This window comes from Balaenoptera musculus, chromosome 3, assembly GCF_009873245.2.
Source record: "Balaenoptera musculus isolate JJ_BM4_2016_0621 chromosome 3, mBalMus1.pri.v3, whole genome shotgun sequence".
Lineage (NCBI taxonomy): Eukaryota > Metazoa > Chordata > Mammalia > Artiodactyla > Balaenopteridae > Balaenoptera > Balaenoptera musculus.
Window position 1 is genome coordinate 170061748 of NC_045787.1, and position 65474 is coordinate 170127221.

The 65474-nt window shown below is 56.1% G+C and overlaps 3 protein-coding genes across 5 annotated transcripts; 1 reads left to right on the forward strand and 2 right to left on the reverse strand.

Moving 5' to 3' along the window:
* Positions 1 to 785: 785 nt before the first annotated feature.
* On the reverse strand, positions 786 to 1975 carry TIMM13 (translocase of inner mitochondrial membrane 13). Its single transcript, XM_036845418.1, has 3 exons — positions 1792 to 1975; positions 1640 to 1708; positions 786 to 1463 (listed from the first exon to the last, which is right to left on the reverse strand). Exons 1-3 carry the CDS (start codon positions 1909 to 1911, stop codon positions 1365 to 1367), a joined length of 288 nt encoding a protein of 95 aa, XP_036701313.1. The 5' UTR covers positions 1912 to 1975; the 3' UTR covers positions 786 to 1364.
* Positions 1976 to 2557: 582 nt separating this feature from the next.
* LMNB2 (lamin B2) lies at positions 2558 to 22622 on the reverse strand. 3 transcript variants are annotated; one of them, XM_036848047.1, is made up of 12 exons: positions 22340 to 22622; positions 14066 to 14202; positions 10054 to 10210; positions 9846 to 9971; positions 8039 to 8209; positions 7824 to 7949; positions 7476 to 7696; positions 7086 to 7368; positions 6900 to 7007; positions 6256 to 6375; positions 5961 to 6074; positions 2558 to 5348 (listed from the first exon to the last, which is right to left on the reverse strand). In XM_036848047.1, exons 1-12 carry the CDS (start codon positions 22610 to 22612, stop codon positions 5307 to 5309), a joined length of 1878 nt encoding a protein of 625 aa, XP_036703942.1. In that variant the 5' UTR covers positions 22613 to 22622; the 3' UTR covers positions 2558 to 5306. The 3 variants fall into 3 exon arrangements, with proteins under 3 accessions (XP_036703942.1, XP_036703943.1, XP_036703944.1); XM_036848048.1 differs by having other exon boundaries at positions 5961 to 6117; XM_036848049.1 differs by lacking the exon at positions 5961 to 6074.
* Positions 22623 to 39730: 17108 nt separating this feature from the next.
* On the forward strand, positions 39731 to 41828 carry GADD45B (growth arrest and DNA damage inducible beta). The gene is made up of 4 exons (XM_036849134.1): positions 39731 to 40011; positions 40114 to 40215; positions 40599 to 40821; positions 41091 to 41828. The coding sequence occupies exons 1-4, from the start codon at positions 39968 to 39970 to the stop codon at positions 41202 to 41204; spliced, it is 483 nt and encodes a 160-aa protein (XP_036705029.1). The 5' UTR covers positions 39731 to 39967; the 3' UTR covers positions 41205 to 41828.
* Positions 41829 to 65474: the final 23646 nt, after the last annotated feature.

Below are 65474 nucleotides of genomic sequence, written 5' to 3' on the forward strand. Positions count from 1 at the left end.
CCTGTGCTCCGCAACAGGAGAGGCCGCGATGGTGAGAGGCCCGCGCACCGCGATGAAGAGTGGCCCCCGCTTGCCACAACTAGAGAGGGCCCTCGCGTGGAGGCGAAGACCCAACACAGCCATAAATAAATTAATTAATTAGTTAAAAATGTGAAACCTTTAAAAAAAGAGATCTATGAACAAGCTGAGTGGTTACATAGATGTAACACACAAGGTCAAGAGCCAAGCTCCATCTGGGATATGGTCACACAGAGCCCCCGCAGCTGAACGGGTTTCTTCCACTGCTTGGCCCACTAACTGCTATCATCCTCCAGCTCACCTTCGGGCCTTGTCTCCTTGACTGCCTTGTCAACTTCGTTAGTAAATGGCTTGAAACCATAAAACTTCAGATGATACTAACACAAGGATACAAGCAACTGGGACTGCATCCTGGTGACAATCAAACTTATTTTAGGTTAGTCAGGGCACAGTTCTGTTCCTCTAATCCAGAAAAAAACTACACCCACGTTCAGCAAAAAGCAGCTTCAGAAATCAAACTTTCGCCCTTCAGCGCCCCTCAAGAATGAGGAGCAGACAAGGGAAGGGGGGATTTTGTTGCCAGACCTAAGCCAGGTCTTTGCTCAAAACCTGCCACCCTCTCCGCCACACCTTCAGCAGGAGTGAACATAAATCTGTAAATTAAAGGGTCCAGAGATAAGAGACGAAGCTACACGCACAAAGAAAAAACCAAGTGGAACCAGCTGGGACCAAGATGGCGGCAAATCCAACCTCCAACAGACCCTGAACCTCATTATGTGTTGATTTTACTATATTAACATATTAAATGACACACCTACCAAAGGCCGGTACATACATTAAAGACCAAAACAGGATAAAAACGGTGTCCCCCCCCCACAACTCCCTCAAAAAAGCCTTGCCCCTTCCCCAGTAGACTAATGTGTGTACCTCCCCATCATTAACCTCACTCCTCCCTTTAAAATTAAATCCCCCTCGCCAGGTGGGTGAGAAGTTCAGCTGTGAACGTAGCTCCCGCTGTTCCATTTATTCGGCCACCGAATAATACTCGTGCTGTGTCAACTCTGCTGCGGCCCCAGCAGGGTCCACAGGACTTAATTCGGTAACGGGCGCACAAGGGGAGGTGGCACCGGGGCCAGGGTCCTCCCAAGACCCAAGCTACACCCACTAACACGTGTGCATGTAGGCGGAGGGGCCGGGCAGAGTCCCAATTGTCCCAGCACCAATCTTGTTCTCATAAACTTCTGGCAGGCAGTACGCACAGGCTGACCCCGCCTCACAAACAGCATTTACGGAAATGGGTCCGGGGTTGGGGCAAGGCTGGGGGGTGGCCTGCTGGCGCGTCGCGGTCACATGTTGGCTCGTTCCCGCTGCAGCCGCGAGTTATAGGCACGGGACACGGTGTTCCAGGCGTCCATGTAGCGGTCCATGCACATGGCGATGCACTTCTAGGGACGGGGAAGGCGCACGGCTCAGGTCTGGATCGCAGCCGGCGCCCCCACCCCCCGGCAGCGGACTGCGCACGCGCCGCGGCCCCACTGCGTCACCCCGTTAGTCCGCGTGCACGCGGAGAAGCCTCCCCGCCGGGTCAGGGCCCGCGACCCCGCCGGCCCCCCGCGTTTACCTGCTCCGAATTGTCCAGGGAGCCCCCCGGCTTCCCGATGCACTTCCGGAAGCACTTGTCCGTCATCCTCTGTGGGGACACGCGAGCCCTCAGTTGCGACGCCGGCCCCCGGCGGACCCCGCCACCCTCTGCCCCCCGCCCCCGCCCCGGACCTGCAGCAGCTCTTGCGCGTTGGCCACGGCGATCTGCACCTTCACCTGCTCCATGATAAGCCCGGGGTCCAGCTTCCCGCCGCCGGAGCTCCCGAAATCCGAGCCGAAGCCACCCTCCATGGCTCCGCAAAGTCAACCAGACGGCGGCCGCGTGTGCCCACCCGCACCCACGCCGGAAGTCGGACACCGCAGGGCCCCACGGGAAATGGAGTCCGAGCGGGCTGGGGGCGAGACTACAGCTCCAATAAGGCGGCGCGGGGCCTCCCGCGCATGCGCAGACAAAAGCGGGCCAAAGTCGGTTTCCCGTGTAGGACTCCGGGGAGAAGGGAGGGACACGGGGCCAGAGGCCCGCCCCTCCGCGCTCAGGCTCCGCCCCCGAAGGGTCCCTCCGCACTTGCGCACGGGGCGGTGGGCATGTCTGCACTGCGCCTTGGGCTGTGGGGCGGGGTGATAAACCAGGGCGTCATGTGACCAAAAGCACTGAGGAGTGTCAGTGGATCAGGATGCAGAAAACTGGGGCTTCCCTGGTGGCGCAGTGGTTGGGAGTCAGCCTGCCAATGCAGGATACACGGGTTCGAGCCCTGGTCTGGGAAGATCCCACATGCCGCAGAGCAACTAGGCCCGTGAGCCACAACTACTGAGCCTGCGCGTCTGGAGCCTGTGCTCCGCAACAAGAGAGGCCCGCGCACCGCGATGAAGAGTGGCCCCCGCTCAGGGGCTGGGGCTCCTGCTTCAGCAGCCTGGCGTGGAAGTAGACTCAGAGGGAGAATTTAAAACCAAAATGTTTATTGGAGTGTTGTATAAAAAAGTTTCCAGTCATAAAACGTGTATTACAAATCCTCGGAGAGAACAAAAGACCACACGTTTGACATGCATCGTAAAAATCACCAACAGATCTCTGAGACGTGTCTAAACAGCCGAGTTCTTGAAACCGAGCCCACTAGCATGTAGTGCTGATGATACCTTTCAGGCTCAGAATTAAGACCTTTCCAGTAGCTTTAATGTCCTTGAGGAATGTCAGTCCCAGCTCGGATATGCTGATATAAATAGAACTGCTGGGTAGATGGTGTGGGTAAAAACGAGCCCAAGTCTGAGCTTGGCTGTTGTAGAAACAGCTGAGCGCCCAGACCGCGGGCGGGGAGCGGGGGGAGGCGTTGGTGTCTCCCAGGGGTTGGTTCCTGCCGGCCACATCCCCGCAGGCCGTCCCTCCCCAGGGCTGGGAAGCATGGGTTTTCTCCAGAAGGGTGCTCATCACATGACAGGGGCTTAGAAAAAAGAATCGCTTCTGCATCATTTTAAGTGGCTTAAAGTTAAGTATGTTTAAGGACATATGCAAATTCGATTTCCCAGGCCCTGGCTGACATTGTAACATTGGACTCTGCTCCGTGTTTTCAAATACTTGATTACCAATGACCGTCACCAGCCTCCAGCCACAAGTGGCCACCAGTCCAGTGCACCCTCCCTCCACCAGCCAAGGGCATCCCAGCGCCTGTCTGGGCCACTTCCAGGCTCCACCCAAGATCTCAAGCAGGCAAGAAAATTCAGCTGCTGGGAACAACCCCTACCAGTGAGCCTGGGGGCTCTGCAGGCACTAGGGCAGCCCTTGGGCTGTTTTTCGGGACCTCTGGGCCTGCAGGGAGGGTGGGGCCCTCTCCCTTCCTTCCTGTCCTCGAGCCCAGCCTGCAAAACTACTTCAGCAATTCAGGCCCCAAATTCCAGGACAGACCTTTGTTCCCCAGAGACTCCCCAATACCTTGAAGGATATAGCCAGTGCAGTTCCCACTTGCTTGAGGGCCACCTAGCCACTCCCCCTGCATCTCATCAGGCTCCCCAGACCCTCACAGCTCCCTCAGCTCCTGCTACGTCTGGGAGAAGGAAGACAGCCTGCGACCTCACAGGCCTGCAAGCACTCCTGGGCAAGTGCACACTGGGGGGCGGGGGGGCGCATTGCCAGGGCAAGAAACGCTTTCCAGGGGCTGCCCCGTCCCCGAGGAGCTGTTCTGGTAAGAGATGTCTCCCTCCACAGAGGAAACAGCCTGCGGTCCAGGTGGCCATGGAAAGATGCTCGGACTTAAAGCCAGAGTCTGTAGGAGATTCTAGACTCAGCAGCAGCTTAGTTTTATCGGCCACTGGCACTTTCCCGGCCTGGGGCTCAGGCCTCGGGCCCTTGTCGCCATGATTCCCAGGGAAAGGAGGCAGACGGGCTGCTCCCGGCCTGGGGTTGGGGCAGGCCACCTCCATGGCTCAGTATTGCGTCTTTTAAGACTTGAGCTGCGCTTTCTGAAAGAAGTTTGCCGTCTGGGGCCTCAGAGTCCACAGAGACAGGCCCCCCACTGCCACCCCCTCGGGGGACTGTCCTGGTGACCCTGGCATGAATGAGCCTCTGAGGTGGGATCCCGGCAATGTGTGTACTGACCGATGTAAAAAAATAAATATCCGTTAAAAAAATAATTTCTGTGTATCTACGTGGCAGAGGCGTCGACGGTAAGCTGATGCAGGGAGGGGGCCTCCAGGCAGCCAGAAGCCGGACCGTGACTCGGAGCCATCCCGTAGGGGCCAACTGGCCCTGGCAGGTCTGTCTCAGAAACACCACTTCAGCAAGAAGTTACAGAGGAAGCCGGGATATTAGTATATGCCCAAGAATACACGTGAGTCAGCGTGCCCCATGCACAAGGCACAGAGTCGGAGAACGGGGAGTCCAGCGTCTCGCCCTGAAGTCGCCCTCCTCCGACGGGAGGGTGGGAAGCGGTGGTTACAGGTGGACGTAGTGCTGGAGCCCAAGGCATTTGTTTCCGAGTTCGTCACACCTGTCCCCTCAAGGCTGACCTGAGGACAAGTCTTACAACGGAACCATCCATCCCCGTAAGGTGAGGAACTCAACTGCAGAAAACCCCAGAAACGTGAGGTTCCAGCAGCCAGAGAGGGAGCCAGGAGGCCGACCCCACGCACCCCAATTCCTGAGAGCAGAGCAGAAATTGTGACAAACCCCGAAGCCCAGGCCTGCGGTAAAAGCCTGCGAGTCCCTTGTTCCGGTGCTCGGTTGGCTGAGCCACCAAAATTCCACAGGGTGCCCCTTCCCCCCACCAGGTCAGAACCTGGATTCTGAATCTGGTTGTTTTAAAAGCTTAATAAAACAAACAACTATTGGATTCCTACGCGCAGTTCCACTCTGTCCACCTCAGGCCTCCTCTCCCGCCCTGACCCCAGGCTGCAGCTGAGACCGAAGCGGTGGACGGGCCCCCTGTACTCCCAGCCCAAAGGCCGCTAGCCACTCGGCTCCTGGGCCCCGAACTCAACCGAAAGGTGAGAACGGGGCACTGAACACTCTGGACAGTGGTGATGAAGGGCCCAGGGAAACCCAGCGACAGGAAAGCTCAGCAGAGACCCACCCCCACGCTCTGGCAGTTTGCTTAAAAACTCTCTAGAAATGTACCAAGGACTAAAGAAGCCAATGATATAAAAATAGTTTTCAGTGGCCCTGGATAAAGAAAGACGTGTGATGAGGCATGTTCGGTTCACATGACGCGGCAGCCTCGAGAGGTGGTCCTCGGGTCCCCCTGCAAGGAAGGACGGCACCAGTGAGGAGGCCAGGAAGGTAGCTGGTGGCCCCCAGCCCCCTCCAGGAGGGGCTGGACCGGGGCAGGGCCTGAGCCACCATGAGAAGCTCAGCTCCCAGCAAGATGACCCCAGCCTCAATGGTCCCTGTTCCAGAACCTTCCATGTCTCCCTCATCTCTGTTCTGAGCTACAGAACACGGTACAATTGTTTCAGACCCCGGAGAGTCTTGCACTTATATCTCATTCAGTGTGGTTCCTTGGCTCCCCACCTTCCCCCCAAAGCCATTATTAAGTCACCAGCACCCCACTCTGGAGGAAATGTGGTAACAGGGGGTTCGCTGAGAACCCTCGGGGCTGCACCAGAGTCACTTTGAGATGCAATAGGCTTTGAACACCCCACTCCCAGGGTGCCCGGGGCCAGTACCCTGAGGTCCACACAACAAGCAGGCCCAGGAGGCGAGAGCAGCCGGCTCCACGGCCTGCCTCTGGCTGTGAGCTCTGCGGCCCGGCCGAGCCAGGGCGAAACCTGGGTGGTGCCCAGGGCAGCCGCGTAAACAGGGCCCACAGGCGTGTGCACGTGCGTGTGTGCGCGTACCGCCTGGGAGCCTCTACCTGCTGATGGAAAAGATCCTCCTCTCCAAACTCGGCCGCCTCGTCCTCACCCTCCTCCCCGTTCTCGGCCTCCCGCACCACCGAGGACTGCTTCACGGTTCTCATGGCCACTTCCTATGCGAGACGACACAGCAGCTGCAGACAGCCACCCCAGGTGCTGGGGGCCCAGCCCACAGGCGAGGTGGTCAGGATGCTCGCATGCCCAGGACCAGGCCCAGGCTGCACTCACTTGCCCTGCTGGCCAAGGCCCCACCCCAGGAGGGACCCCAGGACCGAGGCAGAGGGAGGTGCTCACCTCCCCGTCAGCATTGACCACAACGGTCCGGAAGCTCTCGCCCGTGCCCCAGCTGTTCTGGCTCTTCCATACGAGCGTGGACGGGGGGCTGTGAGCCACCCCTGCACCGGCTGCCCACACCTGGGGACACAGGAGGGCCTCCGGTTAATGTCAGCTCCGGTCCCAGTGGCATGTACCACCAGCCGGCCCTCTATCACAGGCTCCCTCGATGCCCTGGGCGTTTAATCCTTCTGGCCCTACTGGGTCCTGGCTAGGGATGGTAGTCACCAGGGTATGGAAGAGACTGAGGTTCACAGTGACCAAGGGCTCTCATCTTGGCAAATGGGCCAGGCTGGAATCGGAAGCCCTAGAGTCCATGCCTATTGACTGTTATGTGTCTCGCCAGTGCCTGGACAGACAGCCCAGACAGCCCGGACTCAGCCCCACCTCCACCGTGGACCCCCGGCACATCCCTTAGGCCCTCCCAAGGGCTCCAGGGAAGCCCGGATGAAGAAACACTGGCACACAGGTGATCTGTGACAGCAGGCAGCTGTTCTCAGCGCCAGGGCTCCATCCCTGTAATGCTCTCCACCCCCACCCCGGTCCCCCCACCCCATCGCAGCCGCACCTCACGTCCTGCCCGCTCCCTCTCCGCAGCCACCTACCGTGACCGTCTGGCCAGCCCGCAGCACATACTTGGGCGTGAACTTGTAGGCGATCTCCTCCCCTTCTAGGATCTGCCTCTTGATCCTCCAGTTGCCCAGAGACTGATCCTGGCAAAGGGGACGGGCGTTGGCCCATGGCTCCGAGAAGACCCGCGGGCCTCCCCACGGGTGGGGTGGGGGCCTCACCTTGTCCGAGCTGTTCTTCAGCTGCACGAACTTGCCCTCCAGGTCGATCTCCTCGATGCTGATGCTGCCCGAGGCCGAGGCCTGCTGGGCCAGGCGGAAGCTGCTGCTGCCGCTGCTGCCCGAGCCGGTGCCGCTGGAGCCCGTGCCCAGCGGCTCCTGCACCTCCAGCCGCTTCCGCTTGCTGCGGCCCAGGCGCCCGGACACGGACACGCTGCTGCCGCTGCTGCTCGATGTGGCCCGCGAGATGGTGATGCGCGACGATGGGCTGGGGGACAGCTTCAGCCTGGGGGCGGGGTCGCGGGGTGACTGGGGGCCGGGGGAGGGGGTGCCGCTGGCCCTGCCCAGGACAGCACGCTCGCCCCACCCCCGCCCACTCCGCACCGCGCCCACCTCTCCTCCTCGCCCTCCAGGAGCTTGCGGTAGGCGCTGATCTCCATGTCCAGGGCCAGCTTGACGTCCAGCAGCTCCTGGTACTCGGCCAGCTGCTGCTGCATCACGTCCCGCATCTCCGTCATCTCCCGCTCCTTGGCGTCCAGCATCTTCCGGAACTTGTCCCGCTCCCCGGCCACGGTCTCCTCCAGCTCCCGGATCCGGTCCTCAGCCGCGTTCGCCTGGGGCGGGGGTCCACGCGCGTCACAGGGGGAAGCCCGGCCACCTCCGGGCCTCTTCCCCGCACCGACGACGGCAGGAGGGACGGGACAGGGCCTGAGGAGGGGACAGGGGGCTCTGGCGAGTCACCTGCTTCTGGAGGCCGGAAAGCTGGTAGCTGAGGGACTCAACCCGCATGCGGGCCTCCTTCAGCTCCTCCCGAGCGGCGCTGGCGGCCTTGTCGTTCTGGTCAGAGATCAGCTTGGCGTTGTCCAGCTGCGGGGATACGGCAGTGCGTGAGAGCCCGCATGGGGCTGGGCGGGGCTTGGGGGGGGGGGGGAACCGCCAGAGGCGCGCATGCGCACCTTGGCCTGGTAGGTCTGCTCCAGCTCCAGGCGGTACAGCCGCACTTGCTCGTCGTGCTGCGCCCGCAGCTCCTCCAGCGCCTGGGCCATCTTGAAGTCATACTCCTGCTGCCGGCTGCTGTCCACCTCCACCAGGCGCTGCTCGTGTCGCCGTCGCGTCTCCCGCACCTCCTGGGGACACAGCCGCGCGCTCACCGCTCCGGCCTGCTCACCAGCGTCCCCGACCCACCAGGGGCTGGACCGAGGACACGAAACTGTGCCAACCGTGACCCTCTGGGGAGGGGCCAGGTCGCCTGCTCACACCCCACGGCACAATTCACAACCACTGAAGAGCGGCCGCCCAGCATCTCCCAGCTGACGGCCGATCAACACACGGGTCCCTCCACACACGGGAACATCACTCAGCCATGTAAAGGGGTGAAGCCCTGACATCCACTCGCTACAACGTGGATGGACCCTGAGAACACGACGCTCAGTGAGAGAAGCCAGACACAGGACACGCAGCGTGTGATTCCACTGATGGGAAACGTCCAGAACAGGCAGAACCACAGACACAGAGAGTGGATTCGTGGTTGTCAGGGGCTGGAGAGGGGGATGCGGTGACTGCCAATAGGGACGGGGCTTCTATTGGGGTGATGGAATGTTCTGGAAATTAGATAGAGGTGATGGTTACACAATACTGTGAATGTGCTAAATTTCATTAAATTAGTTGTATACTTTAAAATAGTTTTGTTATATTAAAAAAAAAACTGGAATGCTAACGGTAACAGGTACAGAGTTTCTTTTAGGGGGTGACAGAATGTTCTGGAATTAAGCGGTGATGGCTGCACAATTCTGTGAATGGACTAAAATCCAGTTTAAATTGTAAACTTTGAAAGATTTCTGGTATGGGAATGTTTCAATAATGTTATTTAAAAAAAGAATTCCTGATGGAGCCCATCCCAGGTGTCTGGGGTCCGAGATAGGACAGCAGTGGGTCGAGACAGTGACCAGCTGACAGATGCCCCGGCCACATGTGTCAGGAGCTGACCAGACAGCGGTGGAGTCAAGGGCAGGGGGGGCAGCCCCAGAGCTCAGGACCTCGGATGAAACTCACTCCACAGACATCAGTCACTCATCTCTGGCACCGGTTTGTGGAACAATATGAATTGTTTCTAAAGAAAGCCAAACGCATTTACAAAGGAGCGTGGTGGAACCTCGGCCGAACACCCACCCCCACCCCAGGCCCGCCTCAGGGACCCTCCAGCCCCCCGCGGCCTCCTCACGGGATCCCTGACAGATGTGGGCTTCCGCTTGGCGCCCCTGGCCGCTCTGGCTGGAGCGGGGCCTGGCTGGAGCTGGAAGCCACTCTGCGGCTGCATGGCCACCCTTCCCGCCAGCGCTCTTCCAGGGCAGTGAGCGCAGGAAGTGGCCCAGCCCCCAGGGTTCTGTTCTGCACCATGACAGCACAATGGGCTGTGATGAGGTGGGAGGGCCCGGGGAGCCCCGAGGCCCAGAGATGAGGAGGCAGGGGAGCGTCTGCAGGGGGCTGAATTGCGGCCCCCCCAAAAGGTGTGCCCACGTCCTGGTCCCCAGAACCTGCAAGTGTGACCTTCCTGGACAAAGGGTCTTTGCAGATGTGATTAAGTTAAGGGTCTCAAGACCATCCTGGATTATCCAGGTGGCCCTAAATCCAAGGACAAGTGTCCTTGGAAGACACAGGTGAGCAGGGGAGAGACAGAGAGAGACGGCCACGTGATGATAGAGGCGGGCATCAGGGTGACGCAGGAAGGAGGGAGCACCCTGGTTCCGCCAGGCGGGGCCCCACCTCCTCAAAGACGTCCTTGCGGAAGGCCAGCTCCTCCTGCAGGCTCTGGCAGCGGTTCTCCAGGTCCACGCGCATCAGCGTCTCCTTCTCCAGCTGCTTTTTGGCCACCGCGTGCCCATCCTCCGCCTGGAGACGTGGGACAAGCAGCTGGTGACGCCGTCTGCCTCAGCACGCGGTCCTTGGGGGCCTGCAGCCCACCCACCGTTACCTTGGCCAGCTGGGCCCTCAGCTCCACCACGTCGTTCTCCAGGGCGCGCTTGTCGCTGAGAGCGGCGGCCAGCTCCGCCTCACTCTGGTGGAACACGGACTCCAGGTCCCTGACGCGGCCCTGGGCCACCGTCAGCTCGCCCTCCCTCTTCTTTGCGCTGAAAGTCAGGGGCAGAAGTTAGCAGGCAGCCCCGATGCCCAAGGCCAACTTCACATCTGCCTCTGGGCCCCGGGCCCCGACCTAGCATCCCTCACTTCTTGGCACCAAAGGTGCCCCATCTTCAAACCCACTCTGTACCAGGGGGACCCCGCCGGCCGCTCAAAATAACCCTCAAGACGTGGGTTTTCATGTCCTTTTCCAAGACTTTTGGGCACAGGAAGGGTCATGTAGAGGAGAACCCTGATTTTTTTTTTTTAATGTATTATTTATTTACTTTTTCTTTTGGCCACGCCGTGCGGCTTGCAGGATCTTAGTTCCCTGACCAGGGATCGAACCCGCACCCTTGACAGTGAAAGCGCCAAGTCCTAACCACTGGACCACCAGGGAATTCCCTGTGTATAATTTATTAAAGTAACAAATTAAAACCTCGGCCTTTGAAAAGTCGATCTCATTTGTAAACTTAAGCTGTTTCAGGTGGGCTTGCCCAGCTTCTAACGGACAATTATCTCCAACACGAAATATTTAAGATGCCAAATAGACTTTTCTAACACGCAACTCTTAAAAAAGGGGGAACGTTTCTGAACGCTGCTCTAAACCTCCTTGGGGTTGACAGCTTGCGCACTTCCCCACCAAGGAACTGAAGCTGCCCGGCGGCAGTGGGGCCACCCAGGGTCTCTGCCGGTGGGCACTGCAGGAGGTGGAGCAGCCCTGGCAGCCCACCCCTTCCCTGGTCCTCACAGCCACAGACGCCCCCAAGACAATGCCCGGTGTCCCCTGGGGGCAGGACCACCCTGGGTGACAACCACTGGGAACGCCACACCAGTTCGAGGCAACGGGGCATAAAGTCCAGTGACTTCAGCCTCCAGGTTGACCCTGTCCTCACAGGAGCTCTGTGCAGGGGCTGCACCGATGGCCTCTATGAGGGTCTGGGGGCCCTGCAGCCCACATTCCTGAGCTTAAGCCACACGGTCCTGGTTATTCCACTCACGGCGTGGGGCTGCAAACCCCACATCCCTGGAGTGTTTGGGGAAACTAGAACCATTTGACACATCATTCCTGAGGACCAGCTTCATGGAAAGACCGTCCTCACACTAGAGATACATCTGCCAACACCCCTGTCCTCATGGAGAACTTTCTCATGGGTGCAGACAGCAGTGCAACCTGCTGCCCTCAGCCGTGAACGTGCGTGTTCCGAGGCTGGATGAAGCGGGAGGGGAGGGATGTGTGTGGGGCAGGAGCTGCCGGGCGTGGCCCTTGAGCCGGAGCCGTGAAGCCAGGGGCTGGGCCTTGTCTTTGGCAGGATCGGAGCTTCGGGCAGAGCAGAATGCAGAGGCCTGGGGTGAGGTGTGCGGGCAGGTCAAGGTCAGCCATGAGGCGAGGGCGACGGGAGCAGAGGATCAGGAAACGTGACAGATTTCTAGACATATTCACCCCATTCTAGGGTTCCACAGAACGACACAGAATGGTCCAGAAAGCAGGGGTGCCAGCAGCCCTCACTGGCTTAAGTGCCTGCTTCTTAACAGCTTCAAGGCACGAAAGCAGATTCCTCCCCTGGAGCCCTAATTCCTGGAGGATTAGGCAGGAGCACCCGGCCTGTCACTCCTCCACTCGACCACCTGCGTTTCCATCATCACAGGGTTTTCGCGATACATTTGGTAGGAAAGGAAAAGCACTGGCTGTAACCTGTCAGGAGATTCACCTTGCTCGCTGTCACGTGCCACCCACACCTGTCTGCGAGGGCTCTGAGCCGAAGAGCGGAAAGCGAGGCTGTCGCACGAAGCACCTGCGGATGTGAGTGCCCAGAGCCTGGGAAGCTGTCCTCCCAGAGCAGGGGCCAAAGTAAAAGCCACCAGCCCGGGTGCCCGACGGCGGGCACAGCTGCTACCCGAAGCTGTCGCAGGAGCCTGGAACACGGCCGAGGGGCTGGGACGGCATCACGACACAGGTGCCATCGATGACCAGGCTCGAGGTCAGGAAAGCCTTCTGTTGTCTGACGGCGTCCACCTTGAGTTTAAATTTAAAAAGGTGGAAAAGAAATGCACCAGACCGGCCTCGGAGATTCTGTCTGGGCGGAGGCTCATGGAGACTTTCATTTTTCTCTTTAAATTAAATGCATTATCTGCTTTCTCGACAGGGAGTATCTATGACTCTGATAAGCAGAAAGAAACGTGACCTCTCGGCCCAGATAAGGAGCAACACGCAGGTTAAAGGTGTCTGGGAGGTTCTGGGGCTGAGAGGGGCTGGGGGAATTCCAGAATTCTCCTAATCTTCTCCAAGAAGCTCAAGTCCCTTTTTAATTAAAAAATGTAATAAATTGGGAATTCCCTAGTGGTCCAGTGGTTAGGACTCCGCGCTTTCACTGCCGAGGGCGTGGGTTCAATCCGTGGTCGGGGAATCAAGATCCCACAAGCCGTGAGGTGTGGCCAAAAGGGAAAAAAAAAAAAGTAATAAATTGATGGGATATCCAGTTTACCTGGCTGTTTTAAAAGTGTACAGATTGCCTTTGCTGCTCATCAAAGACCAGGTGACTATACTGTGTGGGTCTGTCTCTGGGCTCTCTGTTCTGTTCCACGGAGGAACCAGAAACACATCACTAAGTGACAGAAGACAGTCTGAGAAGGCGACACACAGTGATTCTAACTCCAGGACATTCTGGAAAAGGCAGAGCTATGTGGGGACAGTAAAAGGATCCTTGGTTTCCAGGGGTTGGGGGGAGGGATGGGTCAGTGGAGCACAGGGGATTTTCAGGGCAGTGAAACTACTCTGTGTGATACTATGATGGTGGACGCGAGTCAGTGTACATGTGTCCAAACCCAGAGACTGCAGGACACCAACGGAGAACCCCTACGTCAACTACAGACTTCAGCTAAGAAGAATGTATTAATATTGGCTCTTCAATCCTAACAAAGTGGCACACCCATTACTGCAAGGTGGTCATCATCGGGGACCCTGGAGGGGGATTTGGGGAAACCTGTACTTTCCACTCATTTTCCTGTAAACCTAAAACTGCTCAAAAACAAAAACAAAAAAATCTCTATTAATGATAATTAAAAAGTCTACTAATTAGAAAAAAATGAAAAAGAACGCTGCAAACGTGAAGGTGGCAGTCAGCTGCTGCTGCGACTATGAACAGGGACGCAGGAGCCCCGGTCCAGGCCTCAGCCCCGGTCCCTGCCACGCCGAGGGACCATGGATGACTCCTCCCCACACCTCGTCCTCAGCTTCCCCTGTAACCGGAGGTGATGCCAGCCAGGACCTGCTGGGGTCGCCGTCAGCGGGGAGGGGATCTGGTGTCCCTCACGGGGTCCTTTATCTAAACACTCATCGAGTTTACATCACTTTGTTCCTTCTGCTACCATCACCACCAGCACCGCCTTGTCCTCCAAATTTCCTGAGCCTTTTACTCGGGAGCAGGTGGGAGATGGTGCTCGAGAACAGGAAGAGAAGGTCACCCGCCGCCCCCGGCTTCCCACGTGAGCGCCCCCAGGGGACTCGGGGGCCCAGGCTGGGCTCTGTGACCTGGGGCACCCCTTCTCTGGGGAAGGGGAGGGGCACAGGGCTACCAGCTACCAGGGATTCAGTCCCAGGAGAGCTGCTGGGTTTTAACTCTTCCTGGGGCCAAATTATATTGGGGGATAAAGGCTCTAGACGGGGCGGCCAGAGGGCCAGGCCACAGAGGCCGTCCCCACCCACCCAGCGGCCCCCAGAACCCACACGGCCCACTCCCAGGAGGGCTGCCCGAGCCGGGGGCCCCGCTCAGATGGGAGCCGCCACCTCGCACAGGGCGACAACCCCTGTCCCAGCCCCCCGTGCGCCCCGGAATCAGGCGACATCGCGCCGGCTACAGCCCCACCTCTTGTTGGCCTCCTCCAGGTCGGCCCTCAGCTTCCCAATTTCGATCTGCAGCCGGGCCCGGTCCCGGGCCGTCTCGTCCAGCACCCGGCGGGCATCAGCCACCTCCGCCTCATACAGCGTCTTGATGCCGCTCACCTGGGGGGACAGCCAGGCCGAGGTGAAGCCCACCCTTCCCCACCAACACGCCTCCCGCTCACCCTGACACTGCCCCACCAGCCCCGGGCCACCCCAGCCTGCCCAGGTCACTGGCCCCCATCACTGGCCGCCGCTAGGTCGCACCTGCCAGCTGGGCACACACCTCAGGTCTCCCGTCAGCCTCCCTGCCCCACCTGCCCCACGCCGAGGGGCACAGGGCCGTGAGCGTGTTTACAAATATCTGGAACCAACAGGACAGTGAGACACCACCTCCCCCCACGAGGATGGCTACCGTGGAAACGACAGTCTATAACAAGTGCGGGTGAGGACAGGGAGGAATCGGCACCTCCACACGTGGCCAGGGGGTTAAAACGGTACAGCCACCACGGAAGACAGTCTGGCGTTTCCGCAGATAGACAAACAGAGCAACCACCAACCCGGCAATTCCACCCCCAGGCATCTACCCGGGAGATATAACACACATCTTGCACAAGACCAATGCGCATGCGTTCACAGCCCCATCACTCCTAATGGCCCCAAAGTGGAAACAACCCAAATGCCCATCAGCAGATGACGGATAAACAGCATGTGGTCCCTCCACACATGGGAGCACCACTCAGTTGTGAAAAGGGGTGACGCCCTGACACTCGCTCCAACGAGGACGGACCCTGAGAACACGATGCTCAGTGAGAGAAGCCAGACACAGAAGGACACACAGGGTGTGACTCCATCGATGGGAAACATCCAGAACAGGCAGATCCACGGGGACAGAGTGGGTTAATGTCAAGGGAGTGGAGGAGGGTGAGGGGGTGACCAGTAATGGGGACGGGGCTTCTTCTTCTTTTTCTTTTTTAGTGCAATTCTGTTTTGTTGTGTTTTTTTTGAGATATAGTTGATGTACGATATTATATAAGTTACAGGTATACGACACAGTGATTCGCAATTTTTAAGGGTTATACTCTATTCATAGTTACTAAAAAATATTGACTATACTCCCTGTGTTGTACAATATATCCCTGTAGCTTATTTACTTCATACATAATGGTCTGTTCCTCTTAATCCCCTACCCTATCTCGCCCCTCCCCAAGAAGGGGTTTCCTTTGGGGAGATGGCTGCACAGCTCTAAATATATTAACCACTTCTGAACTTAGAGCAGAGTTTAACTGGGTGAACTTCGTGAGACGGGAATTATACCTCAATGAAGTGGTTAAAACACTTTCGGGGGCTGACACAGAAGGCAGACAGAGGGTGACAAGGCAGCTGGCTTTGAAAGTGGCACCATTTCCCACAAAACTACAACAGGGCAGTGAGTGTCTGTGCCAGGGGTCGGAGGTCAGCTTAAGGCCTGTGAGGGTCACTCCCCTCCCTTGCACAGGAAAGGCCCCTGAGCTGACGAGGCTCAGGGGAGCTGCCAAGGGCCTGCCACTTGGTTGGGTGACCACCATCCCCGTTTGCCTGGGACCGAGGGGATTCCAGGATGTGGGATTTTTCAGGTTCAAACCGGAACGTCCCAGGCAGATCAGAACAAATCCAGAAGAGGTGGGATTTAACAGCTAGTCTGATCTCAGACTCCCACCCTCTCCGGCTGGGGCCTGGCTCTCCCACCTCAATCCAGCACTCCTGGTCATTTCATCCCACAGGTAGGGGGGGTATGGGCTCTTAGCCCCATTTCACAAATGGGGAAACTGAGGTACAGGACAGCACACTGCCCTCTCCTGACCTGTCAAGTTACGGGGCAGAGCAGTCCGCTGGGGGCAATTCCGAGAGGGGGACACGCGGGGGATGTGTCTCTGCCCTCTCTCCCCACCCATGTCACCTTCCAGAACTTTCCTAACCCCAGTGGAGGGCCTGGCACCTAGGCAGGGATCTCAGATAAGATCTCTGACCCCACAGGCTGGGTTCCTACTGGGGCCCTGTCTCTCCAGCCTCCCCTCATGGCACGAGGGGCGCAGATGGACCAACACGACAGGAAACCAAGGCGAGATCAGAACAGAAACTGTTGGGGCTCAGGGGGCAGGAAACCCAGCAAGAGATCCTGCACGTACGCCTGACGCTTATCCACCGTGGACGTCAGCGTTAATTTTGACTTTTAAAATATCCCATTAAGATACCACTCATGGGGATTTCCCTGGTGGTCCAGTGGTTAGGACTCTGTGCTTCTACTGCAGCAGGTGTGGGTTCGATCCCTGGTTGGGGAAGTTCCATGTGTCACGCGGGGTGGCCAAAAAAAAAAAAAGGTAACACTCCCGCCCCTAACCCGGCCTGCCCATGAGAAAACACCAGATGAACCCCAATGGGGACACTCCTGTCCCCACCTCACAGCTGCCCAGGGCCCCAGGAACCAGGAAAGGTGGGGAACCAGCACAGCCCACAGGGGCCCAGGAGACGGGAGACCTGGATGTCACAGGGGTCCTGAGGGGTCCTGGGGCAGAGAGGATGGGGGGCCAGCTCAGGAGATCTGAGCAAAGCTAAGGTGATGCACCACTGTCGGAGAGTGAGCTGTGAGACACACTGACATGAGATACTGATGGGGACCCAGTACCACCCTCGACCTCTGTCTGTACACCTAACACTGACCCAAGAAGTAAGCTCGAGCAATTCAAAGTACATCGTGCGTTCATCTCCGTGAGCAAGAATGTGGGTGTCCTGCTAGACTCCGTGCCCAAGGCGAGGGCCTCACTTGCCCTAGGCCATCTTGGGTGACTCTCGGGGGTCTTGTTAAAGAGCAGGCAGACCTCAGGGACACAGAGGGTCCCGTTCTGAACCCCTGCAATAAAGCGAGTATCACAATAAAGCGAGTCATAAAAATTGTTTGGTTTCCCAGTACATATAAAAGTTATGCCCAAGGGGACTTCCCTGGTGGCGCAGCGGTTAAGACTCTGCGCTCCCAATGCAGGGGGCCCAGGTTTGATCCCTGGTCAGGGAACCAGATCCCACATGCATGCCGCAACTAAGAGTTCACATGCCACAACTAAGGAGCCCGCCTGCCACAACTAAGGAGCCGACATGCCACAACTAAGGAGCCAACATGCCACAACTAAGGAGCTGGCGAGCTGCAACTAAGGAGCCTGCCTGCTGCAACTAAGACCCGGCAGAACCAAATAAATAAATAAATAAATATTTAAAAAAAAAAAAAAGTTATGCCCAGGGAATTCCCTGGCAGTTCAGTGGTTAGGACTCCGCACTTTCACTGCCAAGGGCGTGGGTTTGATCCCTGGGAACGGATCTTTATCCCACAAGCCACATGGCTCAGCTAAAAAAAAAAAAAATTTATGCTCACACTATCCTGTAGTCTATTGACTGTGCAATAGCCTTGTGGCAAGAAAAACAATGCACAGCCCTTATTTAAAAATACTCTAGGGCTTCCCTGGTGGCACAGTGGTTAAGAATCCGCCTGCCAATGCAGGGGACACGGGTTCGAACCCTGGTCCGGGAAGATCCCACATGCCGCGGAGCAACTAAGCCTGTGAGCGACAACTACTGAAGCCCGCGCGCCTAGAGCCCGTGCTCCGCAACAAGAGAAGCCACGGTGGTCAGAAGCCCACACACCGCAGCGAAGAGGAGCCCCTGCTCGCTGCAACTAGAGAAAGCCTGTGCGCAGCAACGAAGACCCAACACAGCCAAAAAAATAAATAAATAAAAATTTTAAAAATTTTTTTAAATTTAAAAAAATAAAAATACTTTATTGTTAAAAAATGCTGTCACCTGAGCCTCAGCGAGCTGTCATCTTTTTGCAATAGTAACATCAAAGGTCGCTGATCACAGATCACCATAACAAATAACACAAATGAAGAAACTGGAAATATCTGGAGAAGGATCAAAATGTGACACAGAGACCCGAAGGGAACAGACTTGCCCAAGGCAGGGTTGCCACAGACCTTCAATTTGTAAAAATGCAGTGTCTGCGCGGCGCAATGACCCGAGGTGTGTCTGTGCTAGGTTCTCACAGTGTTTTGGGCATGTGTGCGCGTGTGCACCCCCATCTGTGTGTCTTAGTAAGGCAGTCCTCTACAGCCAGGGCTGCAAACTCAGGCCCAGGGGCCAAAATTCCAGCCCACCACCTGTTTTTGTCCAGCCTGTGGGACTAAAATGGTTTTTATATTTTTAAATTGGCTGGGTGAAAAAAAAAAAAAAGAAAAAGGTATCTCGTGACACAGGCACCCATATGAAATGCACATTTCAGTGTGTATAAATAAAACTTTATTGTCAGGCAATCTGCACGTTCCTCCTGTACTGCCCGGGGCAGCTTCCCCACCACAACGGCCGAGCTGAGTGCTCAAGCCTGAAACTGTCAGCCCACAAAGCTGAGAACAACTCCAGCCCTTTCCAGAAAGCATCTGCCGAACCCAATCGACAGCACTGGGACGATGCAGAAAATTCTATCTAGAGGAGGACGCGCAGACGGCCGATGTCACAAAGGCTCTTTCAGACCAGTGAACAGGGGTTCTCCGGGCAGGCCTGTGCCTTACGGCACTGTGACACTTGGGACAGTCCTGCGGGAGCCCCGGGCATAGCTTGGGCCTTTAGTTCTGTCTTTTACGGCCGGTGCTGCACAATCGCCGAGCCTGAGGAATCCCAACAAATGTGTTAGCACGTGTTGCCGTGGAGGAGCAGGGTTCACGTCACCTGAGGCGGCCTTTTCCTGGGGTCCCAGACTTACCCTGTGAGGACCTGCCTGCGTCCCTGGGGGACAAAACTGCCCTGGGATTGAGAACCACAGCCAAACACTGGCCCTCCCCAAACTCCCAGAGCCCAGCTCAGCTCTTGCTCCCGGGGTCCCCCTGGGGAGCACCCCCCGACCCCCGCAGCAATGGGACACCTGGGCAGCAAGGGGGAAGAAAGCGAAGCCCAGAGGAACTCAACATCCGGTTGGGGAGGCTCCCCGGAGAACCCCGCTCCCTCCCTGGCCCACTCCTGCCCCCTCAGCACCCATGATCCTTCTCAAACAGAAATCTGGCCAGCCCCCAGCCTCCCAGAAACCCTCCAGTGACATCTGCACGTGGCATTCGCCCCAGTACCGCTCACCCGGCCAGAAGATGCATCATCTGACTTCCGATGGGAAAGGCTAGAGTCTACAAGTGGCCAGCCCAGGCTTGTGGATGGGAATCTGACTTTTTACCTTATGCCCCTGGACCCTTCGGATTGATTACGAGCACACAGTGCGCTCACAACATTTTAAACTGCATCATCACAGGATTCCTTAAGTGGCTTCTCAGCCTTGACACTAATGGCATTTGGGGCCAGATCATCCTCTGTGGGGGACCCTCCTGGGCTCTGCGGGGTGTGGAGCAGCATCCCTGGCCCCCAGCCCCTCGATGCCAGGGCCCCCCCCCAAGTGTGACAACCACAGATGTCCCCAGCCATCACCCAGTGTCCCCTGGGGGCAGATTCCTTCCAGGTGAGGAGCTGCTGAACAAGTAAAGTGCCCTCTGGGAGGCCTGACACACCACGCCCACCACACCCTCCGTGCTCAGCCAGCCTGAGCCCTGGAGGCTCCCAGAACCTGCCTGGCCCGCCCATCAAGCCCCGCCCCTCTGTAGCCCTGGCCACTTGCAGGTCACTCCCTCCGCACAGCCCACATGACCACACCACCTCCTGCTCCAGTAGGTTACCGGCTCTCTCCACTGTCCAACTGAGAGGGGCATTTGTCATCTCACCCCCAAGCTCTAGGACAGCAAGCTAGTGGGAACTCCCCACTCCCGCTGCAAACACGCCTGTCACCTGGGTGGCCCCAGATCCTGAGCACAGCCCTGGTGGGTGCTCACCGTGGGGCCGGGCTCCCCTGCTCCCACCCAGCAGTCCTGCATCCCAACCAGCCTCGGCAGCTGCCCAGACACATCAAGTTCCGCAGGCCCAGCCCCTGCATGCGCTCTCGGGCACAACGTCCATCCAGCGGGGGCCAGCACCTCACGTCCATCAGGCCCACTAGGCCACCCCCGCCAAAGGTCAGCACGGTGGTTCACCCCGCAGGTGGGACAAGAGGCTGGGGGGAATGACCCCGGGCGCTGACCAGCCTGGCAGGGGGGACCTGGGCCTGCATCCCGAGGACATGCACGCGCTGCTGAAACAGGTGGCCACGCTCTGGGTCGGGCCACTCCAGACCCATTGCACAGACAACAAAACCAAGGCTCTGGGAGGCTGAGTGACCTGCCCAAGGTCACAGATTAAAACCAGGGTTTGGATCCCGAGTCTTAAACCAATCTCAGGCAACCTAATACAGCACCACCAGCCACCAAGTCTTCTGCCTCCCTGGATGCCCAAGCCACACTTTCTGGGCCCATCCCTATCCTAGGGACCATCAAACAGGGACAACAGAACGCATGGGGTCCTTCCTTTCATTGCTTTTATTCTACAAAACAAACGTGAACTCATTGTGGCCCCACAAACAAGCCCCAAAAGTAGGTATTTATTATTATTTCCAATTTACAGAAGAGGCACTGAGCCCAGAGAAGTTAAGTGATTTGCCCAAGATCACAGAGGGTACGTGGCTCCCAGAAATGACCCACCCCCCCCCCCACCTCCCAACCCCCCTGAGGCTCTCCTCCCAGAAGTTGGTCACTGGGCCCATTCTCCAGAGTGGGAGGCCAAGGCTCAGAGAGCTAAGTGCCAGCTTCAGACCATGACTCTTGCACGGGGCCCACAGGGGAACCACATGGTGGACCTCCCTCCCCCTTATTCTGAGGACCTGCCCTTGGGTTGGGGGGGGCGCCAGTGGGAGAAAAGGAGGGCACTAGGTTGGCAGCCAGTCCGGACACACCCCACCCAGGACCCCCAGACAGCTGCCCTCACATCCCCTTAGGGGACAGGGCTTGTCCAGCCCCTTCTCCCTCAGTCTGCACCAAAACTTCCCGCTGGTTCCCCAAGAACTCATGCTTCCCCCTCCCCTCACATCCCCCAGGACAGGGCAGGGGCTACCAGACTACTAGGCTCCTGCACACCAGCCAAGGGGTCCCAGGGCCCAACTAAGGGCCTCCCAAATTTCCCATGGGACCTGGGAGACATCAGATTCCCCCCCTCTGACCCCCGCCCACCCCAGGCCCTGGTAAAAGATCGAACCTCCTGCCTAACCCCACCCCAATCCCCGAACTCCCCAGGATTCATTACAGGACCCCTGCAAAGTTCCAAGGAGAACTGAGACCACTGGCTCACCCCAGAGACACCCCCTGAGACCCCCCCCACCCCTCCTTAGGGCCCCCTCAGAGGGTCTGAGCCTCCCAGTCTCCCCAGAGACCCGAGAACCTCCCCCATTTTCTCCTAGGACACCCGAACACCCAGACACATCCTCCAAGACTCACCACAACTCCCTTAGGGGTGGGGTCCACCCTGGCTCACACCCCATCACTCGGGGGCCCCCTAGAGCTCCCCGAATCCCTTGGTGGGCAGGGCCTGCCCCATCTCCCCCCACCCAGGCAGGGCCCCCTTCACTTCCCCAGGCACAACCCCCCAAGGTCCCCTGGGGATCCCTCAGAGGAGGGGGCCTGCCCAGTCTGCACCCCTCACTCAGGCCAACCCCCCTCAGGGGACTGGTCAGCCCCAGACTCATGGGATCCGTGAAACACCCAGGAGACCGCCGGTGGGTGGGGACCTGCTCCAGGGTGCACCCTCACTCGGGGCCCCCCAGATACCCTGGGGACCCACCAGAGGACGGGACTCGCCCTAGTCTGCCCCCGTTTCTCAGGGGATCACTCGGGGGCTGGGGCCGGCGCCAGTCTCCACCTCTCGTACGGGGAGGTGGGGTAGAAACCCCTGGGGAATCCCTCGGGAGCGTCCGTCCTGGCCTCTACCCCTCACTCAGGCCCCCCGAACCTCCCCGGGGACTCTCAGAGGCAGAAGCCCGCCCCGGCGTGCACCCCTCACTCGAGGGACCCCGAGATCTCGCCGGACCCCTCGATGGGCGGGGCCGGAAACAGTCTCCACCTCTCGCACGGGAGGGGTCCCCGAAACCCGCCGGGGACACTCAGAGGCCGGGGCCCAACCAAGCGTGCGACCCTCGCCGGGGCCCCCGAAGCCCCCTGGGGACGCCTCGGTGGGCAGGGCCCGCCCCAGTCTCCCCCTCTCGCAAGGGCGTCCCCGAAGCCCCCCGGGGACCTTGAGAGCCCGGCCCGCCCCAGCGGGAGCCCCCGGCGCCAGCGCCCACCTCGCGCGTGGTCACCTCCTCCCGCTCGGAAATCTTGAGCTGGAGCCGGTCGTTCTCCAGCTCGAGCGCGCGGACGCGGTCGATGTAGTGCGCCAGGCGGTCATTGAGCTCGCGCAGCTCCTCCTTCTCCTGCAGCCGCGACAGGCGCGTGGGCGACAGCGGCGTGGCGGGCCCGCCCGCGCGGCCGGGCGGCGGCGTGGCCATGGAGGCGGCGGCGGCGGCGGCTCGGGGTCCGCGCGGCTCGGAACGGCGGCCGCGGCTCGGCGGGCTCATTCAATCCGACCCGCCGACCAAGATGGCGCCCGCAGCCCGCCGCCGCCGCCACCGCGGGGCAGCCTGGAACTTGTAGTCCGGCCGCCGCCGCGCGCGGCACGCCGGGAGCTGTAGTCTCCCGCTCAGTTTCCCGCGCTGTGCCGGAGCCAAACCGCCGGGCTCCAAATCCCAGCTGGGCCACTGCGTGACACCGGGTTTCTTTCCGGGATTCAGTTTCCCCTCTTGTATAACCTACCTACCTACCTCTTTGGAGAGTCATTAAAATTAGGTGAGGTGGTGAAGGAACCTCAGAAATATGTTCGGTGATCTCACCGATATGTGGAATTAAAAAAAAAAAAAATCAAAAATACCCCAGGCTCATGTAGATACTGTCAAGTTTCTTGAAACCTCTGAAGAGGTTTCAAGTTTCAGAGGTTACTGTCCAAAAAAAAATAGATACTGTCAAGTTTCTTGAAACCTCTGAAGAGGTTTACCAGTTTACACTTTTGCAACAATGTATGAGATTGTCTGTTTTCCTGAATTGCTGTCAACCCTGAATCATCTTTTATTTATTTATTTAAATTTATTATTTATTTTATTTTATTTATTTTTGGCTGTGTTGGGTCTTCGTTGTTGCGCGGGCTTTCTCTAGCTGCGGCGGGCGGGGGCTACTCTTTGCTGCGGTGAGTAGGCTTCTCATTGCGGTGGCTTCTCTTGTTGTGGATCACGGGCTCTAGGGGCACAGGCTTCAGCAGTTGTGGCTCGCGGGCTCTAGAGCGCAGGCTCAGTAGTTGTGGCGCACGGGCTTTGTTGCTCCGCAGCACGTAGGATCTTCCCGGACCAGGGCTTGAACCCATGTCCCCTGCATTGGCAGGCGGATTCTTAACCACTGCGCCACCAGGGAAGCCCTGAATCATCTTTTAAATTATTTTATTTATTTGAATTTCTTTTTATGTCCATAAGCAAAGTTTTGCCATTTTCTTTTGTGTATGTGTGTTTTTGTTTTTGTTTTTGTTTTGAGGTATAGTTGATTTACAATGTCGTGTTAGTTTCATGTGTACAGCCCAAGCTCATATGAACACAGAACAGATTGGTGTCCGGGGGTGTGGGGTATGAAGTGGGTGAAGGGGGTCAAAGAGTACACATTTCCAGTTATAAAATAAGTATCATGGGGATGTAATGGGCAGCATGGTGACTGTAGTTAATAATACTATATTGCATATTTGAAAGTTGCTAAAAGAGTAGATCTTAAAAATTCTCATCATACGAGAAAAAACCCTGTAACTATTTGTGGTGATGGATGTCACCTAGACTTATGGTGGTGATCGTTTCCTAGGATATACAAACATCGAATCATTAGTTTGTACACCTGAAACTAATATAATGTTATGTCAATTATACCTCCATTTTTAAAAAAAAATGTTCAGTGAAAGAAGGCAGACACAGGCCTCTCTTGCTGTCGAGATGGCCCACACTCCGTCTGTGGAGTGTGTTTCTCTCTAAATAGATCCACTTCTTACCTATCGCTTTGTCCCTCGCTGAATTCTTTCTGTGACAAGACATCAAGAACCTGAGCTTCATTAAGTCCTGAGACCAGCACAAAACCCCCCACCAGATGGAAGATATTCCAGACAGAAAGTCACAGTTTGGTAACCTTGAGAAGCTCATCAAGGGACCACCTGAGCCCAGATTAAAGGAGCACAGGCCCTTCACACACCCTAATCCTTATCAGTAGCCCCACCCTTGAACTATTGCTATAAAACTCCTCACCAAATCCCCCCAGGTTGGGACACACAGTTTTTGGCGGGTGCGAGCCCACTGTGTCCCCCTTTGCCTGGCAAAGCAATAAAGCTATTCTTTTCTACTTCACCCGGAAAAAAAAAGCCAGACACAAAAGGTCGCACAGTGTATGAGTCCACTCATATAAAATGCCTAGAAGAGGCAAAATGATACAGCAGGGTCTGTCCACCTCGGCGCTGTGGACATTTGGGCCCCATCACTCTCTGTGGGGGGACCATCCTGTTCATTGTACGATGTCAGGCGGCATCCCTGGGCTCCCCCCACCCCGGCCACCTGATGCCAGCAGCACCACCACCCCCTCCAATCCAGACAACCAAAAATGTCCCCAGATGTTGCCACATGTCACCGAGGGGACAAAATCACCCTCAGTGGAGAACCACTTCCTTCCTCTAACCCTGGAACTTGCCTGCTGTTCTTTCTGCCCTGAGAACCGCCCCTCCCCCATACATCTCACCTGGGGGACTTGGTGCAAACAGCCTTCCTCGGGGACCCCAGCAAATCACACACTGAGAACTTGGATTCCTTTACCAGCCCTCTGGGGTGTGCGGTGGGACAGTCTCCCCGCTGCGCGCGGGCTTTCTCTAGTTGTGGCGAGCGGGGGTGGGGGGGGCTACTCTTCGTTGCGGTGCGCGGGCTTCTCACTGCGGTGGCTTCTCTTGTTGCGGAGCACGGGCTCTAGGTGCGCAGGCTTCAGTAGTTGTGGCGCGCGGGCTCTAGAGCACAGGCTCAGTAGTTGTGGCGCACGGGCTTAGTTGCTCCGTGGCATGTGAGATCTTCCCGGACCAGGGCTCGAACCCGTGTCCCCTGCATTGGCAGGTGGATTCTTAACCACTGCACCACCAGGGAAGCCCTTTTTTTTTTTTTTCTCCTGTCTTGAATCCTGATAGTCACTCACTCACATTCCCCTCTTACCAGAAACAAAGCCCCCTGCCCTGCCCCAGCACCCAGGCAGGCATGAGTCCCTGGCTAGGCTGTGACTAGCCTCTCAAAAGCTAGCTCATACTTGGGGACCGTATGTCATCGCCTTTTCGCCTTTCCCTCATATCCCTCATAACGGTAGGAACACCGAGTGCAAAACACAGTTGGTACAACGTGAGGGCGTTTAAAGCAAAATAGGAATAAGTGATACTACAGGAGGCGGGGCCCGAGGGGAGAAAAATGATCGAGGTTTGGGGGTGGCATGGGGTCACCTTTCCTCCCCTCCACCCCCAGACTTAGCTGCAACCCCCTCCCCATCACAGGTCCCGCTGACGACCGCCCCGGGCCACCCAGTAGCCTGCCATTCAAGGCCCTGCAGGGTCCCACAGGCCGACCACCGAGCTGGCCCCTCTTGGCACGTGGGTGCCCCATCCGTCTCCAGGTCTTTGCCTGTGCTGTTCCCTCCGCCAGGAATGCTGTTCCCCGCGCCCCATCCTCCCCAACCCCCCTCCCCGCGGCTGCGCCCCTACTCTCCGCCCTAACCTGTGCCCCGAGCCCTCCGCCCCCCCCCCAACCGCGGGACGCCCCCCGGGGGCCGGACTCCAACTCCCAGAAAGCCCTGCGCTTCCCGTGGGTGCTGCCGGAGCTTCCACTCCCCTTGTTCAGTTTGGGAGGCGTTGGCAATTTTCAAATTTTGGCGCTGAACGGGCGGGGCGGCGACAGCTGCGGCCAGACCCCCTCCCCACGCCGGAGCCCGAGGCCTGGGCACTCCGCGGGCTCCCCAGGCGCGACACGCGGCGGCGGCGGCGGAGGGGTGGCGCTCGGCCCGTTTCCAGGACGGGAAACTGAGGCACGGGGCGATCCGGGGACCTGTCCCGGGACCCCCAGCAGGGGCAGGACGAAGCGGGGTTCGAAGCCGCGACCCTCTGATCCCAGGGCGCTAGAAAAGTTAATGGCTAATTGCTGCCTGCTTTGGGGGTGGAGGGTGCGGGCGGTGGGCGAGAAATCCCCGAGCCCGAGAAGGTCCGGCCAAGCCCTGTCCCCTCTCCCTCCCCCATCCCCCATCCCTTCCCCATTCCCCTATCCCTCCCCCTTTGCGCCGCCGCCCAAGCTCTGCGCCGGAGTTTGGCGCCAGATTTTTCAAAATCTCAGCGGAAAGGCTGCTGGCTCCCAGCCCGGATCGCGAGCCTTGATCCTGAATTCCGGCGCCTGGATCTGAGGGACCGCGGATTCTGGAGTCTGGACTGGGTGGGGGAGGGCTCATTCCAGAGCCTGGATCTGGAGGGCTGTGGATTCTGGATCTGGGGGGGGGGGGGGTGGGCAGAGATTCCAGAGCCTGAATTTTGGGCACGCTGATTCGGGAGCCTGTTTTGGGGAGCTGGGATTCCGGACCCTGGATCTGGAGGTCCCTGATTCCAGAGCCCGGAGGAGGGCGGGTTCTGGAACCCCAATTCCTAAGCCTGGAGGCTAAACCTGGAATCTAGGATCAGAACTCAGGAATCTGGGGCTGGAACCCTGAAATCCCAACTGAAATCTGGGGGCAAGGGGAGCGCTGGGGCCGGAGGGACAGCTGTTTGTTAAATGGGTTCCGGAATAATAAAATCAACAAATAATGGGACTTCCCTGGTAGTCCAGTGGTTAAGACTCCCTGCTTCCACTGCAGGGGGCACCGGTTCCATCCCTGGTCAGTGAAGTTCCAGATGCCTCGTGGTGTGGCCAAAAAAACAAACAAATATTGATTGACATCTCCGCCTGTCAGGCACTGGGGCTGTATCAATGTCCAAAACAAAGTTCCCTGCGCTCAGGAAGCTGACAAGGATGAAGTAGGAAGACAGAGGAAACAGATACCTAATGAATAAGTGAATTTTATGGCATGTTAGAATATAATAAGGTGGGGGGGTGGAAAGCAGGATGAGGGGCTTGGGAGCATGTGAGCTAGGGGGTGCATTTTTAAACAGGGTGGACCTCTTGGAGAAGGTGGCATTTGAGCAAGGACTCGAAGAGAAGGAGGGGACCAAACAGGTGAACAGGTGGGGAGAAGCCTTCCAGGGAGAGGGACCAGGCAGCACAAAATCACACTCCCGGATGGTGGACATGGCAAGGAATAAGAATTTCCAGTGGGTGGAGACAAGTACAGTATTAGAGAAGGAAACACATGTAACACCCGTGTATTAGTCATCTAGTGCTGGGTAACAAAACACAGTAGCTTAAAGCCACTCATGTTTCTTATCTCAGTTTCCATAGTTGGGAAGCTGGGTGGGGCTTAGCTGGGTGGGCTGGCTCCAGGCTTTATGATGCTGCAGTCAAAGCTCCCTGGGGCAGGGTCGACTCCCAAGGGCATTTGTACTGATCTTGGAAGGATTCACGTCCTTGCTGGCCATTATCCAGGGGCTGTCTTGGTTCCTTATCATGTAAGAGAGGATTTGATTTGGGTTGTGAAACCCTCACTGTTTGTTGTAATAGGGAAACAAAAACTGAAAATGGCCCAGATATCCCATATAGACCAATGGGAACTATACTCAGTATCTTGTAATAACCTATAATGCAAAAGAATCTGAAAAAGAATATATGTATGTATAACTGAATCACTCTGCTGTACACCTGGGACTAACACAACATTGTCAATTAACTGTAGTTCAACAAAAAAAAATTTTAAATAAAAAAAGGACACACACAAAAGAAAGGACACACCAATACCTTTGTGTAGACTCACACAGTGGAATATTATACAGCAGTGGAAAATTAACACACAGAATGACCTCCCAAACATAAGATCATGCAAAAAAAGCAAAGTGCAGAAGAATATCTACAGTATGCTTCTGTTTTTATAAAATTTGAAACCCAGCTAAACTAGCTGATACGTTATTTCCGTGTGCTACAAATGTTAGAGAATTGAAGGGAAAAGTGGGGACGTGATTAACCCAGAAGTCAGCATAGTGGTTGTGTTTTGAAAGCTGGGCGGTTGTGAATGTCTCTATTCTTAGCTGCACACATAAATTACAGATGCTCTTTGTGTGTTTGATGTATTTTGTGTTTCAAAAGTGAAAAAAACAACCTCCCTCAGACTGCTGTGTAGAACAACATGGTTCCAATAGAAACAGAATATCCCACCACAAAAAAGAAACGATAATTTTTCAATAATTATGTGACCGGATAGAGGTATTAACTGCTAGTGGTAATCATGTTGCAACATATAAATGTATCAAATCAACATGTGAAACTTACACAAGGTTATATGTCAATTATATCTCAATTTTTTTTTTTTAAATCTTTTGGCCCCGCTCAGCATGTGCGATGGAACCCGTGCCCCCTGCATTGGCAGCGTGGAGTCTTAACCACTGGACCACCAGGGAAGTCCCTAATTTTTAGTGTTTTACTTAACCTGACATACCCAAAATATTCTAACCAATATTGCAATCGACATACACAAATTATGTTTATTTTATTGAAGTATAGTTAATTTACAATGTTGTGTTAATTTCTGCTGTACAGCAAAGTGATTCAGTTATATAATTAATTTATTTTTATTTATTTCTTTATTTTGGCTGCGTTGGGTCTTCGTTGCTGCGCATGGGCTTTCTCTAGTTGCGGCAAGCGGGGGCTACTCTTTGTTGCGGTGCGCGGGCTTCTCACTGCGGTGGCTTCTCTTGTTGACGGGCACAGGCTCTAGGCGCGCGGGCTTCAGTAGCTGCGGCGCACTTGCTCAGTAGTTGTGGCTCGCGGGCTCTAGAGCGTAGGCTCAGTAGTTGTGGTGCATGGGCTTAGTTGCTCCACGGCATGTGGGATCTTCCCAGACCAGGGCTCGAACCCGTGTCCCCTGCATTGGCAGGCGGATTCTTAACCACTGTGCCACCAGGGAAGTCCCTCAGTTATAAATATATATATTCTTTTTTTGTTTTTTGGCTGCAGTGCGAGGCTTGTGGGATCTTAGTTCCCCGACCAGGTATCGAACCCAGGCCCTCGGCAGTGAAAGCGCTGACTCCTAACCACTGGACCCCCAGAGAATTCCCTCTTTTTCATATTCTTTTCCATTAACCAAATTATTGAGGAGATATTTTCCATCCTTTTTTCCACACCAAGTCTTTGAAATCCAGTGTGTTTTTCATACTCACAGCCTATCACAACTTGGGTGCTAAATTTTCAGTGGTTTAAGGAAACAATAAAGTTGTCTTTAACGAAAAAGTATTTTACACCATTTCTGTTTGTGGGTTTTAATTAATTAAAATGAAATTCAATTCGAAATTCGGTTATTCAGTGGCTCTGGCTACATTTCAAGGGCGCAGTAGCCTCAGGTTGCTGTAGTTGCCTGGCCGGCACAGGTGGAGAGGGTGCTGAGAAGTCACTGAGGTGAGGAGCTGCAGTGGCCTGGGCCGGCGTCAGTGCCTCACTTAGAGCCTGCCTGTCCCCTTTCTGGACCTCTCCCCACACCTTATTTTCCAGCCCTCGCTCCAGTACCCAGCACTCAGGAATCCCCTGTTTCCAAGCCCGGGTGCCTCCCCCCAAGGCAGGCAGTGCCCCCAGTCTGTACACTCCCAGGACCCGGTGGCAGAGGGCAGCTGTTTTGTGGGGAGTGTGGATCTGTGAGCTGAGGTGCCCTCCGTGTGCAGGTGAGGACCTTCACAATACAGGACCAACCCTGGGATTTTGAGACCCTCAAAACAGAGGCAGCAGGCCACCAGCTTGGGGCCAGCTCTGCCCACACTGCCACATTCCAGGGCAGAACTGCCAGGAGTCTGAGAGTTCTAAATGTGAACCGGACTTGCCAGGAGGCTTTGCAGGTTTCAATTCTAATCTGTTGCTGTGTAACAAACTACCCCCAAACTTTACTATGTCTCATGATTTCGTGGGTTGGGAATGCAGGTGGGGCTCAGCAGGACGGTTCTTCTGTCCCATGTGGGGTTGACAGGGGGCCCTGCGTGGTATCCAGCTGGCAACGGTGCCGGGGGCTCTGGGCTCCTTTTGTGGTCGGTCTGGTGCCTCGCCAGCCCCTCTCCCTTTCTGTGTAGCCTCAGGGTCTCTCCAGGGCCCACTGATGCAGCACAAACTTCCTATGAGATATCTCAGGACTCCCTGAGAGCAGGACAGTACCTGCCGTCCTCCTGAAGCTAAGGGACATGGCTGGCAGTGTCACCTCCCTCACACTGCATGGGTCAAGGCTGTCACAGAGCCAGCCCAGATAAAGGGGAGGGAAGTGGTTGCACCATTTTTCATTCCGACCAGCAGTGCATGAGGCTTCCAGTATCTCCACATCCTCCCAACATGTGTTATTACCTGTCTTTTGACCGTAACCATCCCAGTGTGTGTGAAGCAGTATCTCACTGTGGTCCTGGTGCTGCCCTCTTTAATCCACTGGAGCCTTTGTCAGGTGGGAGGATAGTTCTATTTTGTTCGGCAGTGTGTTACCTGGTGTGTAATTGTTGAGCCCTTAGCCATGGGGTGTGCAGCCCTCTTGAATTCTTGTAATGGGTCCCAAAAATACTAGGGGTGGGCTTGCTGGTGGTGCACCAAGGGATGGAGCAGGGGATCGATCTGAGATCTGTCTGGGGGCCAGAGTTGATGGATTAGTTATTGGGGAAGAGAGAGGGTGTGAAGTTAGTCCCACCTCCGACCCCTTCTGCACCCCATGCAGGGTGCCTCACAGCCCTTCACTCTTGGTGGCTGACCTGGCTGCACGTCTGGTCCCCCTCCAATCTGGGAGCCCCAAATCTTCACTGTCTGTATTGGGGTGAATAGTGTCCCCCCAAATTCACACCCCACCTGGAACCTGTCAATGGGACCTTGTTTGGAAACTGGGTCTTTGCAGGTATAATTGGTTCAGTTAAGATGAAGTCATCCTGGGGACTTCCCAGGTGGTCCAGTAGTTAGGACTCTGCGCTTCCACTGCAGGGGACACGGGTTCGATCCCTGGTCCAGGAACTAAGATCCCCCACAAGCTAGGTGGCGCGTTAAAAAAAATAAAAAAGATGAGGTCATCCTGGATCAGAGTGGGCCCTCGTCCAATGCCTGGTGTCCTTGTAAGAAGAGGGAGATTTGGATACAGAGAGGTGAGGCCATGTGAGAAGGCCAGGTAAAGATGGAGGCAGGGGCTGGAGGGATGCGTCCACAAGCGAAGGACCACACGCAGCCACCGGAGGGGCCTAGAACAGATTCCCCCTCAGAACCTCCAGGAGGAAACAGCCCTGCCAACATGTTGGTTAGGAGACTATTACACTCTAACCGTACATTGAGCACTTTGCTGGTTCTGAGTCATTTTGGTGAATTATGGAACCCGAGGGTAGCCATGGGGACCCCAAATCTGTAGTCAGCTGGTCCAAGTGAAGGTGGTCCCAGGGACCCCAGTTGACAGCTGGTGTCTGAAGTGGGGGTTGTCTTATGGGAACCATGTCTTCTAAGCAAATAATGGGCTAAACTCCATGCATCCATAGAACTGTAAATTATCTGATGGAAAAATGATGATTGTCCTGTATCATTTTGTTTTGTTTTGTTTTTGTTGTTTTTTTTTTAAATTTATTTTTGGCTGCGTTGGGTCTTCATTGCTGCGCGCGGGCTTTCCCTAGTTGCGGTGAGCGGGGGCTACTCTTCGTTGCAGTGCGTGGGCTTCAGTAGTTCTAGCTCGCGGGCTCTGGAGCTCAGGCTCAGTAGTTGTGGCGCACGGGCTTAGTTGCTCCGCGGCATGTGGGATCTTCCCGGACCAGGGCTCGAACCTGTGTCTCCTGCACTGGCAGGCGGATTCTTAACCACTGCGCCACCAGGGAAGTCCCTTGTTGTTGTTTTTTTTTAACATGTTTATTGGAGTATAATTGCTTTACAATGGTGTGTTACTTTCTGCTTTATAACAAAGTGAATCAGCTATACATATACATATATCCCCATATCTCCTCCCTCTTGCATCTCCCTCCCACCCTCCCTATCCCACCCCTCTAGGTGGTGTCCTGTATCATTTTGCATTGACTAAACAAATTCATTTCAGCCTCTGGATGGCCTAGAAGACATCTTACAGGTCCCTTCATTATTAACAAGTCCCATGCAATCTCTGACGCACATCGATTGGATATTCACGTGAGAATCGTGCTTTTTCCTTTTTTAAAAAATGCATTTTTTTGGCCGCTCTGCGCGGCTTGAGGGATCTGTTTCCCAACCAGGGACTGAACCCGGGCCACGGCAGTGAGAGTCCGGAATCCTAACCACTAGGCCACCAGGGAACTCCCCAAAATGCATCTTTTAACATAATGCCGAGCCTCCCAGCCTGTTGTTGGGGTCTCATTCAGTCATTCAACCAGAACGTATTTATTGAGCACCTACTGTATACTAGGAACACCATGCCAAGCAAAACAGATGGCAACTCCTGTTTGGTGAAGCCAACATTTGAGTGAAGGCACGGAATGATTTGGATGAATAAGAATATGCATAGTATGTTAGACGGTGTCGTGTGCTATGGAAAAAAGGGGGAGTTGAAATGTGGGTGGGGGCGTGAAACGCTTCACAGGTGGCCAGGGGAAGTGGCACTGAGAGGGGGACATAGCAAGCTGGCACGGGCAGGGGAGGGTGCTCAGGGAGAGGAACTGGCAAGGGCAAAGGCCTTGGGGTAAGACCATGCGGGCACGTTCAGAGAACAGCGGGAATGGGTTTCCACTGGGGCTTTGTTTGGAGGGTGAGCGGATGGTTTTGGAAGGAGCCCTCTGGGTACTGCAGGGAGAGCCGGCTATCGGCTATCGGGGGGCACTGACGTCCGGGGAGGGAGGGCGTGGCTTCAAGTGGCTTTCAAGGTAAGCGCTGTACAGGAGGTGTATGAAGCACTTTCTACAGGTCAAACCCAGTCTCAGTCGTGGGTTTTTGTAAGCCTTTCGACAACCTGATTTTCCCAGGAAAGGAGGGGGTTTCAGAGAGGTTAGGTCACCAACCCAAGGACACACAGCTTGTGAGGGATGGAGTGGGATTTGAACCAGGCGAGCTTGACCTCAGAGCAGAGATGCCCCTACCAAGCCCTTCCCCCGGATGTCACAGTCACAGACATCCCGGCCTCCTCCTGCTGTGGCTGCTTCCCCCACTCCTGCCCCACCGCCGTCCTCCTCGGTATCCCCAGATGTGACCCCGGCCTCCCCACCTCCTCACCTTTGCCCTTGACACCTCTGTCACCTGGTGTGTGTTGTTTCCACCTCCTCCCAGCCCATCCTGTCTTCCCAACGTCTAGAAGGTCAGATGATGACTCATCTCCACCCAGAAGCCTCTCCTTGGGGACCGGAATCATGTCTTGCTCATCTTCAAACAAACAAACAAAAAATGATGTCAGAGGCCAGTCCCTCCCCTGCTTCAAGCTTGCCAAAGGCTTCCTTTGCTATTTTGACCCCGGGTCGAATCCAGACCCCACCTGCAGCCCCCAAGGCCCACCTTCTTGATCTCCTCTCCCCTCCCCCCAGTCACTCTGCTCCAGCCATCCGGAACTCCTCGGGGATCCTCGCATGTGCCAGGTGTGGCCCCACCTCAGGGCCTGTGCATGTACTGTGCCCAGAGCCCTCTCCCTTCACAGCCTCCCCGGTCTGGTTTCTTTATATCACTCAGGTCTCAGCTTAAATGTCACCTCCCCAGAGAAGCCCACCCTGACCACTCCACCTGAAGTAGTTGCGTTACCACCCCCCCAGTGCTGAATCAGCACCCACTAGGCCTTCAATCAATGCCTGAATCCCCCGTTTATTTATTTATTTATTTATTTTTAAAGTTTTGTTTTTTATTTTATTTTATCTTTTGGCCATGCCATGTGGCATGCGGGATCTTAGTCCCCCAACTAGGAATCAAACCTGTGCCCCCCGCATTGGGAGCTCAGAGTCTTAACCAATGGACTGCCAGGGAAGTCCCTAATTCCCCCATTTAGAGGGCAGTTACCACGCACAGAGCCCTCTCCTAAGTGTGGACAAGATTGAATGCATTTTGTGCTCAGAACATTCCTAGATAACGCTATTATTTCCATTTTGCAGAGGGGGAAACTGAGGCACAGGGGTCTCACGCGCGGGATGCCATGCCTGAGTTCATGTAGCTGGTCAGGAGGGGATTCAAAGCCAGGCAGTCAGAAGTCTCCTTGGTCACCCCCGACCCCTGCCCTGAGACCCCATTCTCCTCATCCCTGCCCCTCACACCCCTCCTGTCTTAGCTGGCTTGAGTAACCATAACAGAACACCACAGGCTGGGGCTTAAACCACAGACACGATTCCTCACCACCCTGGAAGTGGGAGGCCCACGATCAAGGTGCTGGTGTGGCCAGTTCCTGGTGAGGGCCTGCTTCCTGGTCTCACTGTGACCCCACATGGCAGAGAGAGCTCTGGTCTCTCTTCCTCTCCTTACAAGGACACGAAACCTACTGGGGGCGGGGTGGGGGCGGGGTGGGGGGGCCCACCCTCACGACCTCACCCTCACGACCTCACCTAACCCTCATCCCCTCCCAAAGGCCCCGCCTCCAAACACCATCCCATGGGGGTTAGGGCTTCAGCATACGGATTTTGGGGACATAAACTTTTGGTCCATAACACCTCCTATGAGGCAAAGGGGCCTCCAGCTCTGCACTCACCTCTCAAATGTCCTTCCCCAGCCCTGGGACTCCTAACCCTGCAGCATTCCAGCCGCCATGCTGGGAGAGAACCCTTATCCACCCCCCAAGGCAAAGCCAATGCCCCAACCTCCTAGACACTTGGTTTCCTCTCTGTCCACTGGTAACATCACTCCTGTCTCCCAGGTTTGCTTGGGGTGGGGGTTAAAGGCAGGGTCCCAAGAAGCAGGGCCAGAATGAGGGTGAGGCCAAAGCTCAGTCACAATGAAAAATCATATTTCAATGCAATATTAAAAAAAATTTTTTTAAATGCAAAAAACTCCATGCCGACTACATTATCAAAATTTGAAATCAAGACAGGATCAATCATACTGTTTTCCTTTCGTCTGGGGCTCCAATATGGCTTGGTAAGGGACTGTCACTGACCCTGTCTTGATGGGAAATTTTAATATTCCATTCATCATGGGTGTTTTGGCGTGCATTATGATTTAAACTATCACATTAAAAAAAATTTACCTCGGGAATTCCCTGGCGGTCCAGTGGTTAGGACTCTGTGCTTTCACTGCTGAGGGCCCAGGTTCAATCCCTGGTTGGGGAACTAAGATCCCAGCAGTCACATGGCTCAGCCAAAAAAGAAAAAGGAAAAAATATATTTATCTCATTCTGGATTAGTGGTGATGGTTGCACAAACTTGTGACTCTACAGAAACCCACTGAACTAGATCCTCTAAAAGGGTGGATTTGGGACTTCCCTGTTGGCACAGTGGTTGGGAGTCCGCCTGCCAATGCAGGGGACACGGGCTCGAGCCCTGGTCCAGGAGGATCCCGTGTGCCGCAGAGCAACTGGGCCTGTGTGCCACAACGACTGAGCCTGCGTTCTAGAGCCTGCAAGCCACAGCTACTGAGCCCGCGTGCCACAACTACTGAGGCCTGCGTGCCTGGAGCTGGTGCTCCGCAACGGGGGAGGCCACTGCAGTGAGAGGCCCGCGCACCGCGGCTAAGAGTGGCCCCTGCTCGCCACAACTGGAGAGCGCCTGCGCGCAGCGACAAGGGCCCAATGCAGCCAAAAATAAATAAATAAATAAATAAATATTTTTTTAAAAGGTGGATTTTATGGTATGTGATTTCTAGCTTGATAAAAAATGAGAGAAAAAGATTATCTTGATGAGCAAGGTTTTGGTTCCCCTTTAAATTTTGCGCCCCCCAATTTCCCTCTCTCTCCCTCTAGACTCCAGACATCCTGTCCTAACCCCAGCCTTTTGGAATAGCTGGAGTATCTTGGAATATCCTTGGACAACTCTGAGCTCCATGCCTTTGGATGAACAGCACCATCTTCCTGAGTCTCTATTCCACCCCCTATAAACTTGCAACCATCACACAAGTGCTGCTTCATGGGCATCAAAGGAGAAACTGCTTACAAATGGCTGAGCACGTAGTAAATGCTCAAGAAAAGTTTGCTGTTATGCGTATCTTGAATGCAATGCAAAATTAAATTTTAAAGCTGTTATGTTTATCAATTCTAGAGACAAGGGATCTCATTTGCAAGGCGGGAGCGGATATGCCCGGTTTCCTGGCTGGGGAAGTTGCCAACTCACATGTTCTCCATGAAGGTGGTGAGGGTTCCCCTGTGAACAGGGTCACCTCTCTCACCTAGGAGCAGACAGGGACATTCTCAAGGCTGCACTCACATTAGGAGCAAAATTTAAGGGGGTGCCCAGAACTCAATCCTCAAGATAAATATTTTAATGCAATATTTTCAAAAGTCAAAATCAATACAAAAAAATCCATGATGAATAAAAGATCAAAACTGCAAATAAAGACAGGATCTGACCTTGCATGTGCATAACTCACCTCCCTGCCCTCCACCCCTCATCCTGTCAGATGGTGTCTGTATATAAAACCTTGATTTTTGCTCATCATGGGTGGGGATTTTTTGGCATATATTTTTAAAATAAAAAATATCTTTTTTTTTTTTTTTTTGGCCACACCATGCAGCTTGTGGTATCTTAGTTCCCCGACCAGGGATCAAACCTGCGCACCCTGCAGTGGAAGCGAGGAGTCCTAACCACTGGACCGCCAGGGAAGTCCCTATAATACTGTTTATATTGATGACTGAGTTTTGTGGCATTCCCTTAAAATTTGTGTCTGAGGTGAATACCTCACTCCCCTCACCCTGTACCCTGCCCTTTGTTCCAATAAAACTTTGTTGACAAAAACGGGCATCCACAACAGCCAAATGGTGGAAACAACCCATGTGTCCATCAACGGATGAATGGATAAACTAAATGCGGCCCCTCCCTACAGTCTAATATTATTCAGCCTCAAAAAGAAGGCAATGCAGGGCTTCCCTGGTGGCGCAGTGGTTGAGAGTCTGCCTGCCAATGCAGGGGACACGGGTTCGAGCCCTGGTCTGGGAAGATCCCACATGCCGCGGAGCAACTAGGCCCGCGAGCCACAATTACTGAGCCTGCGCGTCTGGAGCCTGTGCTCCGCAACAAGAGAGGCCGCGATAGTGAGAGGCCCGCGCACCGCGATGAAGAGTGGCCCCCGCTTGCCGCAACTGGAGAAAGCCCTCGCACAGAAACGAAGACCCAACACAGCCATAAGTAAATAAATAAATAAATAAATAAATAAATAAATAAAAAAAGAAGGCCATGCAGACACACACATGGATGAACAATATCAATGAACCTTGAGGACATTATGTTCAGTAAAATAACACGCCAAAGGATGAATACAGTATGATTTCATTTATAGGAGGTCCCTAAAGGATCAAATTTATAGAGACAGAAAGTAGAATGGTGGGTGTCAGGAGTTGGGGGCAATTCATGTCTAATTCCCAAGAGTTTACTCTGGGGATGATAGAAAAGGTTTGGGTCAAGATCACGATGATTTTTACCCAGCATCGTGAATGTATTTAATTCCATTGACCGGTATACTTACAAGTGATCGAAATGATGAATATCGTGCATATTTTACCATTAAAAAAAACCCAGGGGACTTCCCTGGTGGCGCAGTGGCTGGGTCTCCACGCTCTCAATGCAGGGGGCCTGGATTCAATCCCTGGTCAGGGAACTGGATTCCACGTGCATGCTGCAGCTAAGAGTTCGCATGCAGCAACTGGGGAGACCACGTGCGGCAACTAGGGAGCCCTGGAGCCGCAACTAAGGAGCCCTTGAGCTGCAACTAACACCCAGCACAACCAAATTAAAAAAACAAAAAAACAAAAGCAGGCGCCCCTGGGCAGTAGTTTAGTTGATTTTTTTTTTTTTTTTTTTTTTTTTTAGTTTAGTTGATTTTTAAAAAATATTGCAACTATAAAGTTATTAAATACATGTTTCACATATAAAATATTGAGTATTTAAAATACTGCAATTGCCACCCCAGTCCCAGTCCTCCTCCTCCTCACCCCGCCCCCGCCAGTCTGTCCCTTCCGGCGCTGTGGGCGCAGGGACCTCGCGCGGCCACCAGGTGGCGCCGCTGCGCCCCGCAGCCCCCGGGACATTTCGCGCCCCCCACGGTGGGCGGCACGGAGGCGGCGCGATGCGTCAGCCGGACAGCTAGCCCGGGAGCTGGGGGAACTGAGCCGCCGGGCGGAGGCCAGACCAGGCTGGCGGGGGAGTGGGCGCAGCTGTGAGTCATCGGGAGCCCCCGTTCGGCCGTGGGAGCCAGTCCCACGCGGGCCTGCCCGCCTGGCTCGTGAACTGCTTTCCAGGGGAGATGGCGAGGCTGGCGGCCGTCCCAGCGTGCGGCTGTGACTGGCGCACACGTGTGGCTCCAACACGAACTAACCGGGGGCTTGGGGGAGTGGAGGCCTCACCAAGCCTCAGTTTCCCCTTTTGCATCCTGCAGATGAGAGTAGCCCCTGCTTCCCGCGTCCTTGGGGGTTAAATGAACCGTGATACGGGGAGCCTGGTGCCCAGTGCGCGCTAGGTACATTCAGCGGCCGCTCCGGAGGGAGGAAATAAAGGTGGCGACCACCACTGCAAGCGCGCCCAGGTGGCAGCGCGCGACGCACGCAGGAACCGGTTCCCCTCGCTTCTCCCGGGCCTCGATTTCCCCCCACGGTCAGGTGCGAGGCGGACGTGCGGTCAGACCTTGCAACGTTAGGCGCCTGCAGGGGGCGCGGAGCCCGCGAGACCGAGCCACCTGCGCCTCCCACGCGCGCCCCACCCTGAAACTCGCGGCGGGTGGGGATGGGGCGCCCGGTCTCGGCCCTAGGCTTTGCAGCCCCCGTTTCTGGGTACCTCGAGGCGGCCTCCAGCGACCACCACCTCTTGTTAAACGCTTACCGTGCACCCCTTATTTTATTTAGGACTCACTGCAATCCAAAGAGGCCAGCGCTGCATTCCCATTGGACAGATAGGGACACAGAGGCCCAGAAAGTAAAGCCACCCAGGGTCTGGGGTCCCTGAAGCCTGGGGAGACTCCCGCCACCACCACCTAGAAAGGATCAGGCTGCAAACCGTACTCCCTCTCCCTGCAAAACCCCAGCAGAACCTGGAAAGGCGCGGGCCGGGGACTCTCCGGGGTTTCCAGGCCCCCCCGAAAGTCCAGGCCGCCTCGCGCGCTGGAAATCCCGCGCGCGCCCCGAAACGCGGCGCGGCTGCCGGGAAATCAGGAGAAAACTTCTGCTTTTTTTTTTTCTTTTCTGGCACTCAAACTCCCCCGGTTCCCCCCCCCGCCCCGCCCCGCGCCCTCCTCCCGGCTCTCGCCCCCACGTGGGGCGCCCCCTCACGGCGCCCCGCCCCCTCCCCGCCGCCGGCCAACCGCAGCGCGGGTTTCTCTCGCCTTTGTTTTTTCTCCAATAGGAGGGGCGGATGAGCCACCGGGGCCACGCCCCTGTTTGTACAAGTCTATAAAAGGCGGCGCCGGCAGCCGCGCGCTAAGGTCGCTGAAACCGAGGACGTCAGACTTTTCTTTGCAGCTGCCTGGATTATTCTTGCTGAGGCACTTGCAATTTTTTTCCGCCTTATTTGGGGAGGATTTCGCTGCCTTGCGAAGGTCTTGACGAACGCTTGGGCTCCGTAGGAAGGCTTTGGGCTCTCCGGCCTCGGACTTTGCATTTTCTCTCTTGGAACTGTCGTGGGGCTGTTTTTCACTGTGGATTATAACTGCAACATGACCCTGGAAGAGCTCGTGGCGTGCGACAACGCGGCGCAGAAGTAAGTAGCGGGGCCCCCGCCGCCTGAGGTCGGCCGGGCCGGGCGGGGACCGGAGCGCCCCGTGGCCGGCCCGGCGCTGACCCCCGTCTCCCTTGGCCCCAGGATGCAGACTGTGAGCGCCGCGGTGGAGGAGCTGCTGGTGGCTGCGCAGCGCCAGGACCGCCTCACCGTGGGGGTGTACGAGTCGGCCAAGCTGATGAATGTGTGAGTGAGACCCCGGCCCCGGGCTGGGCGCGGGTGGGGACCTCCTCCGCTCTGCACGCTCCCTGCTGCATCCTTCGCTTGCATGGGTCTGGGACACCCTCAAGTGTCCCTACTGTGGGTCGAGGGTCTTTCTGCTTTCTTTTTTTTTTTGAGGGGTGGAGGCTGCAGTATCCCGGTGCTGCATCATTTGCAGGCAGTCACCCCATCTATGCCCCTGCCTTACCCCGCCATCCTTTGAACCGAATGTCTTCTCCCCCACCATCTGCATGCAGACGCGATCCCTTGCGCACCTGCGGTTTCTCTTTGCTTTTGCAAACTCCCCGCCGTAACGGTGGCCCCTCCCCAGTCCCCAGCTGACCCACCATGCCACTCTGGCTCCTCAGGGACCCTGACAGCGTGGTCCTGTGCCTTCTGGCTATTGACGAGGAGGAGGAGGACGATATCGCCCTGCAGATCCACTTCACGCTCATCCAGTCCTTTTGCTGTGACAACGACATTGACATCGTGCGGGTGTCAGGAATGCAGCGCCTGGCACAGCTGCTGGGCGAGCCGGCCGAGACCCAGGGCACCACCGAGGCCCGGGACCTGCACTGCCTCCTGGTCACGGTGAGCTGGGCCTCGGCCCCGCCCCGCCCCCTCCCCACCCCGGCACCTGGCCCCTTGTTTGTCAACAAAGTCGAGCTGGCCGGTCTGCACCAGCTCAGCGCTCAGCCATGCTCGGCATGTCCCCGTGGGCAGCCGGCTGGGTCTTGGGGCCTTAGTCACCCAGGGAGCTATTTTGAGCCAACCTGCTTTCCCCAGAGGGGCTCTGAGAGGGGGACTCCCCAGCCACTCCTGGGGCTCCCACTGAACCCCGTCTTCTCGCCTTCCCACAGAACCCTCATACAGACGGCTGGAAAAGCCATGGCTTGGTGGAGGTTGCCAGTTACTGCGAAGAGAGCAGGGAGAACAACCAGTGGGTCCCCTACATCCCCCTCCAGGAGCGCTGAGACCCTGCCCGGCGTCAGAACCTGTTGCTGCCAAAAAACACGATAAAATAAATATTTGATCCCCCCTCCCTCCCAGAACCCCCCCAAACAACCCAACCTATGAGACCATCGGGGGCAGGATCGTTGGAGGCTGAAGACAGGAGAGGGAGTGCGTGGCCACCCCAGGGCGGCGGGCCTGGAGCAGCGCCAGCAGCGGCCACCGTGTGAGGAGAAGATGGGACCCAGGCCAGCAAGAGAGGGGACCCTGGAGCTCAGGCCTGGCGACAGAGCAGAAGCTGGAGTGGGGGAGCTGTCCCCCCACACACAGGAGGGCCTAGACTCCACACTTCAGGGGTGGGGTGGGACTGCTAGTACCCCCCCCTCCTTGAGACCAGAGCTGACATGTGCAGACGGGCCTTGGTGGGCCGAGGGTCCGCACCCTGTGGCCAGAACAGTACTTTGGGACTTGGGAGCCGGGCCTGATGTTGCTCTGTACCGGCGAACTCCCAGTCCGCAAACTAAACAGACAATCTATTTTGTTACTTGCACTTGTTACTTGAATCGGTGAAAGAAAGATGGGAAGCTTACAGATACATATATTTTTACTTCTACTATGATGGCCTTGTAATAAATTGTTAAAGCTTCTGGGTTCTTGTGTATTTACCGCCGGCCTCAGTGCGGGACCAGGACCTCCACCTCCCCTGCGCTCCAACAGCACTGGCGCCGCCCACGCCACCTCCTGCAGGCTCACCAGGAAGTGTTACTTAAGTCCGAGTTAGCTGCTCCAGGCTCCTTGCAAAAACAGTGCCTCTTCTCTCTGCAGCCGGCGCCACCCAAGTCCAACAAATCTTTGCCTCTTTTTTTTTTTCTTCTCCCCTCCTCCTGCCCCGGAGCAATTAAAAGACCGGTTTATTACGAAACCTGGCCGCCGTGCCGCCGCTGTTACTCGCTGAGCCAACCCCAAACTCTGGGCACGTATAGACGCACCCCTGGGGGCTGGCTGCAGCCCCTGCCCGCCCGGCTGCCACCGCAGCCCAGGTCCAGAGAGGTCAAGGGGCCACCTCGACCACACAGCGAGGTGGGCTTGGAGCTCAGAGCTGCCCCTGGGCTTGGGCGTTGCAGGAAGAGTTTTGGGGATCCCCCAGAGAGCAACCCCCCCACCCAGGCCTTCTCCCTCCCAGGGTGGGCCTCTGCACTGCACTAAAGAAAAAAAGAATTTTTTTTTCTTTCCCCAAACTAAAATCAACAAGCAGAAAAATACCCTAGGAAGTCGTGCTCCTGGCCCAGCTGGGCTTGGCACGCTGCTGCGTTTTGCCTCTAAACCGAAACTGTGAGGCCTGGCCGGCCACCTCCTTTTCCCCTTAACTCGCAGGCGCGGTGACTCCCCCGGCCCGGGGCAGGGAACTGGGAGCGCGGCCCAGCCCGAACTCCGGCCTCAGTCTTCCTGCGCCGAGTCTGCGGGGTGGGCTCGCGGAGCCCGTCTAACACCCCCTCCCCTCTGCCCCGCACCCCGGGGCGTGGGAATCGGGTGGGGAGGTAACCAGGGGGCCAGCCGTAGGCCGCGACCTTTCCACGGAGCCCCACGTGGGCGAGTGAGGAAAACCCCGACGGCCCCCGGGGAGTCACGGGGCTGGGGGGAGCCCCGCCGGGGGAGGATGGGGGAGGGAAGGAGAAAGGGGGAAATCCCAGAGGGAGACGAGGGGGGAGGGGCGGGAATCCCTCCTGAGGGGAGATCCGGAGTGGGGAGGGAGGAAACTGAGATGCAGCCCGGAGTAGGGACAACGCCCCCGCCAGCCCCGGGGAGCGGAATACCTCTGGGGGTGGGGGAGGGGAGATGCTAAGAGGAGATACCCGAGCCCCGTGGGGTGGAGGGGGGAAAGGGGAACTCAGCGGGTCTAAGGGGGGTTGGAAGGAATCTCTGCAGGGATTTGGGGGAGGGGAGATTCTAAGTGGAGAGACCGGAGCCCTGAGGGGTGGAGGTGGGAGTTTGGAGAGGAGGGGTTTAGGGATGGGGGTGGGGCGAGGGGGAACCCAGAGCGGGAGGGCGAGAAGGGCCGAAGGAATCCCTGTAGGGGTGGGGGGGAAGGGAGTGAGGAGACTTGAGCTCCAGGAGAGGAGGGAGGAGTCTGAGGGGAGAGAGGGGACCCTGCTGGAGTTGGGAAGTGAGGGGACTGAAGCCCCGAGGGGTGGAGAAGGGACTGCGAGGGGGTAGGGGGGAGATGGGGAGGATCCCTGAGATGGGGCCCAGAGAGGGGAAGGGGGGCAGAGGCTGAGGGGCCTCAGTGGGGGGCATCAGTGGGGAAGGACTGAGGTGGACAGGGCTGGGCCCATTGTTCCAGCGGTGACCTGGACTTCCCCCTGTGGAGGCAGGCGGGGCACCCAGGAGAAGCTCCCCGCCGGCTCCGCCCGCGGGTGTGGGCTGCTCTGTCCCCATCCTGACCTTGGCCAGACAAAAGGGCCGCATGACCTCTGACTCTCTCCTCCCTAAGTCCTCTGTGCAGTGGGGGCAAGACCCCAGGCCCCTGGGGTCCAAGGAGATACAGGGCATGGGTGGGACCCCAGCTGTGTGACCCTGAGCTGGTACCTTAACCTTTCTGTGCCTTCAGTTGCTCCTTCTGAAAAATAGGGATAATAATGCTACCTACCTCATAGATTGTTGAGGTTAAATGAAACATATATTCCTTAGATTAGCTCCTCTGACAGAATGTATAAAAAGGATTAGCCATTATTACGACGACGACTATTATCAGCACTATTACTGTCCCCCTGCATTTCCAGAAGCATCTCCTTTAATCCTCTCACAGCCACCCTGCGAATTAGGAGAGTCGAGACTAGGGTGAGGCGAGCGGGACACGCCTTCCGTGCAAACTTTAAGACAGCAGGAGACCAAAAACTCGGTGGGCAAGATAAAGAATATTTTCAAGCAATATATTTCTAACTCGAATGCAAACAAAAAAAAAAAAAAAGAGAGAGAGACAGAGAGAGAGAGAATATCCCTTGGGGACCAAAACTGTAAATCAAGATAGGATTAGCCGATTTGTCCCTTTGCCTCTCTGCGGGCACCGTTCCTGACCCTGTCTTGATTTCAACTTAGGTATTTGGCTCATTTACTTTGCAGGTTAGGGTTAGGGGTTAACTGACGACGCAGAAGGGGCTTGGCTTCTCAGAGGGGGCGTGGCTTCCCAGGAGAGGCGAACCCCAGCTCTCTCCGCTGCCACCGCGCGAACGTGCGAACTTGCAGGGTCATGGCTCTTACGTTCTGATACCAGTTCTCCCATAATTCTCATTAATGTTATTACTACTCTTGCTGTTGTTGTTGCTGTCGTTAATAAAAACATTGAGTCTTCCTGACCTAACCCAGAATCCAACGGCTGTTCGGAGGAGGTAATCACAGCAGCTCGGCTGATTCGGTCGTCGCTGGGTGCAGACACCCTTAACTTGACCACTGCCCACTGAGGACGATGCCGTTGTCCCATTTTCCAGAAGAGGAGCCTGAGGTCCAGACTGGAGGAGCCACGGCTTGGTCAGGAGTCTTGAAAACCCAGGGGGACAGGGAGAGGGGGCAGGCTGCACCCCAATACACTCCTCCCCCCTGCCAGAGTTCAGAGAGGAGTGGCCACAGGTCACAAAGGCTCGGTCACTGCTGCAGGTGCCCCCTCCCTGGGGCTGCCACTGCTGGGGGCTGGGTGCCAGGAGCAGGACAGTGCAGGAAGACGCTATTCCCCAGCTGGGCACGCATGGCTCTCCTCTCAGGGCACCCATGCTCACCTCCATCCACACCTGCACCCTCGGGCCTGAGACACACACACGCAGGCACACCTGGAGACACACACACACAGCTCCCCAGACCTCATACACACTGTTGCCCACATGGGTCCCCCCAGCACTTCTGGGTGGAGGGCTCAGACTCCAGCTTCACCCCATCCCCTTAGGCACGTGGCTTCTCTGAGCTCCCTTTCCAAGTCTGTCCCCTAAACACGCCGCCTCCATCGAGCGTCTGTCCCCAGGTGTGCTTGTGCACACACACGCCACAGTGGACACGGCCACAGACTGACACGCGTGTTGACATATGTAAATACAGATGTGCTCCCTGTCCCCAGGCCTCAATGGTTGTACGCTTCCTGCTATTTCCTTGAACCCTCCCTGCCCAGGAAAGGCGGCTGGGCTTGTGAGCAAGTCATGAAGCCTATAATGTCCCCCTGGACTTGGGGACCGGGCTGGGGGGCCAGGAGTGAGACAGTCACATAGGGCAGTGATACTGGGAGAAGTGATATGATAGTAGCTGACGTTGCACTGGGCCAGCCCCTCAGCCCTGCCATCTCTTATCCTTCTGAAAACAACCCCACGAGGTAGGTACTGTTATTCTCTGCTTTTTACAGGTAGTAATTCAGAGTTAGAACTTTATATATATATATATATATATATATATATATATATATATATATATATATATACACACACACACACATATATATGTATATATGTATTTGAGATATAATTCACATATCATAAAATTCACCCCCTTTAAAGTATAATTCAGTGGTTTTTAGTATATTCACACAGTTGTGCGATCATCACCACGATCTAGTTCCAGAACATTCCATCACCCCAAAAAGAAGCCCTGTCCCCATGAGCCCATGAGCAGTCACCCCCATCCTCTCCCAGCCCCTGACAACCACGAATCCACTCTCTATCTCTGTGGATTTCCCTGTTCTGGATGTTTCATACAGGTGGAATCACACACTCTGTGGCCTTCTGTGTCTGGCTTTTCTCACATGCGTGACATCTGGGGGCTCATCCACTTTGCAGGGTGTGTCACTACCAAAGTTTGGACTCGTAGTGCCCGCCCTGCGTCTGTGGGCCCCAGCGTGTGTACCTGGAATCCCAGCAGCACTAGCACTTCCCCGTAGCCCAGGATCTGGGAAGGCACCGCACCCTCATCCCACCCCACCCCTGGCATGCAGCGTGGCACACACACCCTGGGCCTAGACGCTGCTTGCACACCTGGCCCTCTAACCTCTGCCCAGAACCCTTCGTCCCTCCCTTTCCGCAAGCTAACACCTAGCACCCTCTTGTCCTCACCCCAGATGTCCTCCTCAGGGAGCCCTCCAGATAAGACCCCTGAGAGCCTGCCTCCTGGCTCTGCCCACTTCCCCTGCCCCACCCTGTTTGGAATGACAACTTCATCCTGCCATCCTTCGCTCCTTATCCATCTCCTGTGTTAGACTGCAGATTCAAGAGGGTTGGGAGAAATGTGTTTTTCTCAGCCTCCAGGCCCCTCGTGGCCAAGCCCCTCGTGGGACCCACTTGGCACTTCCTCAATGCTGTGGCCCGAAGATTCAAGCCTGGATCCGGAGTTACATATAACCAGAGATTGACCCATCAGTCACCTCTTTCCCTGGAACAGACTGTTTTGTCCCTAAGGGACACACTGACCAGCCAAGTGCTGGGTCCTGGCCAGACGCAGTGACACCACCTCTCCGGGGAAGCTGGAACCTGGCGTGGAGGCTGCCGGCCCTGCGCTCTTGGGCAAATTGCTTCACCTCTTTGGGCTCAGTTTCCTTATCTGTGCAATGGGCATACTAATCGGAGTGCCCATCTCTCAGGCGTCCTGAGCGTTAAATGAGTGAAGATATGTAAGGCACTTAGAACAGAAGGGAGAGCCTTCCAGAAGGGTTGGTTGGTATGCAACTGTTTATTTGATTCCTTCTACCTGTGCATGGTAGCATCTGCCTCTCTGCCTGTGTCCCTGTGAGTAGGGCTCGGTCTCTGAAACTGCGTGGCTACGTGTTTGGGTGGTTGGATCTGTGTCGCTACATGGCGTCCCTGAAGTTCACATGCACGTGGAGCCGGGCCTCATGGTCCTGGAGTCCCCTGGGTGAGCCTGGGACCCAGAGCTCCTGACCAACTGGGGTGCCATGATCATTGCATGATTTATTGGCTCCCAGTTCCTGAGGCCAGAAATCTGAGAAAAGGTGTCAGCCAGGCTGGTTCCTTCTGGGGCTGTGGGGCGGATCTCTCCAGGCTTCCCTTGCTCCTGGTGGCCTCAGGTGTTCCTTGCCTTGTAGATGTTTTTCTCCTGTATCTTCACATCTCTTCCTTCTATGTGTGTCTCTGTGTCCAGATGTCCCCTTCTTTTTAAATTTTATTTTTTTAAATTTTTGGCCGTGCCACGTGGCTTGCGAGATCTTAGTTCCCGGACCAGGGATCGAACCTGCGCCCTCGGCAGTGAAAGCGCAAAGTCCTAACCACTGGACTGCCAGGGAATTCCCCAAAAATGTCCCCTTCTTATAAGGAAACCAGTCACGATGGATCAGGGCCACCCTGAGGACCTCATCTTAACCTGATCATCTGCAATGATCCTATTTTCAGATTAGTTCCCATTCTCAGGTACCGGGGGTCGGGACTTGCGCATCTTTCGAGGGGACACAATTCAACCCATAACCCCCCAATATTACCCAAACCTGAATTCCCAGTCACACATGTGGACACGTGAGACCCCTAGGCTCACATGCAACTGACACCTCTCTGTGTCTTGTCTACTCCGGTTTCCCAACTTAGTCCCAGTGGCGGCCCAAGTAACCCTGAATGAATGAAAACACACACCTGGCCCACTGCCCTCAGGCACACAGATAAAGGACTACGCAGCCTCCAGCGCACACGGGCCAGGGAGGAAGTGGTGGGCGGGACTTATTTATCCACCAACCTCACCTTCCCTGTTCCAGGCTGTTCCTGGGGGCTTCGACTCCCTGGTACTTCCTGCCTGCCCACAGTGGGTCCAGGAAAGGCCCCAGGACAGCTGTGTGGTGTTGGGGCTTGTCCCCTCGGGTGGCTAAGGAGATGTGGGTAGCTAGCATCTCGGAAGAGTGGCTCTCAGACCTCAGGGTGCATGGGAGCCCCCGGCTCAGCTTCACACCTCTGGCTCCTCCCATTCAGTAGGTAAGATGGCGCCCCTGGGGGTACCCACGTCTGCCGGAGCGGGGGCTCTCCCTTTCTAGGAAGCTGCAGAAGGAAACCACGTGCTTTCTGGGAAAAGCGTTGGGCCGGGCTTCTACGTAATGCTTCCCTGCTTACTCCCCGGGGTCAGGGTGGGACCTCTGGCCCTGTCCCTCTTGCCCTCAGCTTTCCCCTTCCCTCTGCAAACCAGCCTGTGGTCCCTTCGCCGGCGGTGCTCCCCCACCCCTGTTCCCCCATTGCCTCACCTGCTCTTTTTTTTCTCTCCCTGACCACAGGGGCCGGGCAGAGGCCGTGGCCTCCCGTCTAGATCTTCAGGGTCGAACTGGTGCCCTGGGCACAGGCGGGTGGGGAGTGCTGGAGGAGCATGTCTTTGCTGGAAGGGAGAAGTCTGCGAATGACGCCCCCTGGAGTTGTGCACGAAAGATTCTGGGAGGCCTGCCTGCCGCCGCCCCCGAGCCCACCCCCCAGTGTGGAGAGAGAGGCACCAGATGGACAAGTTCGCCAGTCACCCACAGCCTTGCACACAGATACCCAGGGGCCCACGGCGACCACCTCCAAAGACCCAGAGTGACACACAACCCGAGTGACAACCCCGCCGAGGATGCCCGGGGAGTAGCGGGCGCACGCAAACACACACACACACACACACACACACACACACACACAGCTGCATCTGGAGGAGGGCGGGGTGGGGGGCTCCCTTCGCAGCCCATCCCCATTCTTTCCTGCCCTGTTGTTCTTCCTGGTTCCCACCCACCCCCTGCTCCCGGGCGCCGGGTTCCCAGGGTCGGGGCTGTGCTGGGCTGGGGCGGGGTGAGGGGCATCGCGGGGCAGCCGAAGACCCTTTTGCACACGTGCGCGCGCCCGCCCCAGGCGTGAGCGCGCAATCGCCGGCGTGCAGGCGCGGAGCGGCGTTTGTGCCGCTGCGCCATAAATGCCTCCGGGATGACTGGCAGGGTGGCGGAGGGGCAGCCGCGGAGCTTTGGATTCGCATCTAGTCTCAGCGGTTAACCGGCTACCGGCGCGCGCAAGCTTGACTCAGTTTCCCCCTCCGCAAAAGGGAAAGTCTAACTGCCCTCCCACGTGGCGAGGAGAAAACAGATAATGCACCAAAGCACTTCGCAAAACGCTGGGCCTGGGCGACCCTTATTACCCCTTCCCTCCACCTCACTCTCCCGCCAGCCACACGGGGTGGGGTGAGGGGCGCCGACCCAGGCCCCAGACGCCCCTCCCTCCCCAGCAGGCAGGAGTCCCGGCTTCCTCGTTCCTTAAATTGGGTAACTGGAGACAGAGGCGGGTGTGTGAGAGACAGAAATCCCCGAGTGCGCGAAATGCAGGGGACCGTCCCCCTCGTTTCCCCACGTCCCGACCCCCACCGGCGCCCCTGAGGGTGCGCCCTGGGCGCGCAGCCCTTGCGCGATCGGAGCCCCCATCGCCGGCCGCCGACCCCCTCCCGTGCCCCGCGGTGCCAGCCTCCCTGCGGTGCCCGCCAGGCGCGCTGTCTGCGGCCGCCCCGGCGTGGAGGGGTGGTGTCCAGGCCGGCGGCGGCCCCGGCGGCGTCTCCCCCCTCCCAGCCCCTGGCGGCGGGCGGCCGGGCCGAGGGCGGGGCGTCTGCACAGACCCTCCTTTTGTGAGCGGCGCCTTCCCCGGGCGGCCTGGCGCGCAGGGCCCGGGCGCCGCGCCAGCGCCCGGAATAGCCTCCCTGCCCCGCCGGCCGCCCCACGCCCCGCCGGAGCCGCCTGACCTGCCCGGCCGGGCGCGGGGGGTGTGGGGAGCCGGCCGCCGCGGCGCGGGTCCGCGCGCACGAGGCCTACCGTGGGGAGCTCCTCTCCGGCTGCAGACGCCCACTGGGTCAGCCCGGGTCTGATCTGCGTGCAGGGCCGACCCCTCTCCTCCCTGCAAAGGCTACTGTGGGCCGACCCCTGTCTGCGCGCCAAGGCCTACTGTGTGCAGACACACCTGCCTACAAACACCTGCAGAGAGCGGATCCCTTCGTGCGTGCCAGCGCGCAGGGCACGCAGACGCTGACATTAAACACCCACCGTGTGTGGCACCTGAGCGTGTGCCCGCATCGTTCTGTACAGAGGTACATGCACGCTCACCGATGCCCGTTAGTGGAGACGTCTGTACCCTCAGATACCCGCGTCTGTGCAGGTACCACGAGCAGATAAAAACCCTCAGGCCAGCACACCTGCACTGGCCAGCACCATGTGTGGTCACCAGGACTGCAAACTCTTTCCAAGTTCAAATGTTTGCCGTGCAGACCCCTGACGCCAGCAGATTTGGAGTGGGAGCAGCGTGGAGGGCACCCACTGAGAGCCGGGACCCTCTGCAAGGAGCCTTTGTGTGTGCCTCAGTTTCCCCTCCTGGAGAGGGACCCTCCTCTGCTTGAGTCTCTTCTGCTGGTCCCAGCTGTGAGGGGCTCTGAAGGTTCGAGAGGAAGCGGGTTGCACACCCCCTCCACCAGGTGGGTCTGGGCTGTGGACTCAGGCATGCAGGGCTGGGGGCAGGGCCTCCCCCGAGCTTTCCTGGAAGCCCAGGGGGCAGGTGCAAAGGCAGGTGGGCTCTGCGGGCAGCACGCCGGCGGCGGGTGGCTTCCCTGAAACTGAGCACAGCAGCTGCGAGAGGTTTCCGGGCCTGCCCAGCCCCACCCGGCCCCGGGCACTCTCGGCAGAGGGGTGAGGCCGGCGGGCAGTGCCAAGGAGGAGCCGGACCCAGCCTGCACATGCCCGCATGGGAGCCACTGGGGACGCGCACACACCCCGTGTCTGCGTGTGTGAACCCTGCAGTGCACGCACCAGTGTGTTAGCTGTGCACACATACAGGCTTGCCCTTGTGGGTTGTGCACTAACCATACAACACAGGCGATGGCCCCAGGGTCCATGTTCGCCCTTAGGCTCCTGGTGTGTCTCTAGCACTCAGGTGGGTGGTTCTTGCTAAGTATTTGTGGAGTGAACCAGTGAATAAGTGGGCGCATCAATTTGCAACTACGTGCCAAGTGTTCACCACGTGTTGGGCACTTGCACATCCGGGAACAACAGAAAGATCCTTGGACAGACATTCTAGGCATGTATGCAGGGGTGTGAACAAGGTCACACCTGCACACACTGTGGGTACCATGCGCACTGACCAGGAAACCCCTGAGGCCACCTTAATTCATTCACCTGCAGAAACCAGAGTCAAGTGTGCACACACAGGCCTTGAGGATAAACACACATTCCTGTGCACACAATTTCCCCTCTTCTCTGCCTGGGCTCTCCACCCGCCACCCGGCTCCTGGCCTCCCCTCCCAAGGCCACTGGGTGTCCACAGCTGGGTTTGGAGGGGCTCCTCAGGGTGCAATGAACTCCGCCCCCGACCCTCTGAACTTCTGTTACCAGGTGGCCCTGTGGCCTGGGATTTCCGTTTGAGCTTCTCCTCAGTCTTAGGCTATTTCTGCAGAAGGCTTCAGACCAACATGCAGCCAGAGTTGGCAGGGTCACAGCTGTGCAGGACGGGGGGCTTGGAGAGGCGGCTCCTAGACACCCCCAGAAATCATCCTTCCATTTTACAGCGTAGCAAACTGAGGCCCAGAAGGGCGGGGGACTGTGAGAAGCAGACGCCCTGGCCGGGGCCCTCTTCTTTCTCATACTCTTAAAGCCCAAACAGTAGGTTCCCACGGCCTGCAGCCAGGGTGGGGACAGGAAGGTGGGGGCCAGCCGGGGGGAGGAGGCCTGTGGGGGGAGGGGGCCTGTCTGTGTCCTGGAGACAGAGAGTGAGGCTGGCGGCCCAGAAACGCCCACCTCGGCAGACACACACACACAGCTCCCAGCGACCCAATCTGGAACACACAGACACACGTCCTGCTCCTGTCCTGTCCCAGAGGCTCCCAGCCCAGCTTCCAGATGGGGCTCCTGCGGCTCCTGCCCTGCTGGAGTGTGTGTGTGTGTGTGTGTGTGTGCGCCTCTGTGTGTTTGGCCTGTGTGTAGTGTAGGTGACATGCATTTGTGTGGATGTTTTTGTGTGTATGAGTGTGCATGCGTGTTTGTTTTTTGTAATTGTGTGTACATGGGTATTTGTGTAGGTGTGTGTGCATGTTTTTGTGGGTGCCTGTGTGTGCATGCACATGTATTTGTGTGTATGTAAACACGTGTGTTTCTATGTGTATTTATAAGTGTGTGTGCATGTGTTCGTGTGGATGTGTTTTGTGTGTGCTTCTATGCACATGCTTTCCCAGCCCCCCATGCGGAATCCTTGTTCCCTGACCAGGGATCGAACCTGTGCCCCCTGCAGCGAAGCGCAGAGTCTTAACCACTGGAGCGCCGGGGAAGTCCCTGTGCACATGTATTTTTGTATGTGCTTATGTGTTTGTGTGTTGTGTGTGTGCTCACAGATGTGTGTGTGTGTGTGTGTTGGAGAGGGGCTCCAGGTGTCCCCAGAATCCAAGTTACATATTCGGGGATCTAGTTTCACGGGTTTGGGGCTACTTGCACGTGCGCACGCACACACACACACACACACACACCACCACCACCACCACCAACGGCCATAATAGTAACAGCTAGTGTCTACTGTTGCTTTACTAAGTACTGAGCACTTTTCTATTTATTTTTATTTTTGGCTGTGTCTGTGTTGGGTCTTCGGTTCGTGCGAGGGCTTTCTCTAGTTACGGCAAGTGGGGGCCACTCTTCATCGCGGTGCGCGGGCCTTTCACTATCGCGGCCCCTCCCGTTGAGCACTTTTCTAAACACCTTACTTTTTTTTTTGAAGCCAGAGGTATAGCGGTCTAATTCGGTCTAATTCACAAACAGCAAGTTCATACTTTTTAGGTGTACAATTTGGTGAGTCCTGACAAATGCACACAGTTGTGTAACCCTTAACAATCAAGACTGAGAGCAGGCCACCATCCAGGTGTCCCTTCCTGCCCCTTTGTGTAGTCAATCCCCTCCCCCACTACCAGCCGCTGCCACCACCCATCTGCTCTGTCCCAACGGTTTGGCTTTTTTCAGGAAGTCACATAAGTAGGATCACACAGTACCTGGCCTTCTGAGTCTGGTCCTTGAACTCAGCACAGAGCAGCTGAGACGCATAGACTTTATTGCATGTGGAAGCAGTTTATTCCTTTAAAAAAAAAGATACAATTCACATACCATAAAACTCACTCCTTTGAAAGGTATAATTCAGTGGTTTTTAGTGTATTCAGACTTGTGCAACCAACATCTCTAATTCCAAAATATTTTTATCACCCCCCAAAACAAGCCCTGCCCTATAAGCAGTCACTCCCCACCCCCTTCCCCAGCCCCTGACAACCAGGAACCCACTCTCTGTCTGTGGATCGGCCTGTTCTGGACGTTTCCCATCAATGGAATCACACCCTGTGTGGCCTTCTGTGTCTGGCTTCTCTCACTGAGTGTCAATATTTCAAAGTTAGTTGGTTCCTCTTTATTGCTGACTACTTATTGCATGGTATGGCCTGACCTCAGTTTACCTGTTCACCTGGGGATGGATAGCTGGGCTGTTTGCAGTTTCTGGTGATTAGGAATAAAGCTGCTGCAAACATTCATGGTGGGGTCTGGGTGTGCACCTACGTTTTCATTCCTCTCGGATAATACCTAGGAATGGGGTTACTGGGTTCCATGGTGCATGAACACCTCACATCTATTAACTGATTTAGTCCTCATAATCAAGGAGGTACTATAATTAACGCATTTTATACATAAGGAGAGTAAACCCTTCCACAGATCTCACACACACACACACACACACACAGCTTTTGCCCCTACCACCCACCTGAGGCCCGCCAGGACCCACGCACACGCCCAAGGCTCCCCACGGTGCACGCAGCAAGCAGCGCGGTTGTCACGCCCCACACCCCCGGAACAGACACTGATGGGGCCTGCAGACGCAGACGTGCTGCAGACACACTGCGATTTGTTCATCTTTCCAGCCAAGCCGTCTCGTCCTGACAGTAATTAGCTCCCAGACTGGCGGGGAGACGGTGAACAGGCCCAGAGTCATCGCCGCGGCCCCACGCCCACAGGCCACCGGCACCCACCAGTGTGCGTGCGTGTGCGTGCGTGCGTGTGTCCAGGCTGGGCATATCACAGACATGCCCTCCCTAGAGCCAGCCGGGGCCCCGCACGCAGGCCCACGGTGCCTTCCACGCGCGATCGCGTCCGTGAACTTGTGCACGCCCGCACCCCCCCAGGCGCGCAAGTGCGTATCCCTGCGGGCGCCTGGGCACTCGGCGCTCGGGGAGCGTGCGCGCGCGGAGCGTGCACGCTCGCTCCCGGGGCCGGCGTTGGGCGTGGGGGGCCGCGGGAGCACGCCCCGCCCCGCCCCGCCGCCGCGGCCGGAAAACCGGCGACGGCGGGCGCTGGCGTCACGGGTTTCCACTGGGCCCCCAGTGCGGGGGCCGGGATTCCCTGGCGCAGGAACGCCTGTGACGGCGGCGCCGGCCTGAGTCGGCCGCGCGGGGAGGCTGGACGCGGCTGGGATGACATCAGCCCCAGCGTTTCTGGAGCCGGCCTGGGCGGGGAGGGCCAGGGTGGGTGGGCGGGAGCGGGAAACCGGAGAAATGAAAGTGACTCAGGCTGCCGACACGTGCGGTGCGCTTTGTACCTGCTCGGCCCTGAGCCAGGCGCTGCCAATGTCCCCAATTCCCAGATGCGGAAACTGAGGCCCGCGGGCCCTCATCTGTGAGGCTTGCATGCCTGGCGCATAGACCGTTGCTCAGTCCTCATATCGGGGTTCTCAGAGAGTCGTCACCCAGTCCCGAGTGAGGGGCCGGGGCTGGAAGCCCCCTTTGCGCAGCGCCTTCTGGGGTCCGGACCCCCTACGTGATCGTTTTCCTTTCTCTTCCGCAGCAAGCGGGCTCAGAGAGGGCCTGGGTTGCCCTGGCGCCACCCAGCAAGTCGGGCACTCAAGCCAGATCTGTCTACCCTGTTGGTCTGTCTCCAGCCCTGGCCCCTGCGGTGGCCAGAGGCGGTGCCCGCGTCTGAGCCCGGGCTGCCCGGCGGGGTGTGCCCACCGGCTGGCTGCCTTAGTGCTGAGGCCAGGGCGAATGGACCTTAAAAATAGCCTGGGAGGAGGCGAGGGCTATTTTTAGCCCACGTGGCTCTGGCCCTCCCAGTTCCCGGGTCAGCAGCCCTCGGGCCAGGGCAGTGAGGAGGGGGAAGGGACTCCACTTTCCAAGGTCCCTTCCCCCTCCTGGTCGTCCCGACCCACCTGGGTGCCCGGATCACCCCGCTGCCCTTCTGCGCACAGCCAGCCCTGGGGTGGACGGTTGGGGAGAAAGGACCTGGGGGCGGGGAGGGGTGGCCCGAGGCCACCTTTCCCGAAACCCCACCCCCTTCTCTAGCTGCCCGGGCCTTTTGTTGGGCGGGGAGGCTGGTTTCTATTTTGGGAAGGTGTTGGAATAAATTCCACCGCTATTTTTAGCCGGTTTGGGGATTCCTCCACCCAGGCTGGCCGTCCGCCTCTCCTCCTCCTGGCTGACCCAAGGCTTGCCTGGATCAAAAAGGGTAGACAAGGACACACAGCCCGCAGGAGTGGGGGGTTTCCCTTGGGGCAGACCTGGAAGGGGGAGACCCCTATGTTTCCTGGTTGCGGGGGGAGGGGCCTCTCAAGGGCCCAGGTGAGCCAGACCTTCTGGCCTCTCGGAATCCATGACATACTACATCTGAATTCCACCTCCAGGACAGGGTGGGGCTCCCCAGACTCACCTTTCACCTCCTTTCAGGGTTGTGACACGTCTGCTCTGCGGAGAGTGGATCTTGAGCTCCACACTCTTTGGCTGGGGGCTCTCATGTCCCCAAGAGGAACATCTGCTTGGTGAGGAGAAGCCGAGGCACAGAGAACCCAGGGCAGGAGCGGGACCCATCTGAGGCTCATTTCCTGATGGTTTCATCTCCATCCACACTTTACAGCTTAACAGCTGGGCTTAACCTTGGGGTAGTGACTCCACCTCTCTGTGCCTCAGCCACCTCCTTCAGGAAAATGGGGTAATAACCACAATAGAGTTACTGTAAAAATGTGAGTGAAAGGATTAGAGATCTTAGAACAGGGTCCTGGCAGGTGATGGAGCAGGTGGCCCCAGAAAGGATGCTGCGATGGTTGCCTGGAGCCGAGGGGAACATTTTGGGTTCCCGCTCCACACTTCTCGACGATGCTCCAGCCACCTCCGTACTCCTTACAGTCCTTGGGGCTCACAGGAGTGACCCCGTGCTATATAGATCAGGACACCGAGGCCCTGGGATAACTTCACGGACCAAGGGTCTCATGACTGGTGACACACGGGAGGCCACATCACTGTCCTCACGCTGCTGGCTCTGACCCGTGCCGTGTTCCAAAGCTGCTTTTTGCATTCTTTCATCCGTTCCTTCACTCACTCAGCAAATATTTGTGGGGCATTGTATGAACTCCCTATTGCTGCTGTAATAAGTCACCACAAAGAACACAGATTTATTATCTTACAGTTCTGGAGGTCAGGAGTTGGAAGTCTGTATTACTGGGCTAAAATCAAGGTTTCCGCAAGGCCATCCAAGCTCCTTCTGGAGGCTCTGAGGGAGAATCCATTTCCTTGCCTTTTCCAGCTTCTCGAGGCGCCCGCAGCCCTTGGTTCACGGCCCCACATCACGTGGCCTTTTCTATTGCTTCGGGCATCATATCATCTCTCTCTGATGAGTCTTCAGTCTCTGTCTCTGTCTCTCTGTCTCTGTCTCTCTCTCAAGGACCTTGTGACGAATTGGGTTTGCCAGGGGGAATCCAGGATCATCCTCATCTCAAGATCTTTAATTTAATCCCATCAGCAAAGTCTGGAAAATATTCACAGGTGCCAGGCATTAGGACGGACATCTTTGCGGGGCGGGGGGCGGGGCGGGGCTTATTCGGCCTACCACAGGCACCTTCTTTGGCCAGACCCTGCTGAGCGCCGGACAAATGAGGCACAGAAGCTGATAGGTGCTTGCCCTCGTGGAGCACAGGGCTCCGTGGCCACGTCCACCAGGTGGGCACAATGATGAACACGTGATTATAAATAAGGTTGCTAGATAAAATTCAAGACACCTGGTGAAATTTGGAATTTTGGAAAAACAACAAATACGTTTTTTCGTATAATACTATCATATTTAATATGATACTTGGGACATATTTACAGTTAAAAAATAATTTTAAAATATTTTTAATTCATTTATTTGTTTATTTTATTGGCTGCGTTGGGTCTTCATTGCTGTGCCTGGGCTTTCTCTAGTTGCGGCGAGTGGGGGTTACTCTTCGTTGCAGTGCGCGGGCTTCTCATTGCGGTGGCTTCTCTTGTTGCAGAACACGGGCTCCAGGCGCGCGGGATTCAGTAGTTGTGGCATGTGGACTCAGTAGTTGTGGCACATGGGCTTAGTTGCTCCGTGGCATATGGGATCCTTCCAGACCAGGGATCGAACCCGTGTTCCCTGCATTGGCAGGCAGATTCTTAACCACTGCGCCACCAGGGAAGTCCCTAAAAAATAATTTTTTTTAAAGTATATAGGTATATAATATTTGAGTCATACACTAAAAAAAAAAGAATAGATGTATAGTACTCCCATGCGTGACTAGACCACAAGTTATAACTTACCAGGGAAAGGTTTTTTTTTTTTTTTTAAACATCTTTAATGGAACAGGGAAGGGTTTTACTCAGAGGCAACAAATAAGCCAATACGTGTGTTAGGATGACACTGGCCTTGGTGTGGAGAAAGGGCTCAAGTACAAAGGCACGTTTTGCGCCCAGGAGCCCACTTGGCGCTTTCCCAGAGGCTTCTCACCCTGTTTTACGCCTCGGAGTGTGCGGGCTCTGTGCTGAAGGCTCCGCCTCTCGTGCCTGAACAGGCGCATCCCTCCTTGGCTCGCTGAGACGGTCGACCAATCAGACGCCGAACCTTAGGGTCAGGGTCTGAGGATGCGCGTTCCCCCGCTCTGGTGCTTTCTGCGCAGCCTCGCGGAGGCGGAGCCTGGTGGTGGGCGGGGCCTCGCGCTGGCTTCCTGGCGCAGGCGCGGGCGCGGGGGCGGTGCAGACGCGCGTGGAGTGGCGCAGGTGATGCACGAGCTCGGGGTGGTGGCCGCCCGCGGCGGCCCTTCTCAGGACTCGGGCCGGAGGCCTCGGCCCCGCAGGCCAGTCCCCGGTCCCCCAGCCCAGCCCAGGAAGCAGGGCGAAGGCGGGGCGCCCCTTCCGAGAAGCGGTCCGGCTCCTCCTCCGGGGCCTCCCATCTTCGGATGAATGGGCAGGAAACGGAGAGGAAGTGGCGGTCGGCCAAGGGGGAAGTCAGCCCGACTGGCCGACATCAGTGCCGACATCAGTGCCGGGATGGAAGGATGAGCCGCCTAGGCTCGCCCTTCTGAGCATTGCCTTGGGTCACAGCAGCCATGACAGCGGGCAATGTCCTAAGTTTATTTTTCACCTTTCCCGTAGTGCGGGGTGATTTCTTGCAGGCCTCTTGAGTCTGTCCAAGAGAAGGCAGTTTGTCAGGGGAGATAAGGCCCAGGAACAGAGAGTAAACTCAGGCTCAACATTTGGGTGGAAGTGCCCCGAGGGGAGTTGAAAGAGACAGTTGTCACTTATTTGTGATACCGACCTGGGACTCATTGATCAATAGAAATTGATAAGAGGCCAGAGGAGGCAAGGCTTTACTGGGACTTGTGCTGCAGCCTGCGGGAGGGAAAACAAGTAACAGCTTCCATTGCTGGATCCCCGAAGAGGGGTGAGCTGGTCCCTTAAGTGGGATGAGGATAGCGGTGGATACAGGGCTCAGGCCAGACAGGTGACTTAGGTGGTCTGCCCACACACTTGGTGGTGCTGTGTGCGAGGATCATGCACAGGACCCTGCTTTTGCTCCGGCACCCCAGAAGTGGCAGTTGGGTTTTGACCTTTTTGTATCTTATTGTTCCTAATTTGTCCCAACTGCGCATGCGTGCACTTATTTTTAGTCCCTTATAGTTTCTTCCTCTTCTGTTGCTTGAGGAGATGTTTGTCCAGGTGGAAGCACTGCAGCAAAGTGTCCCAGGTCCCAGCCTGTCTGCTTTGTCCCTTAGGCCAGGGGAATGTCAAGGGCATTACAGCATCTTAAACTCTCAGCCAGTTTTACGTGTTGGATACTTATTATGTACTTTACGCCTATTAAATATCTTCACAACAGCCTTGGTGCTACTAGTTATCCTTGTTTTTCAGACGAGGAAACTGAGACGCAGCGAGTTGAGTTGCTGAAGTCCCCCAGCTGAGTTGGTGGCGGAACCTGCCCTGCTCATTCTTGTTTCATCTCACAGCGCTGCCTCTTGTTGGACTGCTCTCAGAGGCCGTGCAGACCCACTGCCCAGCCGTCCCCCTGTTCCCGCCCTCCCGGACAGTCACAGGAAGACAGTGGGTTCCAGGATCCTGGGCCCTCCGGATCTGAGGTGCTTTCTGAAGTCAGAGGGCCTCCAGAGGGAACGTCTCAAAGTGTGCTGGCCAGGAAGGAGACCAGACGTGAAGGGCACTTCCTCTCTGCTCCAAAGGTGGCCAGGACGAGGCTGGCAGAGAGTCAAGAGCAGCAGGAATGTCGGCAGTAGGGCAGCTCCCACTACTTCCTCCCGGTGGGGGGGCGTTGCTGGGAGAGCAGTTCCACGACCCAAGGGAACTGCTTTCTTTTACCCCTAAGCCTTTCACACGTGGGGGACCGTAGCTCTGACCCCATAGGTGTGCCCAGATTGTCCCATGAAACTTTGAGACCCTGGTCTGGGAATTTCTCCTCTCCACGTGGACAGCTCCGTGGCTGTGAGAATGGGGACGTGTTTGCCAAACTCATCTAGATTCTCCTGACACGGGGGGGAGTGGGTTGGGGGCGATGCAAGCAGAGCTTTTCCTGAATGTTCTGTAGAGTAGAAACTCGCCTTTCTCCTGCTTAAAGCCGACCTCCTACCTAGGACTTGAGACTCTAGAAGGGGGTGTGTCACAAGTACTTGTTCCAGAATCCCAATGCTGCCCTATCTGTGATTATTCATTTTCTCACTGATAGGAGGGGAGTTAGCAGACATTGCTGAGATTGGCTGTGGAAACCGAAGGTATGAGAAGGGTGTGACCCTGGCTACCTGCCGGCTGGCCCAGCCTCCAGCCCACCACTCTGCTTCGGGGCAGGACGCAGGCTGGGTTCTGACCAGAGGGAAAATGCCTCTCTCAAGCTTGGGCTTGGAGTTCTTCCCAGAGTGATAAATGCTGGTGAGAAAGAGCCCCACGTTCTTAGAGCCGGCTCTCCAGTGAGGCCTTGCATCCCTCTTGCCACTGTGAACTCTGTGCTGCCTTCTCCAGATCAGCCACACGTGGCCCGCAGAAAGGGCTGAGCCTCATGTGGCCACCCAGGGGGAACCCCGTCATCCAGGAGGCTTTGCCGCTGCCGCCAAAGCCCCCTGTGTGGGATTTTTGTCCCTCATCTCTTTGGATCTCTCGGGGAGACAATCCTGAGCCTGCCTCATTGGCTGCCCGGGCTCCACAGCCCAGCCGCTGCTTGCGAAGGACTTTCCTTTCTTCCGTGGAATCTCACAGACCGCTCAGCAGGGGTGGGAACCAGTGAGTGGGCGGGCTTCGGGCTTCGGAGGAGGGACCATCCCAGGGGGCAGGGTTTGAGGCTGGCTGCGGGTCAAAGGCAGTAGTGCTGATAAACAGGATTCAAGTCCTCGCTTAGATAAGCACTTTTGCTTCTGCACCACAGCCTCGTAAAAGTCTTGCTTACCCTTTCCTGAGTACAAAAACAAACTTTCTAATCGTAAATAAAATGTGTGCGACGTGAAGTTTGGCTGGTGGGACTCGTTATCCTTCTCTTGTTGATGTCAGCCAATTTCCAAAGGTTTCTCTTCAGTAGAGTCTATTGGTGCCAGACGTTTATGCATAGAAGGATGTTGGATATGAAAGCTCAAGATGGATGGGGCTGGTGGGCATGGAGATACACCTGTCATGTCCCTTCACAGAGGGAGGGACGAGTTGCCCCGGCTTCCGGGGGTGTTGTCAGTGGACACCCTTCAGCTGTCAGCCCCTTCAGGAAATGCTTCGGCTGCCGAGAGCTGCCCAGCCCCGGGTCCCAGCGTCCTGGAGGCAGCCCATCCAATGGCTGATGAACATGGAGGTAGAGAGGCCTGCCTTTGGGCCCAACAGGGGACAATTCTGCAAGGCTGGTCCAGCTCCAGAGCTCCCCTGGGGTAGCCTGAGGCCCCTTCCTCTCTCTTCCACATCTGGTGATCCCAGAAGTCCTTCCTAATAAGCATCCTGAACACAAGGCAGTCTGCTTCCCCGAGAACCCAACTTGCCCCTCTAACACTGGGACGACTGTGCCTCTGTGTGTGTGTGTGTGTGTGTGTGTGTGTGTGTGTGTGTGTGTGCATGCGCTGCATCTCCTTCTGTAGGGCAATGAACCTGAAGTTACAGAAATGGTGAAAACAGACATTGAGAACAGACTTGTGGTTCCCAAGGGGCAGGGAGTTGGGGAGGGAAGGATTGGGAGTTTGGGATTAGCAGATGCAAACTGTTATATATAGGATAGATAAACAACAAGGTCCTACTGTATAGCACAAGGAACTATATTCAGTATCCTGTGATAAACCAAGAATGGAAAAGAATATGAAAAAATATATATATGCATAACTGAATCCCTTTGCTGTGCAGCAGAAATTAACACATTATAAATCAACTATACTTCAATAAAATTTTTAAAAAACTTACTTTCTTACTTGAAAAGACCAAAAAAAAAAAAAAATGGTGAAAGAATGGTAGGACTAGTCTTCCAGAACGACTGAAGGATCCTTACCATCCCTACAATTCGTACTTTTGATATTTTGACCTAGTGTTATCTGTGTGAATTTCATCTCGGTTGTGGGTTGTGTCTCTTATCAGCATGATGAACCCCTGAAGGTCTCATTTGGTGCTTTTGGCCTTGCTCTCAACTCTGAAACTAAGCGCCCGTGGGTTAGAGTGACTTGCCCAAGGTCCCAGGGAAGGCCGGGCAGGTTCCACTCGTTGAGGTCTTTAAATGTATTGAAAAGATGAAGAGGAAGAAATGTAAAAACAGGCTAAAGACGTTGCAGAAGAAAAAATATACAGATTGTGGTGGAGAAAATAGAATACAGGATTCGCAAAGTGACGACAGGATTTATAGACACGGGAATTCATTGCGCACTACAGGAGGTGTGGTCGGGTGACAGGCTGAAGGTTTAAAATTGTGTGATGGATCTGGTCTTTCAGTACTGTCAGTCTATGCCTCTCAGTTCCTTTTGGAGACAGCATCAGAATCTAAAGAGGCTCTAAGGGCAGCTACGGAGGTGGATATAGATCTGGCGTGTTAATTCCCTATTCTCGCCACCATATTCACGTCCCCATTCTGCACTGCTCAGCATTTTGTGTTGATAGATCAAAAGAACGAATGAGCATGTTGTGCTTGAACGGCCCTGGTGCGACGGACCTGGCTACAGAGGCTGCTGTGATGTGATGGCTCTATCTCTGAACATCCGAGTTAAAGATGAGCCTCTTCATTTCGTAAATAAGATGCTGTCATTTTGATTTGAAAGGGACATAGAGATTTTTTTTTTCTAATTTACGCCATCTGCTGAACAAAGTTTTTGTGAAGTAGAACTCGACGTCAGTGAACACTTTTGCATTGAATTTCTTGAAAGGCTGGTTTCAGGGACTTCCCTGGCTGTCCAGCGGTTAAGACTCCACGCTTTCCACTGCAGGGGGTGTGGGTTCAATCCCTGGTCGGGGAACTAAGATCCCACATACCGCATGGCACGGGCAAAAAATAAATAAATAAAAAGAAAAAGAAATGTTGGTTGCAAATGCAAGAACGTTTACAGGTTCCTGTCTTCTGAACAAACCACCTTGCAAGCTTCTTTGCTGAGAGGCAGGCTGGCTCTGTGGGCGACGGCACCCCGCCTCCCGCCCCTGCACTCAGAAAATTAAATGCTCTGCTGTTACCATCTTGACATTTATAATTTTTGAACAAGGGGCCCTCAAATTATGGAGCTGGTCCCACTGAGAAGCTTTGTGACTCAGAATTTGCCATTTCTCCCCTCTTGGTTTCAGTGAACTCCTGGGTGGAAGGGGCAGATTCTGAAAACGATACTGGTGTCTCGGGTTTGTGTAGTGACTGATCTTCATTCTCATTTCTTGTTTACCAGATGGCCCGCTCGACTCAGGGGTCCCTGTGGCAGCCCTTTCTGGCTGGCTGTTGTCCTGTTTATTGGGTTCCCAGAGCTGATTAGAAACATTCCAGACTCCTTAGCACGACCCCTAAGGCCCTCCGTTTTCTGTCCTCTGCCTCTCCAGCCTCGGGTCCTGCCATTCCCCGTCCCCCGCTCCAGCACACCCAGGGCAGCTCTTTCCATTCGGAGCCTAAGCTGTCACTTCTTCCCATCTCTGAGCTCCAGGTAAACACCCAGACATTCCTGGCTATGTGACTTTCCTAGCTTAAGACAACAGGAAAAAAAAAAAAAAAAAGACAACAGAAATGTATTCTCTCTCAGTTCTGGAGGCCAGAAATCTGAGATCAAGGTGTTGGGAGGGCTGATTTTTTCCTGGAGGCTCTGAGGGCAAAACCACACCAGGCCTCTCCTCCAGCTTCTGGCGCTGCCAGCGATCCTTGGCTCGTGGCTGCATCACTGGATCTGTGTGCCTCTGACGCCACATGGTCTCCTTCCCGCTGTGTGTCTCCCTGTGTCTCTGTACCCTGATCTCCCTGTCCTTTCTCTTATGCAGACACGAGTCATTGGATTTAGGGCCCACTCGGATCCAGTGTGACCTTGTTAACTTGATTTCATCTGCACATCCCTTTTTGTACAAGGTCACACTCACAGGTACTGGGGTTAGGACTCAAACGTAGATTTTGGGGAGGGATGCAACTCAACCCAATGCCTTAGGCCAGCTCTAAAGCCCTCTCCCCGTGTCTCAGAGGAGACACTTTGGGAGTGATGACTGTAGAATTTGTTGATCTCACTCTGTGTCCCTGGACTGTATGCCATGGGATAGGCCCTTAGTAAATAAAAGCAGGAAGTGTGCTTGGTGAGAACACAGTGAGATGTTTCCTCAGCCAAATGAAAGGATTTGGAAGTATCTGTAGCACTGGGTTGATACATGTCTCCCCCCAATTCCTACCCACCTAGAAACTCACAACGTGACCTCACTTGGAAACAGGGTCTTGGGACTTCCCTGGTGGTCCAGTGGTTAGGACTCCGCGCTTCCACTGCAGGGGGCGCGGGTTCCATCCCTGGTTGGAGAACTAAGATCCCACATGCCTCGTAGTGCGGCCCCAAAAAAAAGAAAAAAAAAAGGAAACAGGGTCTTTGCAGACGTAATAGATCCGATGGGGTCATGCTGGAGTAGGGTGGGCCCTGAATCCAATGGCGGGTGTCCTTATAGGGACAGGAGTGACCACACAGACACAGAGAAGGCCTTGTGATGACAGAGGCAGAGACTGGGGAGATGCGGGACCAGCTGAGGACCAAGGATGGCCAGGAGCCACCAGAGCTGGAGAAGGCAGCAGGGACCCTCCCCTGAACCTCCAGAATTTCGGGAAGATATTTGCATGTAGCAGGGTGGGAAAGGAGTCCCATGAGAATGGGGGGCCTTCCACCCCTGGGGACCGTCTAGGGTGAAGGGTGAGCCGTGGTCTCCAGCCCTCCTTCCTCTTTGGCGGCACAATGCCTAATGGGCCTCTGTTGTTGTTGTTTAATATTTATTTATTTGGCTGCACCGGATCTTCGCTGCGGCATGCCTGAGGGATCTAGAGTCCCGACGAGGGATCAAACCCGGGCCCCCTACATTGGGAGCGCAGAGTCTTACCCACTGGACCGCCAGGGAAGTCCCCAATGGGCCTCTTTGGATGCTGGAGGCCACAGGCGTCCCCTGGGCCTGGCCTCCCACCCAGCAGAGCCAGCTCCCCTCCTGCCATGGGGCGGGGTCTGCATCTGCACTGTACCCCGCCCAGTCCAAGGGTGACCCTCAAGGTCACTCTTGGGGTACACTCTGTGGGTTTTGCCAAACGTATATCATCTTGTGTCCAGCAGGACCTTGTCCTACAGAATAGTGTCCCTGCCCTAAAAACCTCCCTGTGACCCACCTGTTCATCCTGCCCCTCCCCCCTCCAACCCCTGCAGCCAGTGATCCTTTCACCAGCTCCATGGTCCTGCCTTTTCCAGAACGTCATCAAATTGGGATCATACAGCGTGTAGCCTTTGCAGACTGACTTCCTTCCCTTATTTCCTGCCTTTTCCAGCTTCTAGAGGCACCGCATCCCTGGCTCGCGGCCCCTCCCCCATCCTCACAGCCAGCAGCGCAGCATCTCCCGTCTCTCTCTGCCTCTGACCCTCCCG

Excerpts from the sequence above, each read along its gene's own strand:
- GADD45B (XM_036849134.1), top strand. The coding sequence starts at position 39,968 with ATGACCCTGGAAGAGCTCGTGGCGTGCGACAACGCGGCGCAGAA. Across the intron at positions 40,012-40,113 it reads TGCGACAACGCGGCGCAGAA|GATGCAGACTGTGAGCGCCG; the intron begins GTAAGTAGCGGG and ends CCTTGGCCCCAG. Across the intron at positions 40,822-41,090 it reads TGCACTGCCTCCTGGTCACG|AACCCTCATACAGACGGCTG; the intron begins GTGAGCTGGGCC and ends GCCTTCCCACAG.
- LMNB2 (XM_036848047.1), bottom strand. The coding sequence starts at position 22,612 with ATGAGCCCGCCGAGCCGCGGCCGCCGTTCCGAGCCGCGCGGACCCCGA. Across the intron at positions 6,075-6,255 it reads TGGTCAATGCTGACGGGGAG|GAAGTGGCCATGAGAACCGT; the intron begins GTGAGCACCTCC and ends CGTCTCGCATAG. Across the intron at positions 5,349-5,960 it reads AGGATCTTTTCCATCAGCAG|GGGGACCCGAGGACCACCTC; the intron begins GTAGAGGCTCCC and ends CCTTCCTTGCAG.
- TIMM13 (XM_036845418.1), bottom strand. The coding sequence starts at position 1,911 with ATGGAGGGTGGCTTCGGCTCGGATTTCGGGAGCTCCGGCGGCGGGAAG. Across the intron at positions 1,709-1,791 it reads ACGCGCAAGAGCTGCTGCAG|AGGATGACGGACAAGTGCTT; the intron begins GTCCGGGGCGGG and ends GTGTCCCCACAG. Across the intron at positions 1,464-1,639 it reads CCCTGGACAATTCGGAGCAG|AAGTGCATCGCCATGTGCAT; the intron begins GTAAACGCGGGG and ends CCCCGTCCCTAG.